The following is a 71,684-nucleotide window of genomic DNA, read 5'->3' as shown; positions in this document are numbered from 1 at the left end:
ATCCCCCCTGTGGATGGTCAGTCGTAATAAAACATGGGATGGTTGAAAGGTGTAATCAGAACCCGGTAAATAATGACGAGCATTGCGATTGACAGCCCATCTGTGTGCAGTGTACTTGACGCAACATGATCAATCACGTTTGTTGAATGTACAGTATTAAAATGTTCAAGACTGCACAGCCAAGCATTATGTTTGTCACACCTAAATATGGAGGCGACATAAGTCTGAACATACAAACCTACAGCACTGATGTTTTGCCCACAGATCTAAGCATAAAGATACATCTAACCCTGCGTCCCAAAAGGCACCCTATTCCTTACGTAGTCTCACCATATATATTATAATATGTGTAAATAATGTGTAACGTTAACATTGAGTACCTACAATGGAACAACTTGATCTCTCAGTTCTCCCCTTGAGCCCCCAGGAGGTTGGCTATCCATTAAAAAGGAAGCAAACAAACATGTGCTGTCTGTTCAAATGGCCTCTCTAGCTCCATCTGGGCCAACTCTGAACATACAATACTGAACTGTATCTCTTATTTTGATCAGATCAGCCTTCCACTGTGTCTTCCAGTAAGGCAGTTCCTCTAACTCCCTAGGAGCCTCTATCCTTCTGTCCTCGACTCTAACACAGGCCTAGTACACCTGGAAAGGCCATTCCTGCCCCACTGATCCACGGCCAATTCACTGGTAATGTGCTGAGGGCTCAGGAAGGGAGAAAGCCTCAGGAATCTGCTCACGGTGACGGATGGTTAATGGCTTAGACAGACAGAAACCGGTAGATTTCTTCTGTTTTTGCTACATGTTGTTGATTTATATGAGGCGTATTGGAGGTATGTTTTGGAGAATGTTCTCTCTTATGATTGCATCTAAACATGGTCCTATTTAGTTTCACATAGGTTGTGAAAGGTAGAAGAAAACAAATTATAGAATAGCACTTTTTTAGCACAATTTTACCAAGATTAAATTACCTTTATTGTACCATGTAATTAGACAGAGAACCCACTCTCTTTTGACCTCATTTAGCCCGTAGGCTGGCGCTGGGTGAGGCTGAGACTGCTCTCAATCAGGTCCTCCAGGAAAATAACCATCAATTTGATCTAGTGTTCCACTGCTACTGAGGGAATCTCAGCTCAGAGCAGATCGATGAGCATATGGTGAATCTCACAGACGATTACCCAGGATCCTCGCCACTAACGTGGTAAACACAGCACCTTAATGGCACAGAAGCAATAAGGAATTGTTTGTTTAGCGTTCAGGGAAGTTCATTGCCATATGGTAGCCATTATGGCCCTAATGCTGATAATGCTAAGCACGTAGCACACTGGGCATTCAGGGTATGTATGCCTGTCAGTTCTAACTTGAGGCTTCTATCTACACTCAGACACATGGTTCCACAGTCCACACATCCCACATTTACAGCAGAATCGCTTGCAGCTCTTAAAACTGGAAAAATATAAATAAAAAACTTTTAATAAGCTTCTATGATCATTTTATAAGTCATATGATGGAATTATGAGATCTATATCTAAGCAGGGTCAGTTCAGTGGAGAGTGTTTTGGCAGTAAGTGAAACCTTGGCCTGGCTAAGTGACCCAAACCCTCTGTCTCTGCCTTGTCCTCACAAAGCCAACTCTGCACCTGCTTTGCTTTTGTGGAAGGTCTGATCTCTTGACTGCTCGCAACCCACAGAAAAATCATTTTTACGAGCTGCAGACTGCAGCACGTACCCAATGACCAAATGAAAGATTAGCAGAGATGTAGCTATTAACGTCAGACATCAGACATTACCGAAAATGGAGTCTCTCTCCAGGTGCGTGATGGTCCTGTGGAGGTGCAGGAGACAGTCACTATCTCGCGGTGGGAAGCTGGCAGCTTCACACTAGTCACAGACCTCAGACCTCCACACCTTCCACATCCTGTCGGTCAGAAAAACACTCTTCGCCAGCAACATATGTGACATCGCGTGTGGACAAAAACCTAAGGTGTTATTCCAGTTTTAACACAGCAGCGTCAGTTGAAAAGCCAAAGCAACCTTCCCTGCCTTGGGCCTCCCAGTGGACCAGCGCTTACACCACTGATCAAGCCTTCTCTCACAAAAGCAGATATTAATTACAGTAAAAGAAAACCCAGTCCAGACTCAAACTTCTCTCAAACATTCTTTGGCACAATTGTGACCATTCAACATTTTTACAGCTTCAAATATGTACGCTTATGAGGATTATTGTTTATTTGTTCATGTTCAGCAGTTCAATAATCCACCCTTATTGCTGTCTCTGTCTCGGATGTGTTGGGTGAAGTCTGTCAGGCAGTGCCCCCAGAAGTTATACAACTCTGCATCAGGCAATTTGTTCCTACAGAGCTGGACATAATCTGTATACAGTTACACGTTTGATTACTCCACATTTACAGCAAGTGTTTCTGAATAGAACTGTTGGGCTTATCACCATTTCTAAATTAGATTTTGTGCATTACTGGAACGATAAAGTGAAAAGGCAAATGCCATAAGATTTTAGGATGTTTCTGACTGACCACAAATGGTACAAGGACAATAGGGTCTTAGATGCACCAATTCTGCTTCTAAATTAAAAAAAAGGGAGGCTGTAAATGCGTAGGATCCAGTTATACGCCTGGAAAACAGTAATTGCGAAACCATAGAAACAAAAACATTAACTTGTCTAATGTTCTAAATAGGAGAGACTAATAAGAATGTCATCCACTGGTTATAAAAGTAAGACGTTATTAAGAAAACTAGGAACCAAACTTCTAGAGGGAACAGTGGTGTGTGTTCATGGACGCCAAGGGAAGCCAGACTTCCCCCAAAAATGTAACAACACTTTTAATTTATCTTTCGTCTCTCTGTGTTTCATTATTTTCCTGAGCGTTGAGCTAAACTGAGCGAACCTTCCTGGCGGGGGAAAAAAAGTGTCAGCCTGGATTTGGCGTCTCTCCTATCAAATCACTTTGAGAGCATACATCATTAACAGAAACAACTTGAATTGTTGCTTCACGTTGTGTCGTTGTCCTCCGGTGGATAGCTAACTAGATAGCTAAAATTGGCCCTTTCCTAAATTATCCATGGATGGAGATAGGGATTGGATTTAATTCTCCGTATAATGGCGATTATGATCCAACCATTCATTCATACTTTGTTGTGCATCTGGCCTGAGAAGATGGAAGTTCAATATGTACAGTAGCTAGATGTAGAAGGCTAATGTTAACTAGTTAACGTTGCCCATAAATGGAAGACTAGCGGGCAAGCAATTAGCCTGGTAGCCTAGGACAACAAAAAATAAAAGCATATACTGTATGACAGAGTGATAGACCGTTTCGTCAACATGAAAGAGAGGAGGATGGCATTGGCGTTTCTCTACAAGTAGGGTGAGTCAACATGTTATCTTGCACAAAACATGGACAGCCACATCATATTTAGCTTATGTTAATTGGACTAAATTGTTTTTGGTATCTTTTAGTCATCCCTGTATTAGACTAAGCAGAGGTGATTTGATGATGTTGAAATGTTGAAGTTGAAATGGAGCTGGAATAGTGAGAAGGAAGCTCCTGTTTACGGTAACACTTCTAAATCGATAGTTGTTTAGTGGTCAGAAAATGAAGGAAACATTAACTTGCTTAAGCATGCTGTAGGTCATGTAACTGTCTGTTACATGCAATATGCTATGTGGACTTTACTGGACAGAGGTTGCTCACCGGTTTTGTGATGAAACAAAGGTGTGGTTTAATTTATTCTGCCGCTGTCTTATTATTGTCTTGGCCTTTAGGCCTATATATCACAGTGGCAAGGCATATGAGTTAACAGGAAATGACGCAATTATCACAACACATACAGCATAGGTTGTAATATGGGGGTGAGGGGGCTTCCCCAGTGATTTTACCCACACACCGCTACTGAGAGGGAAGTTCATGAAGGTTACACCTGCCTTGTTAATAAGCAGCTAATCAAGCTGTCTAGTTTTGGGGGGGTTGGGAGCTGTGTCTGGGGGTGGAGGGGTGAGAGGGTGGACGTCTGTGTTCAGGAGTTCTGATCAGACCTCAAAGCTGATTTGAACAAGAACAAGGGTGCCGCCAGCCAACCCACAGACCGACCTGTCAGTGGTCATCCAACGGTTCCCGCTAAAGCTCGCTACATAAACCAAGCAAAGTTTCAGTCTCCTGAAACTTTATCAGCACAGGGCACAAGGAACATATTTCTGTTCAAGGAATCCGAAAGACATTCTTGAAATGGTCCAGAACAAACAATGTAACCTGTACTCATTACAACCAGATGCAGGGTATTAATCTTGATCCCAAACACAGGCAGGGGGATTAGAATCACATCAGGCACTTCATCTGTTAACCAGGTCCTCCTCCTTCCATTTAGAATTCAGACTGATCCAGGGATTGAACAGAGCTAAGACCCAAGGAATCTGGAGCGTAGATGTCGGTTACAGATGAGATTATGTCATCCCTTTGTCAGATGACAGCGAGTAAACTGCAAACCACAACAGTTGACTTTCCAAGCCCTTTGAGTTTAAAGGCAAATAAGTCTGGTCTTTTGTCTCACAGTCACAACATCATCAGACCAATAAGTGCTGCTGTTACCCAGGAGCCCAAACAAAACAGTCAGTTTCCTTCATGGACTCCTGTGGGAGTGGGACTAATCAGAGAGAAATTCCATAGCGGGCAAAAGACTCAGAGAAGGGAGACTGTCCAATCAGCCAACCAACACTCCCACACACACACCTGCTGAAGTGAAACAGACTATCTCACAGACAGTCACAGGTTCTCTCTTTTTATAGAAATCAATAGAGGAATCCAGTGGAATGTTCTCATCATATCCACTCTGGTTTTCCCTCTACTCATAAGATTTTCAATCCAAGCTTTACAGATGTGAGACTAAGCATTGGCCTGTATGGTTAAATAAGAATGGGTATAAATGGGTCATAGAGCACATTATAAAATGCCCCAAGACTACTGGTATAGATGACAGTGTCTTCCCAATCCCAAAATGAACCCATCGCCACCGTCACAACAGAACACTGACAGTCAGACATGATAGACACAGTCCACCAGGATTCATTTCCTTAAGGTCTGATTAAGATTGGAATGTCCGGGAGCATAGTCTGACCACAACTCTCCAGGGACATATTGTACACAGATTCTCTAGTCTACAAAGTAGGTTTTTGCCAAGAGCTATCCAAATATACACACAATCACACATCATCACAGTCCCCCAGTGCTGAGAAGTAGGAGAGTCAGGAGACCACTAGCAGCTGTCCTCAGTGGTCTCAGACCCCAGACAGTGCTACTTGACTTTGTTCAGGAAGTCTCCACACACAGACACACACACACACACACACACAATGTAGCAGGATGTTTTCCTCTGGGAGAAATAAACATGGGTCGAGAGGGTTAATTTCCTCATAGACAGAGGAACATTTTTCAAGCAAGGTACCACAGAAAGAATGCCCTGGGCAATTTTTTTTCTGTCTGCTAACTAGCAAGTCATTACGAGGAGACTCCTACTGAGAGAGAGAGAGAGACAGAGAGAGAGAGAGAGAGAGAGAGAGAGAGAGAGAGAGAGAGAGAGAGAGAGAGAGAGAGAAACAGAGCCTCTGGGAAAGGGGGGAGAGTGTCTAACAGTATCTCTCTCTGTATAACTGACAGATCTAGGGGACAATTGAGGACTTCAGATGTGCAGTATCAGTATCTTTACAAAGTGCTAAAAACAGAATCTCAGTCAGCCAACTACCTGAAAGTGACTAACCCCTGGAACCCCACTCTCTTACTTGAACTTAATAAATGTCATGCTGCGACACCAGAAATGTTTCTGTTCTAACAGATAAAACGGACCTGATCAAACTCAGATGGGGTGTAGCTATCGGCTGACTTGGAAGGAACACACAGTATGTGTGAGAGACATACTCTTGACTTTCACAGCTCGGGCATTTCACTGTATAATCCACCTAAAGCAGGAGATCAGCAAATTCCCCCGGCACTGTCCATGATAGTCTTTCACAAAAACACATTGAACAAAATCAGCCTTTTCTGGCTAAAACCAGATGTGACCTGTCCACAGCATTTCATCGTTCCTGCTTGTTTCCTGTTTCCTTACGTCCTGCGGACCGACGTGTCGTTTCACCAAAGCCCGGCCGTTGAAAAGCGTAACGAAGTGAGACAGAGTAGTGTTCACAAGAGCCGTAAACCTAGCCAATTATACCGGGCCAGATTGGCCAGGCTAAGTCTCAGACCTATCATGTGTTTAACACGTTGCGGAGAGCGTTGAGGCCGCGGCATCAACCCACAACACATAGCATCAACACTGCAAACCGCGTGTCACAATCTGAAGGATTGCATTAGCATAGCGTTCTCTGACATCAGTGATTAGAAGCAGGTGGACAATTGGCTTCCTATGACACCATGCTCAAAGGGATATTCAATATATGCAAAAAGACAATAAAAGATCTACCAATAGGTGCCCTTCTCTCGTTGAGGCATTGGAAAACCTTCCTTGGTCATTGTAGTTGAATCTGTGTTTGAAATTCACTGCTTGACTGAGGGACCTTACAGATAATTGTAAGTGTGGTATACAGAGATGTCATTCAAAAACCATGTTAAAACACTATTATTGCACACAAGAGTGAGTCCGTGCAACTTATTATGTGATCTTGTTATTACTTTTAAGCAAGTTTTTACACCTGAACTTATTTAGGTTTGCCATAACAGAGGGGTTGAATACTTATTGACCCAAGATATTATTTCAGCTTAATTTTTTTAATTAATTTGTAAACAATTTGACATTATCGGGTATTGTGTGTAGGCCAGTGACACAAAACCAAAATGTAATAAATTTGAAAGTCAGACTGTAAAACAACAAAAAGTCACAGGGTGTGAATACTTTCTTAAGGCACTGTAGTAGACTAGGATCGACCCTCTACAGATCGGTTCAGGCACAAACACATAGGCCTGAGAAACAGACAGTCAACAGGTGCTTTAGTATACATACCTTTCGGTATCGCTAACTGTTTCTGTTCCACAACATCCACATGAATATACGGACCATAACATACCATTGCGGGTGAGGCCCTTAAGTACATAGACTGTGGCCCCTAAGGGCCCATAAAGGCTGACTGATTTACCTGTGGCACACTGGCGTGAGGTCAGTAATTCATACATTTTTTCCAGGAGGTTCCCTGGTGGTTATCTAATGGTTCTCCTGTGGTTCCAGGTGACTGGGGGCTGGGTAAAGTGTGGATAAAGCCAGTCTGAGATCCAGAGAGAGGCCTGCGTGCCTCCTTGCTGTGTGAGGATGTTATCCAGACATCTGTTCTACACAACACAGACCAGGATTAGGGAACATGGAGGAAATGAAACATCATTCATCTACATTGGAGAGGTTAGCTCTCTCCCCTCTGTCTATCTCTACTCTTTCTCCCCCTCCCCTATTCCCTCCACCATTGACAAATCCAAAATCCACAGCAGAATATAAAAGTCTCAACATTATCAAATAATTGTGCCATCTCTCGCATGGTCTGACCATGAGATGGTCTCATTGGAATATGTCAAAATATGGTCGTTGCTACCCCTATACATATCACTCAGTATCCCTGCACATTGTAAATATGCTACTGGAACTGACCCTGCATATAGATAGAATGATTACTTACTTTCTCCTGGTCTTCTTATTTCTTATTTTTATTTCTTGTGTGTTTTTGTTCTACCTTGTGTTATTTTTTGTGCTACATTGATATTGATTACTGCATTGTTGGGTTTGGAGCTCGCAAGAGAGGCATTTCACTGTACTTGTGAACGTGACATTAAAACCTTGACACTTGAAATACTATGGTTATATACTGTATGTTAACATTCTGATATATTTCTAATGATGTGGTCTGAAGTCTACCCTACATTCTGCCACCATCGTGTGCCCCTTCGCTCAACACTCCTCTCCATCTCCACAATCCAACAGTTTTTCTGACTAGCTGGGCGTGGCTCTCCCTGAGCGACTACAACTGCTGGGTTCATGGCTCCAGGTATGGAACAGAGGCCCAAGTCTAAATAAACGTCCCATTCACCCACCAAACCTGGTTTGTATTAGTACTGTGGGGTGGCTCCAATGTGTTACACTTTATGTAAAAGTCTTTAAACACTTGGTGGATTCATGGAATGATATTATTATAATTATTAAAGGTAGACTCAGCGATATGACGTAGATGCAGAAAGTAAACAGCATAGTGGGTCAATTTCCGCAATAACTAAGAGTGTTGAAGCACAAGACTCAACTTCTCCTCTTTTCTCCACGGTTTTGGTCCCGTGGCGACCACACCGTAACATGCGCTGTGTGGGACTGTGTGAGAGCAAAGTTTTCTATCTCGCTCATCTCAATATCTGTGGTGCTGCTTGTGGCAAAGTCAATTAGCTTTTTTTTATTGTATTAAATATTTGGGGGGGGGGGGGGTATTTTACCCCCCTTTTCTCCCCAATTTCAATCTTGTCTCATCGCTGCAACTCCCCAACGTGCTCGGGAAGCGAAGGTCAAGTCATGCATCCTCTGAAACATGACCTGCCAAACACCCGCCCGCTTAACCTGGACCAGCCGCACCAATGTGTCGGTGGAAACACTGTTCACCTGACGACCGAGGTCAGCTTGCAGGCACCCGGACCGCCACAAGGAGTCGCTAAAGCACGATGAGCCAAGTAAAGCCTCCCGAGCCAAATCCTTCCCTAACGGCTGGGCGCCGTCCTACGGGACTCCCGATCACGGCCGGTTGTGATACAGCCCGAGATCGAACCCAGGTATGTAGTGACGCCTCTAGCACTGTGATGCAGACCGCTGCGCCACTCGGGAGGCGTGAGTCTACCTTTAAAAGAGGTGAGAGAACAGCTCTGCATCCACTACCTCATGCTCTAACCCAGGTACTGGGTACTGGCATAGGTATACTTTACACATCATATTAACTAAACAAAATAAAACACTTACTGTATCTGCGTAAGCTGTGCTGGTCATTAAGACATCACAAAGACTACAATTCTCTTACCAAGGCAGAATCGCCATAGTATTACAACCACCACACTCACATCTAGGTCACCCCAAACCTGAATGCTATGATGGAGAGAACCAATAAAGCATGGAGAACATTATACAGCTTCCCCCTCTCCAGTCTTCTTGTCCTTAATAGGTTTAGCAGTCAGAAAGCCAAGGCATGGTTCTGCAGGGCTAACTCTACTGCAGCGAAGCAGAGACAGGTAGGGCAGGATCTCTGAGCAACACAGCACAGCTTCATTACTCTGAGTGAGTTGACAGAGCTCTTGGCATGTTGAAGCCTCTCTGCTGACCTGGAACACGAAACCAAGGAAAATGCTCAGAAGCAGAGTAAAGTAGACATTTTCACATTTCCATTGCAATTGCTACGTTGTGCCCTAATGAACACAACCCTGGACTGGTTCAAAGAAGGTGTGGACAATCTTAAAGCCTGTGGCATAGTTCACCTGGTGGATATGGGAATATGGTTTCAGCTCTGATAATCAACCCTCCACTGCTGGAGTGGGCCATATTCTGAAACTACATGGGAATAACTTTGGAATAGCACTTGGAACATTGGAGTATGTGCGTATGAATGGGCATTGCTTTTAGAAAATGTAAAAAAATGGGGACAAGTCTGTCATTGAGCTGCATTCAACCACATACACCAACTCAAAAAGCAGCTTACTTCGATCACACCTTTAATCACAATCACACCTTGTATCTATATGTATATTTTTTATTCTAAAATTACACTAAACCTGGACCTAAACCTTACAACTTCTAAACCTAACCCTTGACCTTTTTATGCATTTGACTCAATACAGAGGAACAGTGTCCCTCTCAGTGAGAGCTGGCTGAAAATGGCTGCTGCCCTGCTTTAAACCTTCTGGCTGGAGAGGAGGATAAATCTACTCTCTGAGAGGTGGAGGAAGGAAAGATGTTAGGGGAGAGAGGAGGAATAAGAGGTCAAAGCTTCTGTGTTCACAGAGAGAACCGAAAACCTTGACGGAAATGAGTCTAGGCTTATCTTTGTCCCCCTTCCCTGTCACCTGACTAACGTGTGTGTCCCTCTGTTGTTCACCCTTCCCTGAAAACCCAAGCAGCTCTTTCCAAACAAACGAGCGGGGCAGCCATCAGAAACAAACACTGGTGCGTCCCTGTGAAATGTCACAGCCGGAGGAAGAGCAACAAAGAGAACCCCTGGCCGGACCTTCCTCCTGCTGCGTGTGTGGAGAAGGCATGTGTGTGTGTGTGTGCTTGTGACAGTGTCACAGTGTTTGTATGTGTGTGTATGTGTGTGTGTGCGTGCCTGAGTGCATGCGTGCATGTTTGCGTGTGTGCATGCATATGCATGGAAAGGGGGTGTAACTAATTGTTCTCTGTTATCTCTTTTGGGGGAGTCTTCCTTAGAACATCAACTAACAAACGTTGTCCTCTCGCTGTTGGCCGGATGACAGAGCGTTAGGGGTCAGAGGGTCAGAGGGAAAGGAGAGCAGATCAAGAGATGTTCATGGGAATTTTAAAGACAGGAAGAATAATACTGGATCAGGTTACTTCTCATATTTACAGTCCACAGTCCACTAGTATGCTTTCATATTTAATTATTTGATTGCTTGCTGATTAGCTTGAATAAACAGGACGGACCACTGAAGCGTTACAGAATCCTAGTCATTTGCCCATATTCACAAAGTGTCTCAGAGTTGGAGTTCTGATCTAGGATCAGGTTCCCACCTGTCCATATAATCTTATTCATTAGGATCTAAAAGGTCAAAGATCCTAGATCAGATCATACTCTATGGGATGACTTTATGTCAATATAGGCCCTGGTGTCCAGACAGGCAGTGTCTGTTCCATCTGTGAGAAGCTCAAACTGCACATACCCTCATTAGAATCCAGCTTGCAGACTGGAGGACAGAGGATCGAGGCAGGGTTGAGTTTAAAACAATATATATTTTACCTTTATTTAACTAGGCAAGTCAGTTAAGAACAAATTCTTATTTACAATGACGGCCTACCCAGCGAGTTAGCCCCTCAGCGCCCGGGGCAGCAGCCTTCAAAGGACCCATTTTCTCCCATGGTGCACTTCTGCCACCTCTAATTACCCAGCAACCCCCATTGAGCGGCCACTGACGATCGCAGCCACAGGAAACCCTCATTTATGTTGTTCAAAGTGAAAGCACCAGGTCTGCACTGTGTCCATTAGGACTTGACCATTTTTTTCTCCTTTAAGGATATAGGTCAGTCTCTAGGGCTGGACTCACTAATCTACACACAGCCTCACAGCTCGGCTGTAAAAAGGATACACCGCAAAGGGGTGGCTAGTGGTTACAGGGTGGACACTGAAGTTTAAAAAACGTTGACCTTTACAATGTTGATGTGTTTAGTCGAAAAGGATTCTGTGTTTTTTTCTGGCCTCTCATTCACTCTTTCTCACTCTCTCTCTCTCATTCTCTCCCTCTCTGTCTCTCACACTCTCTCTCACTCATATTTTTACCATTCTCTCACTCCGCCTCCCTCACAAAACCCCCCAAAACCATGGCAAATTGTCCACAACATGTTCTCTTTCTCTGACTCCATGATGACTCACTCACCATACTGGCAGCGTGTTCCTTGGAAGCCTACAGGACAATGACAGATCTGGTCACCTCTCTCAGCACACCTGCCCCCATTGAAGCAGGTAGTAGCAGCACACACCCCTGTATAACACAACGCACATCGGTCACTCCAGTAACACCTGCAAATGCTCATACACGACAACACATCAACAATGAATTTAATATGTATGATAGCGCTAAATTTGTCCATAGATACATGTCTTAATACAAAAGTAATATTCAGTGTTTGACTTTGAACTCACGGTGCAAACAGCCCCTCTCCTTGCCCCTCTGTGTCCACCCAGGGCAGCACCTGGTCACCCTGTGCACATCCATACTGTACACCTGCCTGTAGGCTGTGTAGTAGCCTGTTCTGCAGAAAGGAAATGACATACAGGTGTAGGATCTTAATTTGATCAACCTGTTGCAGGAGAACTTTCCTTCAATGCAGGAAATGTTAACCTTGTAGTGTATTTGAGGTTTTAAAAGGCTTCTGAAGTTTGTCATTTCCACTTTGACATTTCAGACTTGATTTTCCCTCAAGCCCTACAAAAATGTGCATTCGTTATAATCCACACAACAATTCACATTTCCTGTCGCTGCAGGATTATTTCCCTGCTGTAGCAAACTGGCTCAAATTAAGATCCTACATCTGTATGAGCCCAGTGATGATAGGAGAGACTGAGTACAACTATCCAACAACAACAACAACAACAACAACAACAGGGTATTGGAGAAGATGTGCCACTCACCTCCTTTCGTAGCCAACACACCAGCGGTGGCCGGTGCAGCCTTGCTTCCAGACCTTGACCATCCGAGTGAAGGCCTGGACACAAGGCTGGCGTGCACCCAGCATGGACAACTCCTGCTCCGCACACACATTAGGCCTGCAGAGACACAGAGAGGATGGTTCAGTCTGTAACACTTTACATTAAGTAGCTTGTATACCTGTGTAGTAACACTATAATTACTCTGGATACTAGGGCTACATTGTTATATACCATGTTGTTATCATCAATTGAATCATTGATTTACAATGGCATAAAAATGGAGATGAGCGGTTTAGATATCCTTCAATTTATTAGCGATGGGTACACAGGACAGGAGAGGGTCAGGGTTGAGGTCAATGAGAGAGAGAGAGAGTTTTTTACTCTCCTCCATCTGACACCAGAGTTGCTGACCCTTATCATGAACCACCCAGCAGCTCCAGACCCTCCAGCGTCTTGACAGGTGCCCAGCGTGTTCACCCCAGATGAGGTGTGTGTGTGTGTGTGTGTGTGTGTGTGTGTGTGTGTCTCCCAGGGAGCACACCGACACAGGGGAAACACTGAAACCATCCAAGAGGAAGCATGTGCACACATTCCAACAGACACAGTGACATACATTACCTAGATGTGCTATCGTATGTCTATTCACAGCACCAGATAGACCTGGGAATTTAGCAATTGGATTGAATTCAGCAATAATTGGCCATTGTTAGGAGTATCTCATTCTAGATGGCTTGTGAGTTACCTGCTGTGGGTTAAATCATGTAAAGTAAAACCATTCTATCTGCATCTGTGGTCTAGGTTTTGGTCTGTTCTTCTTTAGAATTCCCTAGACTCGTGTTCTCAAATACTCTGCTGGACTTGGACAATGTTCCAGATACCCAATAAATAACCAATAAAACTCCCCAGGCAATACTAGTTTATTATCTCGTCAGAGAAAATATGTCAGAATGTGTGCGCTTGTTTGTGTGCGTGCCGTGACTTTGTGCATGTCTTCCTGTCCGCCAATGAAAATGGCAAGGTATTCAGCAGCTGAATATCTACATACCATCCATCATAAATATATCAAGATGTTGTCAGAACAGGGATATATAACACACTTGTGTCCAAACGTGTATTTCTGCATCTGCACACACCATCTGGGTTCAATAGACAGCAGGCTAGGTGAAATAGCTAAGGGAAGTTTTAGGCTCTTATAGTCATGAAAATATCATTCTGAATGCGTGTCCTGCACACGCTCATTCTTTTCGCGAAGTCTCTCGAGAAATACACATTGCTTTACATCCTCAGCATAATAATGATCATGCTTGCCGGGTAAAGTAATATGGTTTATTTTACGTGGGGTCCACAAAGGGCGACGCCTAGAGGACAAATGCATCCAGATTACTGTTGTGCAGTCAAAAAAGACAAGAGTACACCGTACAGATATAACGTTCGTATCCAACAGTAAAAAACAGTGACAACAAAGCCTAATAACCATGATAAGAGGCTGTGGTTGATCCCTTTAACCAAAAGCATGTTGAAACATGCTGCAATGACACATTTCCATTGAAGAGCCGCGAAATCCAAATGGACTATTTATTCCTTTGGTTATCTACAGACTCAAATGTTCATGTGTCTCAGAGACAGACACGTGAACGCTCATGTATTAGATGATTCAACATACAATATTCGAGCAACTCTAAATTCACTCACATGCCAGGTTGTAACTCCAGAGATGATGCGATGCGTGCGGTGTCCAGTGCTATCATGCACCACATTAAAACGTTCAAGAACATTATTCATTCACACGGGGAAGACTACAAATTAAAGAGTGATGTGGTGAAGGTAAATATCTCCTATTGTCCCGTCAAATAATGATGTGCATCGAAACAGGACTATAATGCTTCCAAATTGTCCCGTGTCTAGAGAGTTTGAAAGGGTCTTCTTGTCCTTTGCTTGCATCCATCCCCCTTCGTCGTACGAGCTCTATTCACAAGAGTTCCGGAGTACCACCCACGAGCACTAGAGGGTCCCTATCATCACCAATGAGATCGATCTTTACTCAGCTCTCCGCTACTAAGAGCTTTTCAACTGTGTATTTTGATCTATGAAAAGTGCAGACTATTGAACTTTAACTTCATACACTAAATAGATTCGGATTGGTTTGATTATTGATCCATTTACGACCTTTATTTACGAGATCAAACATATTTACCAACCCTAAGACTTTTTGACACCTTCCCGCTTTATTAGTTTTTTTCTCTGGAGCCTGTAGGCCTATTTGATAGTGTTTTGTTAGAGTTCAGTGATGTTTCAATTAGAAAGCGTTGATTTGGAAACAGCGACCTCCACCGTTGTTGTCGTTGAATCGTGCATTTATAAATTGCAATGTGTTATAGGAGACTACCCTACAGCGCAAGTTTGCGGTTCTCTCAGATGTTAATTCAGATGTTTTTTTAAATGTAGGCTCACAGTGCTGAGTGCAAAGTGGTTCATGAATGGCTTTATGTGTGTGTTTTTCTCTCCATCCTACTCTTCCTCTTCTCAAACTTCTCCCTCTCTCTCCATTTATTTCTCTCTTTTTTCTCTTTCCATCTTCTCCTTCCATCACTTCAACTCCACCTGTCACTTTTTGCCTTCTCTTTGACATCTACTTTTATTTTGTCAATCTCATTCACTTAATTGTTTAATAACCTCTCCTGTTCTTGTAATATTCGACCTTCTCTTATTCACACCCACTTTCAACCTTTCCATTATCTTATTCTTCCTCTCCAACTTCTCTTTCTTCTTTTCCAACTCCCAACTTTCCAACTTTCTCCAATATGTCTAGCTTCTTGCTCTTTTTCTCCAGTTTCTCTTTCTGCTTTTCCAGCCCCTTGTCTTTCATCACTACCTACTCCCTCTTCTTCACCACCTAACTCTGCATTGCCACCTTCTCCTTCCTCTCTACCCCTCCTTCTTCTTCTTAATTTCCTCCTTTTCACTCTCCACTCCTTGCCTTCTCCAACACATTCTCTTTTATTTCCACCTTCTCTCCCTACTTATGGATCTTCTCCAGCAGTTTGTAGAGCGTTTTCACAGTGTCTTCTATAATCTCTGCATCCATACTCTCGTTAACTCTCTCTCAATCTCCCTCTCAATCTCTGCACATGTTCCAACCCCCAAATAATTGTGATAAAACTGCTGAATGAGTAGGCTAAATCATTTGTATCTGTTAATAATACATCAGGCAACATTTTAGGGAAATCTATTCATTCTTATGATCAAACAATAAAAACGTTTGCTTAAATATGTTTTGACCCATGGTTAATAAGTACCCACCACGTGAGTGCAGAAATCCAGTGGTGTAAAGTACTTACGTAAAAATACATTAAAGTATTATTTAAGTAGTTTTCATGGTATCTACTTTTCTATTTATATTTTTGACTAGTTACTTTTACTTCACTACATTCCTAAAAAAAAAAAGAATGTACTTTTTACTGACACATTTTGGATGCTTAGCAGGACTAGAAAATAGTCAAATGTACGCACAACAGAACATCCATTGTCATCCCTACTGCCTCTGATCTGGCAGACTCACTAAACACAAATGCTTCGTTTGTAAATTATGTGTGAGTGTTAGAGTGTGGCCCTGGCTATATTTACATTTAAAAACGCAAGAAAATGGTGCCGTCTGGATTGATTAATATAAGGAATTTGAAATGATTTATACTTTTACTTTTGATACTCGAGAAATTACATTTGCTTTTGATACTTAAATAAAAACCAAATACTTTTAGACTCTTACCCAAGTAGTATTTTACTGGATCACTTTTACTTTTACTTGAGTCATTTTCTATTAAGGAATCTTTACTTTTACTCAAATATGACAATTTTGTACTTTTTCCACCCCTGTAGAAATCATTATCACAGATATAATAACAGGTATTTTACAGTATGGAAAACAATCATTTTCATGTGACCTGAACAACTTCCTGTTTGGGTCCACCATCCATGACATTCATTCAGGGCGGTAGTGTAAGTTGTTGTCCCTTTCAGCCTCCTGGAATCAACATCTAAAGATGCTACATCCTCTGTAATGCACCCTTGAATCTTCAGCTGGACCATATCCGTTTTTGCACGTATATTTAATACCTGGGAGAAGAACAAACCAAAGGGTAAGGCCAGCTAGCTACTACTATCAGCTAGAAATGGTGTTTCGAAAAGCTAGCATGCTAGTGACGTGTTAGCTAACTGTCTGTCATACAGACATTTCAAAGTATCTGGTCAGGCCGCAGTCAGTAGTTAGCTTGCTACTCGCTGAATAATGTTTGGAATTGCATTTATGGGGCTTTATTTCGGTAAACATTACAAACAGTAAGCGCACCAACAGAACTAGCTAGCTAACTTAGATAGCTTGCTAGCCAACTCGAGACATAGCGAGCTATTATTTTTGTTGATATTCCAGCCATCCAAGGTCTACTTTGGTTTCATTGGTGAAAATACTAATACCAAACTTAGTAAGTACTCCTCATCTGGAGAGTGGAAATGCATTCAGGCCGTTGATTCGGATGCTCCTTTTATTCTTATCACACGATGGCGTCACGAGAATTCGTTCTATTTTAATTCATAAAGAAGACCATCACCATCAAGGTTTCCTGGGGTAAAGTTAAAAATAAGCCTATATGTGGCTACATGGATACCCATTTATTTTAGGACCTCTTCTCTTAATAGATAAAGTAAAACTTGCTTGCCATTGTATTATTGTTGTCAAAGGGAATCCCAAACTATGTTGTGTAACCAGTTAGTTGGGTCAGCTGATATTGAAAGTGAAAATATTTTTTCTTTGTATATTTTCCAGCCAAATGAACGCAGCTGCATTCCCCTCTCCTACTGCAGAGATGGCGGAGATTAACCGCATCCACTACGAGCTGGAGTACACAGAGGGCATCAGCCAACGCATGAGGATTCCAGAGATGCTCAAAATGGGCCCCTACGGTCATGACAACCCTGAGGCAGGCTCACGTGACCTGCACAACGTCATGATGCAGGTCCCAGAGAGGATCGTAATGTCTGGTAGCTATTACGTTGGTCCTCCATAGGGTCTTAGTAGTGTTGATACTCCTGGGCCATGTTCATTAGGCTCGAAACGGGATCAATTGATTTCAAATGGATGGGGTTCTCACTGACTCTAGTTTCATTTTCCCATTGTAAACGATTTTAGTCTTACTGAACATAACCCTGTATTGGCCCTTATGTGACACCCTGCCTGACTGCTTTTCTCAGGAGATAGTGAGGACTCCCAGTTCCCGAGACCCAGAGACCTGGACCTGATCCAGTCCACCCCGCTAGAGAGCCTGTCCCTGAAGACACCTCCTCGGGTCCTTACCCTCAATGAGCGGCCACTGGACTTCATGGAAACGGAGCGCAGTGCAGCCCCAGCCCAGCCCAGTGAGGAGGTAAGGTACTGGGGGAGGGAGAGTCTATAAATGGACAGAGATCGTACTGATCGGGTGACGCAATGGACCAGGCATGTGTGAACAAGCGGTATCAATCCCTGGTCATCCAAGCAGCTCAAGACTGTGCTAGCCCTCTGAGCTAAAGCCTAGACATTAGTTCTGTGAGCTTACACAAATGTTCAGATCTCTGGCAAAGCCATTTGTCTTGTGAGCATAGTTCATAGAACCACTTCCTCTACACTGACAATGGGGAGTTTATTTGAAAGTGACGGCAAAGTCAGTGTTTTACGGGAAGAGGATATCAGTATTTATGTGTTCTCCACTCCTAATAGGTGCGTTCGCAAGGGCGGTTGCGGCGGGAACGTTCAGCCAGCGAGAACACCACTGTCCGTCGCAATAGCCAGATTGCCAGAAACGATTCAACGTAAGTAGCCTATCAACTGTGGTCCACACCCCAGTAGTGCCATCCACAATCCACCACCACACCCCTCTCCTCTTCCACAAGCCTGTTCTTCTTCCTTCCATCTGTCCAGTGGTTTTCCCTGTCTGCTGGCCTGTTTGTCTATCTCTCACTCTGTTGATTTGTTGTGATAATGATTTGACTGTAGTTGGGTGTCTGTTTCTAGCCGGTGGTGTTGCCCACTCTGTAGCCTGTTTGGTTGGTAGTTGTATCTGGGTCTGCACCCTGTGCTGTTGCAGTTCTGTGTCAGTGTGAGATTAGTACCAGGGAGAGGCACCTTACAGTAAACATGGCATAGAACCATTTCATTTTTTAAAAGCTTATTTCACTATACAAAGTCCTTGGGGGTCCTATTTTGTTCAGAGCATCTTTGTGGGAGATGACTCATTGGGACCTTAATTAGGACCTTTCCATGCTTTTGTGTCCGTATCTCCCTTCCTGGTAGAGGGTTAGGTATAGTTCAGTGGTGCACTAGTATGATCTGTTTGACATCACCCCATCAGTACCATCTCTGTCACTCTTTGGTGGCTGTTATCTCTGCACAGTGAGTAAAGTGCGGATGGTCTTTCTCCCCTCCCTCTCCTTCACTCTCTCTCCCCCTCTCTCTCTCTGCTCTGTTTTCTCTGGCTTGACCACTCATGTTGGTGGGGGCAGTGTGAACCCGTCCCTCCCAGCCCCTCTCCGCGCCTGCCCCCCTCTCGCCATGGCCGAGGACGAACAGAACCTGTACAGCGCTAGCGGCGTTCTCTCTTTCATCCAGTCCACCACGCGCCGGGCCTACCAGCAGGTCTTGGAGGTTCTGGACGAGAACCACCGCAGGTGACCCCATGACCCCTCCTCTTAAGGTCATCTCTAGGCTGACCTCTCCCACTCTGCTCACCGTGCAGAGATTAACCCCTCAATTCAATACAATACAATTGTTTTAATCCTCTCTGAGGCAATGAAGTCCCTGCTGTTGTCTCTTTCGCATGGACAGGGTCATCAAATCAGTTCTCGGGTGTTGGACAATTGAACAAAAACTATAATCGTATAATTTGGACATTTGCTCAATGAACAAAATGATTTCTCTTGACCGTATTTGAATCATTTCTTTTGGGGCAATGGGTAGGGAACACCTGGTGATTTGTAACACGCAGTAACACTAATAATATGTCATGATGTATATTTATTTATCATTGCAAATCAAGATTGACTTTGTCTGATGTGCTGTTATTGAGCTGTGGCCTCACTCAGTGCTTGACTGAATTGGTTGAGAGGAGAGTAGTGTGTGGAGCGAAGTCATATTTTCATTGAAAACAGTAGAGTTTTAAGTTAGTGCTGTTCTTGCTCGATCCATGTGCTGTAAGGCCATTATCAAGCAATGTCAACAGCCAACCTATATAGTGATGTGTATTGTCTACTCTCTGAGGAGAAGTGTATTGGAGATGAATATATTGGTAGTCTGTTTTACACTGAATGATCAAAGTCATAGACATTGGAACTACGAATTTCAAGAGTGAGTGTGAGAGACTTTGGGATTGCATGTGTGAGACACTGTTTGGTATGCTGCTCTATCTCTATTGCTTCCTCTCTCCCTTCCCTGTTTCTGCCTTCTTCAGCAAGCCATCGCTGCGAGGGGGGTCTGCCTTGACCTCTAACCCTCTGCATGAATCCAGGTAACTCCACCTGGCACGTAGACTTCACCCCTCTCTCTTTCTCCCTCTCTGTTCTTTTTCCTCCTCTCTCTTTCCTTTCATCATATAGGCCATAGTTATTGTCAGAAGAGGATGAGTGTTGCTGTCAATAATAGTTGAGAAGATAATTGGGCAATGAATAATGCATGTCTATTGAACTGTTGTCAATGTATTGTAAATGTATTTATAATAGAAATACATTGACAATAATTGTTTGACAATCTGTCTTTTACATCATCATTGATCAACGATCGGAAAGATCATCATGCCTGATCCGTGATAGAAATGGTTAACCAGGATGTGTTTGGTCTATTTCTCTTCACCCAAGGCTTGCTCTGGCCACTCTAGACACTACTCTGGATGTCTCCATGGCTCCTGATGACATGGCTGTCGTAGATGCAGCAACACTTCGACGGCAGGTCTGCTCCTAATACATTTAGACTGTACTGTACTTCTATGGAAGGTATATCATTAAGCCCACATGTTTTGTTTTGGCTATATTGGTTGGTGGTGTTGATGTGATTTTCATTGGTGTGCCTATAGATCATCAAGCTGAACCGGAGGCTCCAGCTCATAGAAGAGGAGAACAAGGAGAGGGCCAAGCGTGAGATGATCATGTACTCCGTCACCGTAGCCTTCTGGCTTATCAACAGCTGGGTTTGGTTCCGCCGCTAGAACCCTTTCCTCCGATCCACTGTCAGAGAGTGGAGAACAAAGCCTCTCCTCTTCTATGTGTCAAATGTTAGCAAAATGTACTCTCTGCACTTAGTCCCATCGCTGGATGGCCTTGCTATTGGGCAATGGGATGTTTGTTTTCATTTAATTTTATTGTAACCATGTACTTGTACATTTTTTTACAATGCTATATAATTGTTTTGTTTTTTTGGGCTTAAGAAGCAACGCTTGACTCGGCTGTAAATATTTCTTAATGTTACTCAGTTGTAATCATTGCCCCCGAGGCATTTCCAACAGATAAGAGGTCTAAAGAAAAGGGGAAAAATAAGCCACAGTGGAGACAAATCGAAATGGGCTACATATGTTAAATATTTATTTGGGACTGGAGTGATGTGAAAAGATGTAAAAATGTTGTCAAGTACTATTGTTAAATTGTAAGATAATACATCATGTTAAATTTTCTCATGGGTTTAATTGATGTATAATACTGAAAGGAAACAGTCACACTATTGCTATTACACCATTTTGATTCATTATGTATGGCCCATATCCACCAAGCCATAGGCATGATATGCTATTTCTCATATTTTATCTTCAGTTCCTACCTTTTTTTTTTTTACCAAGAACTCGCTGGCTGGAGCACAATGTTTTCAAATTGGTTGTAGTTTTCAGTCATAATGTGCCAGCATATTATGCTGAGATTCATACAATTTTATTTGAATAAATGACAAAATAGTAAATTCTGATGTTTGAGTTTAGATGTATTAATTAGCCGTGTTGGAAGCTACTATGAAAATATAGTTTACGTTGCTACCAATTACTTCACACTGGAAGAAGTTAAGATACGCTAAAGCTACCCATAAGAAAAATATGGCATCATTAACTAAAGTTACTTAGGAAAAGTAGTTCACAACCTCCAAACTACGTCATGAACAATTATCACATCTAAATGTAATAGACTACAAATTGCAAGAACATATCACTCTTGGGTCAGATGTTAAAGAATGTGTAATTTAGCCTTTTGAACACAATGTGATGTAGCCTATTAAACACCAAGCTACTGCTAAATATAATTAAATTACTAGTTGAACTAATTGTTGGTCACTACTCCGTAACACTTCATTAGTATGTTATGTATATTGTTATTACAATGTAAATTGGAATCACGTCTATGGTTGGAAGTTGGAACCCTCTTCTGATCATTTTCTAAACTGGAACAAACTTAGCGCGTTAGGGTTGCTGTCCGGAACGTATTTATTGTTACACGCCGTCAGAAACTGTCATGGCATCCGGATACATTGTAAGTCGTGGTGTGCTAACGTTTGGAATTCACTATCATCATGTTTGTAGAAATGTACTACTTACACAGACCCGAGAGAAGAAGCGATGGATGAAAGCATACACTCTTTTGATGGAAAGAAAGTTGAAGATAGAAGGGCTTCCACCACCTAAGCCACGGTAATGATAGCTAAGATACCTTGGTATCATTGGGATCAAGTCAAGGCCATTTGTGTTGGTGCTCATAGTTAACGTTAGCTGAAATTACTATATTATAGCCAATATAGAAGACTACTGTATCTTAGGTACATACTGATTTCATGCACCGTGGTCATAGTTATTAATTTCTCCTTGCTCTGTCTCCTAGCTCTCAAAAACCTAACTGGGACTACCATGCAGAAGTCCAGGCATTCAGCAGCCGCCTTAAAGAAAACTTCTCCCCAGAGCTCCTGAAGACAGCCTTCGTGAACCCCTGTTACATTCAGTCAGAGAAAGAGAGGAGGCAGGCACTCGGCGTGGACTCTGAAACGGCCGCTCTGGTCCTGGGGGACAACATTCAGCTGAACACACAGGGCTTGGAGTTCACCAAAAGCTTCCTGTCTGACTGGTGCAGGGCCAGCTTCCCTAGCCTGCCCAGCAAAGGAGTGGTTGCCATTGTCAGCCACCTGACCAGTCATCCAGTAGTTTGCCATGTGGCGCGGAACCTTGCCATTGAGGACCTAACTATGAGCGCTCAATTCCCTGTCCCTGATGAAGTATTGCACAGTACGTTCCTCGCTGTGATCGGAGCACTCCAGGAGAGCAGTGGAGCTGAGAGAGCAGGCCTTTTCCTTCGGGTAAGAGGAAGATCCGCACAACTTTCAACACACACCCAACTAACGGTTAAGATTAAACATTTCAAATGAACATTAGATTGCTTGTGTATCTAAAGATGATCTCACCTCCCATGCCCTCTTCTCTCCCACCAGGATTTCCTGGTCACCCAGTTGGTAGGTAAAGACCTATTTGAAATGTGGTCGGTGGTGAACCCCATGGGGCTGCTGGTGGAGGAGCTGTCCAAGAGGAACGTGGCCCTCCCAGAGCCTCGTCTCACCAGGTCGGCCGGTGCCGGCACCGTGCTCCCACTCTACTTTGTAGGGCTGTACAGGTACGCCTCACTGGCCACTCCCATCCGTATGCCTCCTGATAAAGCCAGGAGGTTTTCCTGATCACGAGACCTGACCAGGAATACGCTGTGACCCAGGACCTAAAGTATTTTTTCCCTGGTCGGGACAGATGATCAGGAAAAACTCTTGCTGTTACTTATGGAGTGTGAGAGGTGTGTGGTAGTGTTCTACCGGTAGTTTGTTGTTTATTGATTATGCTACTGAGTGAGTGTGTGTGTTTGTGTCCTCAGTGATAAGAAGATTTTTGCAGAGGCTCCAGGGGAGACAGTTCTGGCTGCAGAGGAGGAGGCCGCACGCGTGGCCCTGAGGAAAATCTATGGCTGCACTGAGAACCGGAGACCCTCTAACTTCTCTGCAGCAGAGGAGAAGCTCGGACTCCTACCCTCAATCCATCAGCAGCAGCTAAAGGACATGTCACCCCAAGCACTATAATGTCTTCCACCAGTTGATGACAGCTCATGACATGCCAGAGGGTCAAAGTCAAGCGGTTCCCTTAGCCTATCAGGACCAACCTCTCACAGACTCATAAACTCAAACCTAGGGATACCCTCCAAACTATGTGGTCTGCTCAGCCCTTTAAATTAGAGGACTGTCCTTTGGCAAAATAATGTTTTTTTGTGTAATATATTATTGATTTAAAAGCAAAATGTATGTGTATCCCTGAGCATGTCTCTTGAAAGAATGTTTATTATACCATCTTTGGTTTAACCTGTCTGCTTATTATTGGGTGTTATTCATTAATGTATGACTGTCCCACAACAGTTGACATTAGTCTGCTCTAAAAAAACATGGGTTAGCAATGTGCAAAATATCTGGATTGATATCACAAGAGTAGGATCCACGACACTATACATTGGAAGGTCATTTTTGGGCTAGTCGGGATCACCTGCTGTGATTGGTTGCCAGGATAATGTCCCTGACATCCATAGTGGGAGATGTGGCTCCCTCTTTTATCCTCTGCTAATACCACTGCAACCAATCGGCAGAACTTGGAGTGAGAACTCGACTTAAGTGTCTGGCCTGGTTTATTAAAGCTGTATTTTACTATGAAAAGTCTGACACCAGTATAGACACCCGTTTTGGCACTTTGCAAATGCACTTTTATTGTGCATTTATTTGCACAGGTTGGGAACCAACTGGATAATTGCTCTTTGACCTCAACTGGGTAATCTGTCTATTACTTCAAATTACTTTTACAGAAAGTATTTGGATTCTGCAATTCATTATTACAAATTGAATATTTTATCTGTAGTGATTGCAAGCAGAATATAGCATGGCTGAACAGTGATGTTACATGTGGGTGTGTAATATACACTCGTTTCACTCTCCATCTGGTCCACTTCATGCCAACTGTGCTATCATCCCTCCCTGGTCCCTCGAAGCATCGGCAGCAGAACCTGTGGGCCTAGCTTCCTCCTTTCTCGTCTGTTCTTTTTTAAAGCAGTCATTTAGCCTTTAGAAGGGGAATGAAGGGCTCTATCTGCAGGCAAGAAGTGTAGGCCAGCCCTAATAGGCCTACATCCCAATATATTCATCACTAGGATCACAGAGCAGGGTAGAAGGGGTTGCATCCTCATTCATGTTCATCTGTATTTTGTCTTAAAATGATAATCTGCACTTATTTATCTGCACTGATACATTTCTATTGAGAGACTGTTTCTTGGCCCGGATTCAAAAAGCATCTCAAGTAGGAATGTTGATCAAGGCTAAGTTTTGACTTTTGAATCATATTGACAAGAGGGGCAACCTCATCCTAGATCAGCACACCTATTCTGAGATGCTTTATGAATATATGCCCTGTACTCTTGACCTATTTTAAGCCAGTGTCCTCCAAGGTAAGCTGTCAAAGCAGATCTTCTCTCCGATGTAGGCTACTCAGTGGGACCTAGTCACCCTTGGAGTTCAAATCAAATTTGATTTGTCACATGCGGTGAATACGACAGTGAAATGATTACTTACAAGCCCTTAACCAACAACGCAGTTTTAAGAAAAAATATGTGTTAAGAAAGTAGTTACTAAAATAAACTGAAGTAAAAAATAAATACATTTGAAAAATAACTAATAATTAAGGAGCAACAATAAAATAATAGTAGTGAGGCTACATACAGAGGGTACAGGTACAAAGTCAATGTGTGGGTGAACATGTACATGTAGGTAGAGGTAAAGTGTCTATGCATGGATAATAAACAGAGCAGCAGCAGCTTAAAAATTGGGGTGGGGGGGGGCAATGAAAATAGTCTGGGTAGCCATTTGATTAGCTGTTCAGGAGTCTTATGGCTTGGGGGTAGAAGCTGTAAAGAAGCTATTGGGACCTAGACTTGGTGCTCCAGTACCGATTGCCGTGTGGTAGCAGAGATAACAATCTATGTCTAGGGTGGCTGAAGTCTTTGACAATTTTTAGAGCCTTCCTCTAACTGGTATAGAGGTCCTGGATGGCAGGAAGCTTGGCCACAGTGATGTATGTTCCAATAAACAGCACTTGTTTTTATACAGTAGGAGCCATGGATGTGAAGCACAGTCACTCACATGGGCACAGCAGCCTTTTCTTTCACTTTCAATGCAGTAGTCCATCACACTATATGTAACTCAACATTGTGTGCTGTTTTTTCCTGAATGATAAGAAAAGCAATAAGAATAGCACATTCTCAAATAGTGTTCCACCACTAATAAATAAGCAATTTATGATTATTGAAATGTATAACACATAATCGCCTAAGGTGACATACAAACTTCTACACATCTCTGACATCTTCAATTCTATTCTAACTATTCTATTCCTCTAATTCTTGTTCCAATGTAATGATACCCTAATAATAGATGTACATCTTAAGATGTATGAGATGAGGGGTGTTTCCTCTTTGTATGATGAAAAGGAATGTGCCTGGAATTAGGACACATGATGCAATGATAAGTGTCAAGCTGCTGGGTGGCGCTGGTTTGCCCATGGAAACTAAGCGCGGATAGTGCGTGACTCCTCGTTCAGCCGACAGCACAAGTAGCCGCTCTACTCCGTTCCTTTCAGACAGAGTCGGTACCCGTTTAGCAGCAAAAGCTTTTCCCTTTACTTGTAATTCCCCATCCTTCCCTGGTTTTATTTTTCTTCCCCTATTTGTCCCAGTCATGGCGGCGAGTGCGAAAAGAAAGCAGGAGGAGAAACACCTGAAGATGCTGAGAGAAATGACGAGTTTGCCTCCCAACAGAAAGTGCTTTGACTGCGATCAGCGCGGCCCAACCTATGCCAACATGACGGTGGGGTCTTTCGTCTGCACCTCCTGCTCTGGCATACTGTAGGTACACATGTGATTGAATGAGTGACATTTTCATTCCGCGTTGACAGGCCGCAAACATGTCTGCTAACTAGCTACTTACTAACGTTAGCTAGCTAACCGTTAGCTAGGCTAGCTATCCACCCCCTCCCCGTCTCTTTTCATTTAGAACCGCAATTGTCTTGTGAGTTGGGTGTCTGCTGTGCTAGCTATAGGTAACTAAATGGAGGCAGATTTTCGCGATATATCTAGTACAATAATATGATCGTTTACTAACTAACCAGATACAGATATCATCTATTTGGCTAGTAAGCTCGCTGGTGGCTAGCCACATAACGGCAATTTACCGGTAGCTAGCTAACGTTAGCTGGCTCCAATCAGTTAACCAGTTTACAGGAGTAGTAACTAACTGGTAAGCCGCTAGATGTGAAAGTGTCTAGGCAAGAAGTCTGACTATGATGTGTGTTTTTCTATAGTTAAGAAACGTGTCACCTGCTGCTGCAGTCTTTTCACACTGCAACCTAGTCTCAGGGGTAGACGTAACATAGGATGTGTTCGTAAATAAATTAGTGGTGCCCAGAGTGCACTCGGGGCGTTCGTAAATGCAGAACATTCAGAGCGGTCACTGGGCGCTCTGGCGGAGGAGTAGGGTTGAACGGAGCGTTTTGACCTCAGAACAGTAGTCAAGCACCCACGCTAATTGACTAGCTTACTAGCTACTTCCAGACACAAATGAGAGAATATCTCATTCTGACCATTTTACTCGCCCTAGCAGAGCTGTTTTCATGTTATCCACAGCGTTGGTGACTGTATCTGTGCCACTGGCAACAATTGAATTATTCATTTTGCCGACTTTTACTGACACCGGCCATATTCAACGGGTGTTGAGCATTGTAAATTCATCACTTATTCTGCGCTCTGGCACACTCAGAGGGCCCTGAAATCGGAGTAGATAGCCAGAATGAATTTACGAACACGCCCATAGTAAACGAAAATCCGGGACACTCAAAATAGGTAGGGCTCTATGACTTCTTTTTTTTAAACATTTTTTATTAATTAAATGATTGAATTAATTAAATTATACATTAAGTTAGAATCCTTCATTTATGAGATTTGAGCACTCAACCTTTGGGTTGCTAGATGTTCACTAGTATTATTCAAATCACATTTTATTGGTCACATATACACATGGTTAGCAGATGTTATTGCAAGTGTAGCGAAATGCTTATGCTTCTAGATCCAACAGTGCAGCAGTGTCTAACAGGTAATATCTAACAATTCCACAACAAAACCTAATATCTAACAAATTCCACAACAAAACCTAATACACACAATCTAGTAAAGGAATGGGATAAGAATATATAAATATATGGATGAGCAGTGACAGAGCGGCTAAGATGCAATTTATAGTATAGAATAGATACGGTATAAAGTATATACATATGAGATAAGTCATGCGAGATATGTAAACATTCTTAATGAGACCAGCCTGCACACTAGCAAGCTAACTTTGCTCCTCATGTGGCTAGCTAGCATTTTTTAGTCTACCACCTAACTCAGCTAGTTATCGAACCAGGCAAAGTTGACCACATTAAAACAAGTGTCATCTACCTAGCTAACTATACAGGTAGGGATTTGACTATTGATCATTCCCATTGAAACCTATTTTCTGGCTCACTATTTAGCTAACAATATTAATGTGATCCAAGGTTGATGCTGTACCTCTGGCTTGTACTATTGTGTAACCAAGCATCTGTATAGTTTGGGATTTGAGGATTAGTGGGACTGAAGCTGTTTTTTTTCTCCTCCGTTCTACCACCGGAATAATGCAATGTCAAATATTGTTGAGGAAATGTGTGTAAAATATATATAATATTTATATGTGTATATATAATTTATTTATTTAATTTTTTTTATAACACCATACAGGCAGAGAAAAAAAACTAGAATTTTTGATGTGCTGCAGCTATTTCATGTCAACCTGACCTTGTTTGTTCAGAATCTGACAATGCCTGGTGGTTGCATGCATGGTAATGAACGACCTGTTACATATCTTAAACAGAGGACATCACTGGTGTACTGTTCACCATTTCCTGGTTTGCAGCTATGTTGAAGATCATCCGGTGTCTTCAACAGCAGCAAGCTTGTTTGCGTGTGTCATCATTGAAATAATTCCTGCTGACATACAAATGAGATGAAAATGAACCCAGCGCTCCCTGCTTTGCCAGCCTATAATATTCTGCAGTAGATCTATATGATGTCATTATGCTAATATTTTCATAATCACTTGCAGAACATCTTTCTTCTCAGGTCTTTGGGGGGGGGGGATTTCAGTTTTTTCTCTTGCTTACACAGTTAGGCTTAAAACCACCCATGTTGTGCTAGTCAGTACATTTGCAGATTCTTCTCTAGCATCATAGTTTGTGTATGAGGTTTGCTGTAGCCTTCTGCTGAACTCAATTGCACCCAGTTTGCATAGGCTACACTGCAGAGCTAGGTTAGCAACCAATACCTCTCTCGGTCTCTGTAGTGTCTTGACACAAGTTCCTGAGCACCAGCCTCACCCTTAGGACACAAGCCCACCACTGTTTGCCATGCCCTCTGTGGAGACACTTGTGTAACCTTCAGAAAGAAACACAACCACATTGGTTATTAATTCAATAAGATGTTCATTGTAATGTCCTGATTACTTCATCAATGCTGCCCAGTGAGACGCCGGGCTTCGCTTTCCTTCTTCAATGCCTCACTGAGGTCAACCTGTCATGGTCCATTAGCAGATAATGGTTAGCTTAATAATGGCAGAAAAGGGGAAGTGTGTGTCCCTCCCTTACTCTATTAAGACCTTAATAGCTCCATTAAGAAGTAGGGGAATTGAGACTGACCTATATGCTGACCACACCGCCTGCGTTGCATTCGCAAGCATTGCAAAATGAATGTACACATACAATGTTATTCAATCATTTCATCTAAATTGCTTGCGCGTGTTAAAGAGCGTCTGTGTAGCCAGGCGCTAAAATAGAACTTGGTTCTATTTTTGATGCGTGATGCACTGCAAGTCCAGCCTTTCCCATCTCCTCATTGGTTTTTAGGAGCATAGGGTGATTGAAATCTGAACTGAGGTCCACACTCCAGTCCAGTTGGTGGTAGTAATGCACCTTAAAGTTGGTTGCCAACTGCCATATAAAGTCCAAAGAATAATACTACTACTGATTCTGCTACTAATACTACTGATTCTGCTACTAATACTACTGATTCTGCTACTAATACTACTGATTCTGCTACTAATACTACTGATTCTGCTACTAATACTACTACTGATTCTGCTACTACTACTAGTACTTCTGCTACTTGCTACTACTACGGATTCTGCTACTACTACTTCTGCTACTTACTACTACTGATTCTGCTACTAATACTACTACTACTGATTCTGCTGCTACTACTACTACTGCTACTTACTACTGCTACTACTGATTCTGCTACTGCTACTACTGATTCTGCTACTGCTACTACTGATTCTGCTGCTACTTACTACTGCTACTACTGATTCTGCTGCTACTTACTACTGCTACTACTGATTCTGCTGCTACTTACTACTGCTACTACTGCTACTACTGATTCTGCTACTACTACAACTACTGCTACAGGAGGAGAGATTACTAGAAACTAACTGGGTTTCCCCTTTTATCTGTGGATTCATTGTCAGAGTAGAAAACACAAACAATTTTGTGTGACTCAAAATGGGTCAAAATTCTACAAAGATCGAGTAAAATAACAACCCAATCTTTATAACCCAGGACAAATTAGCTAAGCTAGCTAGCTAAATGTCCATGAGTGGTTCATGTGTTTGGACCTGACCTTTCAACCTACGTATCCAGATTGCATCTGTTGTGGAGGTTCAAAATCAACGTGTGCCCAGTGTAGTCCAGCATGTTAGCTGCTTCCCAGTCTGGTTTTAAGGTGCCCCTGTCTCCGTGTTGGGTTTGCCCTGTCAGAATTCTTCTTGCACCCCAATGTTGGACAGTAGCCCCTTTCTCTTATTACACACATTGGCACTGTTTTAGGTACGTACTTGCATCATTAGGTCGAGTCTATCTGGGTGCTCTGTGTTTATGTCTTTGTTCTGGCACCTAAGGTGTTTGTGCACTCACGTGCACTTCAACTGAGAACACTGTTAGAATCATTGTTTGCAGATGGACATAGTTTGGCCCTTCCGTCTCTCATCTCTCTAATAGTTCTGCAGGGATTACACTGTGAATTTCCCACTTGTGCTCTGGTATTACATTTTGTGATGGGGGATAATTTAGTTATTTTCTAAACTCAGACACACAGGCTCCTCTGAAGAGTTTCACACTGTCTCTGACTGTGTAATGTGAAAAAGAACCCAAGATGGTAGCCAAAACTGTAAAGTGTATAGGCTAGCCATTTCAGGTAGGTTATTAATATGTTGTCTAGCTAGTGGTCTATACCTTGTTCCAATTAAATAACACAATAGCTAGCTGGGCCATCTTTAGAACTAGTGGGATTGGATTTGGTTTCCCAGCAGAACAATGACCTCATCTAACCTATCCTCCTTTCTGCTGATCAGGCTATCCATTTCACTTATGAGGTTAAACTGAGTCTTATGCAAATCTTTCTTGGCAGGACTTAGCGACTGTCATGTTGCTGAGATAGAGAGATGTGTGGGAGGCAGGGGAAATGACTGTTTTGCTGTCTACCTCGTGGTACTCTATGTATGCAGGAAGCCTGGTGTGATTCTAGTGTGGGGAAGTGGTGGCATGTCCCATTGGCCCTGTTTTGCAACAGTAGGGTGGTTAAACAGGAAGTGGAAAAGTGCAGGAAGTTGCGAATTGACTTCTTCTCTCACTTTGCTTCCCAGGAAGGGTAGAGGAGGTTAGCGCTGACTGAGAGACATCAAATTACTTTACGTGGGACAATTTCCCACACCCAGATTAGTATTTTTAAGGGTGGACTCTGTATGAGCATGCTTTTAAGTCCAGGAGTAGGTTTAACTTCGTACGTCTGAGATCCCGCTAACGGGATCGTTATGACAACAGCCAGTGAAAGTGCAGGGCACCAAATTCAAACAGAAATCTCATAATTAAAATTCCTCAAACATACAAGTATTTTACACCATTTTAAAGATAAACTTGTTGTTAATCCCACCACAGTGTCCGATTTCAAAAAGGCTTTACGACGAAAGCACACCAAACAATTGTTAGGTCAGTACCTAGTCACAGAAAAACACTTTCATTTTTCCACAGGTTTAAAACCACTGGTCTAGAGCAAACGTTAATGCCATTTTTCCAGCCAAAGAGAGGAGTCACAAAAAGCAGAAATGGAGATCAAATGAATCGCTAACCTTTGATGATCTTCATCAGATAACACTCATAGGGCTTCATGTTACACAATACATGTATGTTTTGTTTGATAAATTTCATATTTATATCCAAAAATCTGAGTTTACATTGGCGCGTTATGTTCAGTAATGTTTTGCTTCCAAAACATCCGGTGATTTGCAGAGAGCCACATCAATTTACAGAAATACTCATAATAAACATTGATAAAAGATACAAGTGTTTTGCATGGAACTTTAGATAAACTTCTCCTTAATGCAACCACTGTGTCAGATTCTTTTTTAACTTTAAGGAAAAAAGCACACCATGCAATAATCTGAGTACAGCACTCAGACACAAAAACAAGCCATACAGATAACCGCCATGTTGTGGAGTCAACAGAAGTCAGAAATAGCATTATAAATATTCACTTACCTTTGATGATCTTCATCAGAATGCACTCCCAGGAATCCCAGTTCCACAATAAATGTTTGTTTTGTTCTATAAAGTCCATAATTTATGTCCAAATACCTCCTTTTTGTTCGAGTGTTTAGTTCACAAATCAATATTCACGACACGCAGGCCAGACGAAAAGTCAAAAAGTTCCATTACAGTTCGTAGAAACATGTAAAACGATGTATAGAATCAATCTTTAGGATGTTTTTAACATACATCTTCAATAATGTTTCAACCGGAGAATTCCTTTGTCTTTAGAAAAATGCAATGGAACGCAGCTACCTCTCACGGGCGTGTGCCTGACTGCGCTCATGGCCTTCTACCAGACCTCTGGTTGAAACAGCTCTCATTCTCTCCTTCACGGTGTGCGCCTCAAACAAGGTTCTAAAGACTGTTGACATCTAGTGGAAGTCTTAGTGTAAATTTCTTGGATAGGCAAAGAGTTGAAAAACTACAAACCTCAGATTTCCCACTTCCTGGTTTTTGCCTGCCATGTGAGTTATATTATACTCACAGACATCATTCAAACAGTTTTAGTACTAATGATAGTATTACAAGCTTCTGGTTTAGGCCTATAATTTAAGGAGGTGCTTGTATTATTGATAGGATAGCTCTTAGTGCTGCTGCCGTGTCTGTCCTTCCCACACCCTGATGGATGGACCTCAGGAGAGGATAAAGAGAAGCTAAAGGAATGTGAGGGAAATGTGAGCAGTTCCACACCCATCCTCCTCCTGAGCTCTGTCTCTTGTTAACCACAGGCACTTACTTTGTTGACCAGCCCCCCTTCCCTTCTACAGGAACCTACCTTAAAGACCCTCTGGGTCAAAGGTCAACTTCAACCTGCAAAACTATTTCAACGCTCATTCATAAGACTGATGCTTGATAGTGGCGGTCTTTCCTTCTGTTGATCCTAATGCCTTTTGATTTGGCTCGAGATTAATAGTTGGTTTTTGGTCTCGTCTCGTCATCGATTTGAGTAGGTAACTAGGCCAGTTAGTTAGGCTAACTGATTTGAGTAGTTATTAACTCGTCCCCTCTCCCTCCCGCCTGTGGCATGTTTAATGGGTGGAGTTTAAATCTACTGTGTTAACACATTCCGTATGAAGGTGGAGAGGCTTTTCCCAGGAGGAGCACAATGTTTGTTGTAGAGGTTTCCTTATAGTAGGAAGTTACTATAGTAACACGGGGCGGCTGGTAGCCTAGTGGTTAGGGCATTGGACTAGTAACCGAAAGGTTACAAGATCGAATCCCCAAGCTGACAAGGTGAGTCTGTCGTTCTGCCCCTGAACAAGGCAGTTAAACCACTGTTCCTAGGCCATCATTGAAAATAAGAATTTGTTCTTAACTGACTTGCCTAGTTAAATAAAGGTACAATTTTCAAAGTTGACCATAGTTCAGGAACCACAGTTATTTTCTGACCACGTCAGCCAGGACCTGACCATGTGACCTGACCAGGAAAAGCTCTCAGACCTAGTTGAATTCTTTTCTGGTTACTTCATGTGATTGGTAAAAACTCCTGAGCCCAACCATAGTTTATGTTGACCTGAGTACTACAGAGGTGTTGGCTGCTGAGGATGCTACATAGATGGCCTCTGCTGGGACCTGGGTTCAGCACTACCAGTCCCTTTATCTCTTTCTCTCATCCTGAAGGAGTCAGTGTGTTAATGACAGACACTCCCCTGCTGGGTGTTTCAGCTCTTTACACATACTGTGTGTGTTTGTCAGAGAGAGAGACACAAAATAGTTGGTATGCAAATCAAATGTTCCACTGTAACCACACACACACACACTCGCAGAGGGATTAAAAAGTGTCATAATTGTTCAATTGCGGTGGGATGCCATCCTATTTCAGAGCTGAAGGGGTTTGGAACTCTCTGCCAGTATCTGACCTACTTTCCTCCTCATGAGACTGAACTGATCATTCACGTGCCCCAGGCTCCCCCCCTTCACACACACACACACACACACACACACAGAGAGAGAGACACAGAGAGCGAGAGAGAGACACACACACACAGAGACACACACACACACAGAGAGAGAGAGAGTCACACACAAACACTAACTTCACCCTCATGGTTGGATAACTGGCCAGTCTGAGTAGAGCGAGAAAAGGTTGAAAAGTCAAATGTTCCCCACACTAGTAGCCACAACTACACTGTCGGGTGTGCTGTACTTTGTGCCAGCATGAACACGGTCGGAATGATCTAACAGGCTGAATCTAATCCATGTATTGGTCTGGGTCACATTCATTAGTGCACTGCACACCTTAGAAAAACAGTTTGCAGTGGAAAACAAGCATTTTTCAAGTTCAGCTACTCCCTCTGCGTTTTTAACTTTCATTTGGTGTCTGGTGAATAAGACCTGGTCTGTTTGTGATATAGATTGACTGTAATCTCTGTGTGACCATGATGTGTCAGTCACTCTATTTGTGAAAAACAAACAAACCTCGAAGCCGAATACTATATCTGAATACACCTTACCATTGATGTAACTGCAATGCTAAATTATTACTTGGCTCTAGTCGAATGCTAGTCTAATACTAATTGTCGACAACTACCCCTCTTTCCTACTTTGTCATTGTCTGTCAATAGGTCAGTAATTGAACCCAAAACATAAGTCGCGTCCCAAATGACACCCTATTCCCAATCCAGTGTCACTACTTTTGACCAGGGCTCTCTGAATGCGGCTCCAGTCAGTCAGGCGATTGAGTGGTTTTGTATAGAACTGAAGATGGAAGGAGATGGATGGGCGATCCATAGCCATACACTGAGGCGCTCTACCATTTGGGTGGGACTCATCCTTCATTTCAACAAAGGGCTAAAGGCAAGAGCAGTGAATAATTGAAGATCTGCCTTAGTCTAGTCTTACACAGCATCGCTCTCTCCCTCCCAGTTCTCTACAGCTTGGAGATCTATCTTAGGTCTCCATGGAGACTCTTTAGGCGAGGTGTGTGCGAGGACTACCAATCGCAGATTATTTTACATTATCGTGGCATTCAAATTTTGTCCATTTTAGCAGTGAATGTGAACAGGCCTATTATTAATTTAAACATTTAGCATTGTGAAAAGTAATGTAAAATTGTATTATTATTAGTAGAAAAAAAATCATAAAAACAAAACATCTATAAAAAAATTGCCGAACACCTGCAGTACCCTGGACCACAGGTTTAAAACCACTGGTCTAGAGCAAACGTTAATGCTGAGGCTCAGGTGACCTGAGTGACACGGGTTACAGTTTCAGCTGTTCCTCAGCAGACTTTTTTTTCTCCTCTCTTGAAATGGCACGCACGCCCACACAGGCACACAGGAGCAGAGCCGTGCACAGGAAATGGAGGCAGGAAACCAGCCTCCCTGATGTCTCGGGCTCACTCACACATCACAAGGGAATGCAAACACATACTTTAAAAGCCCACACACTTTCATCAAACACTCGTTCTCTCTCTCACACACACACACACACACACACACTAATATATATATATATATATATATATATATATACATACACACACACACACACACACCTAGGCTAACGCTAACTCCCTTCAAGTGTAGCAGAGCTAGGTCACTTAACGAGCATTGCCTAATAAGTAACCTTGCATGAGACTGAAAGACAAGTGTTGATTCTTAGATCGAGGCCTACCATTTAGGATTGAGATCAGTGAACTAACAGTTATGTCTTGTGTGTCGTGACGGCAACCCGGGGTTCAGTACCCGTGTTGTTAAGCTATACAAGGGTAGAATTTCTCGCTCCCTCACGCTCCCCCTGTTTTGTTAGGCTATACAAGGGAAGAATTGCTCTCTCTCTCCCCCTCCTCTCTCTCGCCCTCCTCTCTAGTGATGTCTCTGCTCTGTCCTTGTCCCAGATTCTGCAGTAATAAGCCCAGCAGAACTCAGCACGTTCCTAATGAATCATTCCAGTCTGAGTAGGAGTCGGTACAGGGATCTGGATCTTATGATCCTATTTAATGGGAGGGCTCTTCATGTGTGATGCTTTACAATTTAATTAACCCCCTTCCCCCTTTGTCTCCTCTTTCCCTCTCTCCACTGTTCTCTCCCCCCTCCTATTCCTCTTCTCTCCCATCTTCCTCTTCTTTCCCCTCTTCCCCCTCCTCTTCCCCCCTTCTCTTCTCTCCTCCCTCTCCTGTCCTCAGGCGAGGGCTGAACCCACCCCACAGAGTGAAGTCCATCTCCATGACGACCTTCACGCAACAGGAAATCGAGTTCCTCCAGAAACACGGCAATGAGGTAGGCTGGCATGGCGACCAGGCCCCACAGACCTCCCAGGACTGTTGTCATCATGGCTGATGTCTGCCTGGGTCGTATTCACTAGGAACCAAAGGGAAGCAAACAGTTTTTTTTTTTTCTGTTGTCACTGTCCAGCTCTTCCAGTTCTTAGCACCCTGATGGAGACTAGAATGCAGAAACCCATGTTTATAATGATGATGAAGTGTTTTTCTAGCCTGGTCCCAGATCTGTTTATGCTCTCTTTCTGACCTCTATGACCATTGTGATGGCCAGACACACAAACAGATCTGGAACCAGGCTAGTAGCCTATGTTTCTATTCAACTTCCATTGTCCTCCAAGCTAGGCCACCTTTCATAGCTCCAGCTCTTAAATCTATTCACATTAGTCTAAGGAGCGCTGGCTGGCTGACTCCTTGCCCTCAATGCCCTGAAACTTATTCTAACCCTAGATCATGGAATTCCTTACTTTGTGTTCCAGAATCCTATATGGTCGGCCTCATCTTTCCCCCTTTTGGTTTTGGGTGACATTCCACAGATATTTCCCCTAATCCTGTAAAGTGGGATTTGTGTGTTTGCTGAGAATAGCGTGGTGGCGTGCCGACTGGGTGGCCACGGCAAAACAGACACAGAGCAGCTCTTTCAGGAGATGGTGGTGCTCTGATGCTTTCTCATGCGTTCCACACGTTGGTCCTGACACGCGCACACACACACTTTAATCTGCTGCGGATTTCAAATTGGAGTAATGCGCTTCTGCTAGATGATATGGGAGGTAGTGGTAGAAAATTGAGCCTGTGCTTGTCCTTGTTGCTGTTCTGCAGGCTATGCGTGTCAGGTGCTTTATGTGAGAAGAATATTCTAGGCCTATTGGAAACACCGACACAAGCCTTCGAGGACATGTTATCTTCCGCCTTGACTTTACTGTCTGCTGCTGTCTCTCCACTTTTTAAATAGTGTGTGCCTGTCTTTCTCTCACTCTCTCTGTCTCCTTTCTCTCTCTGTCCAGCCGTCCGTCTATGTTTCATTATGTGTTCTGTTTGTCTGCTTCTAATTGTAAAATCCTAGGTGTCTGTGTGTACTGTAACGTCTCTTAGCACTTTGGTGCAAGTTGGTTGTAGATCTCTCCATTTCCGGGCTCCCAAGAGTGTTCCTGAATGTGCTACATTCTGCTGCTGTCTTTGCCTGGAGGTGTCGAAGGGTTGTCTCTTTTTTTCATGTTTGTCTTTTTCCTCTCTAAAGGTGATGAACCACATCTTCTGATTAGCCTGTGACTTTTATTCACCTTACATTTTTCACCAACACGTTTTTCTGCCGTTTCTGTCCATCCCCTCTCTCGTCTGTCTTCTCTAGTCATGCAAACAGATATGGCTGGGGCTTTACGACGACAGAACGGCCTCCATACCGGACTTCAGAGAACCCCAGAAAGTCAAGGAGTTCCTTCAGGAGAAATACGAGAAGAAGAGATGGTGAGTGGCTGCTGTAGAGTAGAGTCCATAGGGCTCTGGCCAAAAGGAGTGCACTAAAAAGGGAATAGGGCACCATTTAGGGTGCCTCGCTTCACTGCATGAGGAAGCCCTGGAGACTGGCAGCTCACTGCAGTTGGCCCGCGAGCAGCAAGGCACTTTGCATCAGTAACAACACGTGTATTTAGTGGATGATATCTAGGTTACTGTATGCGTTAGTTAAAACCGTCATACCAGTCGGCATTGCAGGACAAGAAAGCAAGCCAGCCCGACGGTATGCGTTGCTATGGTGATGGTGATTACAGTAAACGAAGTGCAAATTTGGTAGAAAACAACGCTATGATAGATGGAAAAAGTTACAATATTTGAACTCTTGCGGCAAGTCCGGTCTACCATGGCGGCTGACGTCATTTCCCGTTGTGCTCTCATCGAAAACAATGACATCTAGTTTGCCGTCTACCTCGTACCAGCTCATACCATGCAGCATAAATGTTCTCACAGGAGCAGCCAACAGTAAACAGACATTTTCTGTTTTAATGTTCAGGAGCTGTATGTAGGAGTGCTGATCTAGGATCAGGTCCCCCCTTGTCCATGTAATCTGATTCATTATGGTCCTAGATCAGCACTCTTACTCTGAGATGCTGGGTTATAGGAGTCCATTTGAATTGAACCCTGTTGCTGTGTAACCAATTGAACACCGTTGTTGTTATGATTAGGTTTGTTCCCCCGGAGCAGGCCAAAGTGGTGGCTTCGGTCCATGCCTCAATCTCAGGCTCGTCAGCCAGCAGCACCAGCAGCACTCCCGAAGTCCGACCCCTCAAAACACTGCTCGGGGAGTCCGCCCCCACCCTGCACCTCAACAAGCACACACCCAGTCAGGTAAGACACACACATACTGGTTACTCAGCTGGCTGATAACAGGCCATACAACTTTTTCCATAACCAAATCAAATTTTATTCATCACATACACATATTTAGCAGATGTTATTGTGGGTGTAGCGAAATTCTTGTGTTCCTAGCTCCAACAGTGCAGTAATATCTAACCATTCACAACAATACACACACATCTAAAAGTAAAGGAATGGAATTAAGAAACATATAAATATTAGGAGTCCGGAGTATGTGTGATGTGTGGACAGTATGTGGATAGAATATTTAGTATATCTGTAGAATACGTTGAATAGTGTGTGTGTGTGTATGTATGTATGTATATATATATATATATCTACTCATTCCAAGGTTTTTCTTTAATTGTACTATTTTATACATTGTAGAATAAATAATAGTGAAGACATAAAAACTATGATATAACACAATAGAATCATGTAATAACCAAAAAAGTGTTAAACAAATCAAAATATATTTGAGATCCTTCAAAGTAGCCTCCCTTTGCATTGATGACAGCTTTGCACACTCTTGGCATTCTCTCAACCAGCTTCATGAGGTAGTCACCTGGAATGCATTTCAATTAACAGGTGTGCCTTGTTAAAACTTAATTTGTGGAATTTCTTTACTTCTTAATGCGTTTGAGCCAATCAGTTGTGTTGTGACAAGGTAGGGAGGTATACAGAAGATAGCCCTATTTGGTAAAAGACCAACTCCATATTATGGCGAAAACAGCTCAAATAGCAAAGAGAAATGACAGTCCATCATTACTTTAAGACATGGAGGTCAGTCAATCCAAAAAATGTCAAGACCTTTAAACATTTCTTCAACTGCAGTCGCAAAAACCATCAAGCACTATGATGAAACTGTCTCTCATGAGGACTGGCACAGGAAAGGAAGACCCAGGATAAGTTCATTAGTCACCAGCCTCAGAAATTGCAGCCCACAGAGTTCTAGTAGCAGACACATCTCAACATCAACTGTTCAGAGGAGACTGTGTGAATCAGGCCATGGTCGAATTGCTGCAAAGAAACCACTACTAAAGGACATCAATAAGAAGAAGAGACTTGCTTGGGCCAAGAAACACAAGCAATGGACATTAGACCGGTGAAAATCTGTCCTTTGGTCTGATGAGGTTCCAACCGCCATGTCTTTGTGAGACGCAGAGTAGGTGAACAGATAATCTCCACATGTGTAGTTCCCACCGTGAAGCATGGAGGAGGAAGTGTGATGGTGTGGGGGTGCTTTGCTTGTGACACTGTCTGTGATTTATTTAGAATTGAAGGCACACTTAACCAGCATGACTACCACAGCATTCTGCAGCAATCGTAGTCCCACTAAGCGCAAATCAGATGGGTCGATCATTTGTTTTTCAACAGGACAATGACCCAACACACCTCCAGGCTGTGTAAGAGCTATTTAATCAAGCAGGAGAGTGATGGAGTGTTGCATCGGATGACCTGGCCTCCACAATCTCCTGACCTCAACCCAATTGAGATGGTTTGGGATGAGTTGGACTGCAGAGTGAAGGAAAAGCAGCCAACAGGTGCTCAGCATATGAGGGAACTCCTTCAAAACTGTTGGAAAAGCATTCCAGGTGAAGCTGGTTGAAAGAATGCCAAGAATGTGCAAAGCTCTCAAGGCAAAGGGTGGCTACTTTGAAGAATCTAAAATATATTTAGATTTGTTTAACACTTTTTGGTTACTACATGATTCCATATGTTATTTCATGGTTTTGATGTCTTCACTATTATTCTATAAGGTAGAAAATAGTAAAAATAAAGAAAACCCTTGAATGAGTAGGTGTGTCCAAACCTTTGACTGGTACTGTATATGAAATGAGTAAAACAGTATGCAAACATTATTAAAGTGACCAGTGATTCCTTGTCTATGTACATAGGGCAGCAGCTTCTTAAGGTGCAGGGTTGAGTAACCTGGTTGTGGCTGGCTAGTGACAGTGACTAAGTTCAGGGCAGGTTTCTGGGTGGAGGCTGGCTAGTGATTGCTATTTAAGTCTGATGGCCTTGAGATAGAAGCTGTTTCTGGTCATGTGTTCAGGAAACCCTTCTGGCTCTAGTAGTCTAAATATATCTCTGTGAGTTGGTTTCAACAAGATAACCAGTGTGAAGTGCAGATATATCTTTGAGGTAACAGTCATGTTTAGCACAAAATGGAGTGAATCAGGGAAGTTCCATCTGAACTTCTGTCCAATAAGAAATGCGTGTTTTTGTAGTCTGTTTGCTATGTCATGCCCTAATGAACACAGCCCTGTTGTGTCTCTGCAGTCTCCGGTGGGGAGCCGTGCGGCCCAGGCCCTCCAGCTGAGCCAGCAGCAGCAGTTCCACGACAAGAAGTTTGACCTCCTCAGCGACCTGGGCGGAGACATTTTCGCCGCTCCGTCCCACTCGCAGACCACAGCAGGCTTGGCAGCCAACTTTGCCAACTTTGCACATTTCAACAGCCACCCAGGTAAGCAGGAGGAGTGTCATGAACTGCACCGGTCCCTGGAGCGGTCACTACACCTTGAGTCAGAAAAACACCAGGCACGGTGGTTACATCTACTGCATAGTGGATAGACTTAAATGGTCAATGATACTTATACTCAATGATACACTCATACTTATGGAATTATAAAAAGTAACTTTCCTGAAAAATATTTGGATGCTTTCTTCAGCTGTCCAAAGTGTTTTATGGTAGTGGAAGAAGATTTAGACTATCATTTTCTTAATTTCAAGAGTATTGGCCATCACTTTTTCTTACTACTCCTTGACAAGAACCCCCCCCCCGCCTGTTGTCCATCACACTGGTCTATGTAAAGCATCGCCAGACACTATAGAAGTCTAACAGGGCTCTGGGCCGTCAGTCTCCATGGTTACTAATGAGGCTAGTGTGAAGCTGTTAGCTTGTGTTTGCTCAGAGGATCATGTTTTCTCATCCTCAAAGAGCTATAAAGTTCGAACTTCATGTAGTGTGGGCAGAGAGGCAGCACCAAGCACACACACACACAAGGCTTAAAGACACACCCACACTCACTCAAAAAAGGCACATTACAATTTGATACTTAATATATATTTTTTAAATCCTATTTTAAGTGGCCAATAACCTACACCCTTATCAAAAAGCACTATACCTAGCAATCCTTTCTTATCTTTCTACTACTTCAACAAAATAAATCAGGAGATTCACAGGAAGCCCACCTATGCTAGATTTAAAATGGGTGTAACGTTGAACCCAGACAGCGACATACACACACACTAGAAGGGAACATGAGCTTAGGTTCAGGGCGGTGCCCTATAGGAGAAGGTGAACCTGTCATCATCACATCCGTTTTTGGTTTGTCATTGTCATCTGGTGCCAGTCTGTCATTAGCTCCATCTAGTTTAGTTCCATATCTCTCAATGTGTCATTTCGGTCGGATCATCCCAAATGGCACCCTATACCCTATTTAGTGCACTACTTTAGACCAGGGTGCTCTGGTCAAAAGCAGTGGATGGATAGGATGAGGGTGCCATTTGGGATGCAGTATGTGTTATGTGCATCCCATTAATCATCTCATTCATTGTGTCCTGTTTTGTTTGTCCTTTTGTTTTGTTTTTCGTGTGTCTGACCCTCCTACAAACCTCCAGCTGCTCAGAACGCACACGCAGACTTTGCTAACTTTGATGCGTTTGGGAGTGCGGGTCCATCGGGTGCTTTCCCCTCTGCACCCCAAGCCCCCTTCCAGACCTCACATACAGGTAGAGCATGCTCCATTCACCTGTCGTGACCTGTTTTTGTGTCCGTTTTGTCTGTGTTTATGTTAGGACATAGACAAACAAACACATATGGACATCTATGTCACTCACTTCTCACCGTCCTGGTCCATGGCTCCACTCCGCTCCATTCATTTCTTCACTCTCATTATCTGTATTTGCTAGCTGGCTGGCTGCTCAAGCCACATACGCTCACTCACTGGCTAGTTTCCCCACCCACAGTCAAGGGAATTACTTTTGAATGTACCACACTGCCCTCTGTTGGAGACTAATGCCTGCAGTCTGCAGATGACCTCTTGACTTCTACACGGTGTTGAATGGGAATGCACTGCTCTTTGGGTGCATCTCAACACTACAGTGGCGTCCTCTCCTTGTCTCCTTTTTTTCATCCGCACTGATCTGAAAGAATCTAACAAATGTACAGTTAGACCTCTATCTCTCATGTCTGCTTTCAACTAGCCTATATGTTTTCCAGATCTGTGCAGATGATGAGAGGAAACCACTTTAGACTATGGAGATGCACCCCCCTCTCTCTCAAGGCTCCTCCTGCTCTCACTCACACTGACCACCACACTGCCTGGCCTCCGCTTTAACACTGACTCCATTCTCTCCGTTATGATTTCATTTTGCTTTTGGGTGATGTTCACACACTTTCTTCCCCCTTTTGGTTTATATTTCTTTCTCTTTTTCCCCCCACCCTGTCTCTCTGGTACTCATTTCCCCTCCGCCCCCCTCCTGTTTTGGCTGCAAGCGTTCACGTCCCTCTCATCCAGCCGCAGTGTGGGTGAGTTTGCCACCGCTGGCACTGCTCTCCCTCACCCGGGTGCAGGTGCTCACAGTAAGTTCTCTCACTGGGCTCAGCCTCTAGCTAACACTTAACTGCCCTTTCTCCCCTCTGTCTGTCTGGTAGGCTCTAAAGATTTTCCCAAATCAGTGTCTATGGTTGTTCCTATTGATGTGTGTGTGCCTGTCTGTCTGGATGCGTGTGTTGTATGCTCTTTGACGTTTGCTGACCTGTTCATATCCAGAAGTACAGGGACATTGGTGCAAACTAACATGATGTCATGCAGTCTAAACTGCAGCCAGCTATTGGAAGAAAATATGGGCAATTATTACCTTGGCCTCTGGAATTCTTATCCTGCAGAAGATCATTTTAAGAATGATTTGAGATTATTAATCTAAAGATATTTCTCCACCTATGTATTGTACTAAGATCTTGTAACAGTGTAGGCAATTCGATGATTCACTGTAGGTATGTTAATTTGTCAGACAGGAGAGTAGACAGGATTTCTTATTCCATAGAAACTGTCAGGTTCTACCCTCAAACCACTCCCAGTGAAGTGATGCTCCTTCTCTTTCTTTACTTCAACTCTCTCACGCCGTTTCGTCAGACAGTGACCAACCTCCGTCTCTGTGCCTAACTAACCCTCAGGGTAAGATGATTGTTAAGAAAGGCTACGATCATCCTACAAACACACTTGAAGTTACTGTGTGGCTCTTGGTACAGTCAGACTAAGGACCATGAGTGCTGTTGGGCTCATTTCAAGTCTGACACCGTTGACTCCTTTAGATCTGACAGTTATACTACTCGGCAGTATAATGTAGTTCCTTTCCATTGATTTCAGGTCAGACGAAGCACAGTGCTGTTTTAAATGAAAGATGACACTGCTGTGTTCTGTTGATGCTGCCTGCCTCCAGTAGCACACAGTGTTCAATCCAGCCCCCTAGATTTACACTGCGCAGTCAGGAACACACACACCCCCAGGCCCCTGTTGTGTGACTCCTCTGTCATCTCTTTCTCTCTCGCAGGTAGCATTTCCTCGGGGGAGGCCTAGCTAACGATAGCAATTTAGCACATTTTTACCACTTCCCCAAATTCCGAAGCGTCGACTTTGGATGCTTCAGTTCCTCCTCCCAGTCCCAGAGCCAGAGTAACTCCTCCACCGCAGGAACGCCCAATGGGGCGAAAGACCGAGACAGAGGCACTACTAGCGTCCCCACCGATAGATACGCAGCTCTGGCTGACCTGGACACCATCTTTAGCTCTGACAAAAAAAACGGAGCAAGGTTAACCTCTCCCTGTTCCGAGTCAGCCTCCACTGTGTTTCGCAGACTTCAAGATTTGTTGAGTAGAGTGAGATTGCTATCGGGATGGGGATGATGAGCTCATGCATGGTGTAGAATAGATCAAATCCAGGTCCCATCCTTTCACAACCAGCAGGTACAGTGGGTCCTCATTTAAAAGTTGTATAATAGCACAGCTTGCAGGATGCTGCGGAATGGTATGGCATTTTGGAGTGAATGACGTCATAGTATTTTACTGTCAACCACTAGAGGGCAGCTTTGAGGGTGTCTTTTTGAAGCTTGTTGGCGCTTGCTTACTTTTCCAAATAATTCTACAGAGGTCCATGCAGACCAGATGTTTTGATTGCTATACCCTATCCGAAAGAGCATATTCCAAGGTTTTTAATGAAGCTAGTTTTGCCAAACAACACAAAATGTTTTACAGATGGTTTCTCCTTTAAAAAAAATTAAAAAATCCTAGAATAACCACAGCTCCATGCCTACTGATGACAATCAGCAAATACCCATTTGGGGAAAATATCCTTTCTGTTTTTATTCTGTTGTGTTCCATCATTCATATTGTAAAAGCCTGGGGAATATAAGCATGTGATGTCTGCTAAATGAACAAGTTAATTTCATTTTCATGGTGCCGCCATAGCCTCAGCTACTACAGCACAGATCAATAAATGTTAAAACACGCTATTCTGTTATTTAGAAATAAATTGTCTTAGCACCATGTTTTTTTATGACCTCCCTAAACAAAATATGAATGAACTTCTTTGTGATTGTATATACACTGCTCAAAAAAATAAAGGGAACACTAAAATAACACATCCTAGATCTGAATGAATGAAATATTCTTATTAAATACTTTTTTCTTTACATAGTTGAATGTGCTGACAACAAAATCACACAAAAATTATCAATGGAAATCAAATGTATCAACCCATGGAGGTCTGGATTTGGAGTCACACTCAAAATTAAAGTGGAAAACCACACTACAGGCTGATCCAACTTTGATGTAATGTCCTTAAAACAAGTCAAAATGAGGCTCAGTAGTGTGTGTGGCCTCCACGTGCCTGTATGACCTCCCTACAACGCCTGGGCATGCTCCTGATGAGGTGGCGGATGGTCTCCTGAGGGATCTCCTCCCAGACCTGGACTAAAGCATCCGCCAACTCCTGGACAGTCTGTGGTGCAATGTGGCGTTGGTGGATGGAGCGAGACATGATGTCCCAGATGTGCTCAATTGGAATCAGGTCTGGGGAACGGGCGGGCCAGTCCATAGCATCAATGCCTTCCTCTTGCAGGAACTGCTGACACACTCCAGCCACATGAGGTCTAGCATTGTCTTGCATTAGGAGGAACCCAAGGCCAACCACACCAGCATATGGTCTCACAAGGGGTCTGAGGATCTCATCTCGGTACCTAATGGCAGTCAGGCTACCTCTGGCGAGCACATGGAGGGCTGTGCGGCCCCGCAAAGAAATGCCACCTCACACCATGACTGACCCAGCGCCAAACCGGTCATACTGGAGGATGTTGCAGGCAGCAGAACGTTCTCCACGGCGTCTCCAGACTGTCACGTGCTCAGTGTGAACCTGCTTTCATCTGTGAAGAGCACAGGGCGCCAGTGGCAAATTTTCCAATCTTGGTGTTCTCTGGCAAATGCCAAACGTCCTGCACGGTGTTGGGCTGTAAGCACAACCCCCACCCGTGGACGTTGGGCCCTCATACCACCCTCACGGAGTCTGTTTCTGACTGTTTGAGAAGACACATGCACATTTGTGACCTGCTGGAGGTCATTTTGCAGGGCTCTGGCAGTGCTCCTCCTCGCACAAAGGCGGAGGTAGCGGTCCTGCTGCTGGGTTGTTGGCCTCCTCCACGTCTCCTGATGTACTGTCTCCTGGTAGCGCCTCCATGCTCTGGACACTACGCTGACAGACACAGCAAACCTTCTTGCCACATCTCGCATTGATGTGCCATCCTGGATGAGCTGCACTACATGAGCCACTTGTGTGGGTTGTAGACTCCGTCTCATGCTACCACTAGAGTGAAAGCACTGCCAGCATTCAAAAGGGACCAGAACATCAGCCAGGAAGCATAGGAACTGAGAAGTGGTCTGTGGTCCCCACCTGCAGAACCACTCCTTTATTGGGGGTGTCTTGCTAATTGCCTATAATTTCCACCTGTTGTCTATTCCATTTGCACAACAGCATGTAAAATGTATTGTCAATCAGTGTTGCTTCCTAAGTGGACAGTTTCATTTCACAGAAGTGTGATTGACTTGGAGTTACATTGTGTTGTTTAAGTGTTCCCTTTTGTTTTTTGAGCAATGTATTACATTGATTTATTAGACTGGTGGCTATTGGTAGTCAACTCATCGGGTCCCGGCTATTCTACTGTTAATATGCATATGGTGCAGCAGACCTTCATGGCAGATTGAGGATAACATTCGCTGGAAGTTTTATGGTATTTATCTCAATGTAGGCCTACTGCTAGTGTGTAAAATACACACATTTAGGAAAAGTCAGGGACAAGTGGGTTCAAGGTTTTTATTGGAATGGTTTTTGAAATGACATGGCACTGTAGGCTTAACAGTCCTGTTTTCTGTAGCTGTCTTAACGTATCTTACTTATTGGCATAAAGGCCTACTTCAATATATATCAATCAATCATCCATACATTTGTGCATGTCATCACACAGCATACAATGGGATTGTTAAATGTGTTTGTAAATGATGAATTACTGTATTTGTTGTGCTGTTTATACTGTTAGAAATGAGCTTAATTTAATTGATAAATATTATGGTGTTTCTATTCCAAGAAAAAATGAAAATGCATTTTACATTAGCCTATGTAGGTCTCAGGGTTTTCGTTAGGATAATGTGTCGCTGTACAACGTGACTGGTCGGGAGTAGACCTAGGTTACTAAGTGACTGGTCGGGAGTAGGCCTAGGCTACTAAGTGACTGGTCGGGAGTAGGCCTAGGCTACTAAGTGACTGATCGGGAGTAGGCCTAGGTTACTAAGTGACTGGTCGGGAGTAGGCCTAGGCTACTAAGTGACTGGTCGGGAGTAGGCCTAGGCTACTAAGTGACTGGTCGGGAGTAGGCCTAGGCTACTAAGTGACTGGTCGGGAGTAGGCCTAGGCTACTAAGTGACTGGTCGGGAGTAGGCCTAGGCTACTAAGTGACTGGTCGGGAGTAGGCCTAGGCTACTAAGTGACTGGTCGGGAGTAGGCCTAGGCTACTAAGTGACTGGTCGGGAGTAGGCCTAGGCTACTAAGTGACTGGTCTGGAGTAGGCCTAGGTTACTAATTGACTGCTAGTGAAGAGCAAAATAATCCTAACATTCAGGTTCTAACCAATATCCAAATGGAGATTCAGTGAAAATAAAACAGTGCTGAAATAGTTGGCCACACGTGGGTAGGCTATTGCTTCAAATCCTATTATAACAATTCGATGACTTTGGGAGTTTCAGTAAGCAACAATGTGTTGCCTTCAATTGCATTATTCCTACATTATTCCAATAATTTTGTCATTCAGTGATATTTATTCCCATAGTAATTTGTTATGGATCCATCCAGATGTGGTTAGAAAAAGAGATGGGAGAAGTGACATGCCTCGCAAACATCCATTAATACATTTAAAGACCCTAAACTTGGCAAGAGTCTATTGTCCTGCTGATAGCCCATCAAGGGAGGATGGCTTCTTTTGTATTCCAAATGATTGGAAAGGCTGCTAAACCATTTACACCTGGCCCACAGCGTTAATGCGCTGTACAGTAAGTACGCAACTTCACTGCATTCTCCGCCTGATTCTTTACCACCAAATGTTTCTTTCTATTGTTATCTTTTTGGTAACATTCCACAAGTAAATGTAATAAATAAAACACAAATGAAATAGTTCAGGTCTTGAAAAGGTGTTTAATTTATGTATTATGTATCTGTGCTTAGTAGCTAAGGCTATATGGCTGCGCCATCAACTTGTTAATTTAACAGACATCCCTTGCGTATATTTAGTAAACATATATATTTTAAGAATATTATGGAATATAATATTTTAGTTTCTCTTAGAATAAAAACCTTAAAAATAAAAACAGTTTTAGTAAGTAATAGGCTACAGTCCAGTTAGGGCTTCTTCTGACGAAGTAAAAAATCCATCGAAAAATGTGTGTGCAGAGGGAGAGCTATTCTTACACTATTGTTCTAAATTCAATCACCCTCTTCTTGTTCATCCTCACCATTCAGTTCATTTCAATTCAATTGTGATATATTGTCACTCACGTTCAACAACTCCAAATCCCTTTTGCATGCGCTCCAAAGGGATAACTTGAAATAACATGATTTATGTTAATTCAATACATGAAAGGAACATGTATTATTTATTAGCCTAGTGGATATAAGTAAACTCAGCAACAAAAAAAATAAACGTTCTCTCACTGTCAACTGCGTTTATTTCAAGCAAACTTAACATGTGTAAATATTTGTATGAACATAACAAGATTCAGCAACTGCGAGATAAACTGAATAAGTTCCACAGACATGTGACTAACAGAAATGGAATAATGTGACCCTGAACAAAGGAGGGGGGGGGGGGGGATCAAAATCAAAAGTAGCAGTCAGTATCTGGTGTGGCCACCAGCTGTATTAAGTACTGCAGTGCATCTCCTCCTCATGGACTGCACCAGATTTGCCAGTTCTTGCTCTGAGAAGTTATCCCACTCTTCCACCAAGGCACCTGCAAGTTCCCAGACATTTCACACCACCCCAGACCATGACGAATCCTCCACCTCCAAATCGATCCCGCTCCAGAATACAGAACTCGGTGTAACGCTCGTTCCTTCTTTGATAAACGCGAATCCAACCATCACCCCTGGTGAGACAAAACCACGACTCGTCAGTGAAGATAACTTTTTGCCAGTCCTGTCTGGTCCAGCGATGGTGGGTTTGTGCCCATAGGCAACGTTGTTTCTGGTGATGTCTGGTGAGGACCTGCCTTACAACAGGCCTACAAGCCTTCAGTGCAGCCTCTCTCAGCCTATTGCGGACAGTCTGATCACTGATGGAGGGATTGTGCATTCCTGGTGTAACTCGGGCAGTTGTGGTTGCCATCCTATACCTATCCCACAGGTGTGATGTTCGGATGTACCGATCCTGTGCAGGTGTTACACGTGGTCTGCCACTGCGAGGACGATCAGCTGTCCGTCCTGTCTCCCTGTAGCGCTGTCTTAGGCGTCTCAGTACGGACATTGAAATGTATTGCTTGGCCATATCTGCAGTCCTCAACCCTCCTTGCAGCATGCCTAAGGCACGTTCACGTGGATGAGCAGGGAATCTGGGCATCTTTTCTTTTGTTGTTTTTCAGAGTCAGTAGAAAGGCCTCTTAAGTGTCCTAAGTTTTCATAACAGTGACCTTAATTGCCTACCGTCTGTAAGCTGTTAGTCTTAACGACCGTTCCACAGGTGCATGTTCATTAATTGTTTATGGTTCATTGAACAAGCATGGGAAACCTTGTTTAAACCCTTTACAATGAAGATCTGTAAAGTTATTTGGATTTTTACTAATTATCTTTGAAAGACAGGGTCCTGAAAAAGGGACATTTATTTTTTTTCTAATTTTATTTTAGGCATATGTGAATTAGACGTCATGTAAAATGATTGTCAAAAGCGCAAGAGAAACTGTTGCATGACAAACAGGTGCTGTTAGATTACAATATTTTTCTGCCCATTTGGAACAGTACAACACTAAAAAATAATAAGTAATACCATAGTCTGTTCTAATGGAAGAAAAAAAGTCTTGCCTTTATTACAGCATAGCAAAATGTAAAAACGTTTAAATGAGGAACCACTGTAGTCATTTATTTGTCTGGATTTAGGGTGTTAGGCATTGTTTCCCCCCTGAGAAGTACACCAATGGGATCTGTCCATGTCCAAACAGCGAAAGTCTGTTTTTTCAAGACTAAAGACAATATGACTAAACAACCACTGAGTATAAAACCTCGGAAAGTATTCAGACCCATTCCCTTTCTCCACATTTTGTTACTTTACAGCCTTATTCTAAAATGAAGTAATACATTTGCCTCATCAATCTACACACAATACCCCATAATGACAAAGCGAAAACAGGTTATTAGAAATGTTTGCAAATGTGTTAAATAAAGAATAGATACCTTGTTTATTTACATAAGTATTCAGACCCTTTGCTATGAGATTCGAAGTTGAGTCCCACAGTTGACAGTGCATGTCAGAGCAAAAACCAAGCCATGAGGTCGAAGGACTTGTCCGTAGAGCTCCGAGACAGCATTGTGTTGAGGCACAACTCTGGGGAAGGGTACCAAAACATTTCTGCAGCATTGAAGGTCCTCAAGAACACAGTGGCCTCCATCATTCTTAAAGGGAAGAAGTTTAGAACCACCAAGACTCTTCCTAGAGCTGGCCTCCCGGCCAAACTGAGCAATCGGGGGGAAAAGGGCCTTCTTCAGGGACGTGACCAAGAACCAGATGGTCACTGACAGCGCTCCAGAGTTCCTCTGTGGAGATGTGAAAACCTTCCAGAAAGACAACCATCTCTGCAGCGCTCCACCAATCAGGCCTTTATGGTAGAGTGGCAAGACGGAAGCCAATCCTCAGTAAAAAACACATAGTAGCCAAAATTGGAGTTTGCCAAAAGTTACTTAAAGGACTCTCAGACCATGAGAAACAAGATTATCTGGTCTGATGAAACCACAATTTGAACTCTTTGGCCTGAATGCCAAGCTTTACGTCTGGAGGAAAGCAGGCCCTGCTCATCACCTTGGCCAATATCATCCCGACGGTGAAGCATGGTGACAACATCATGCTGTGGGGATGTTTTTCAGCGGCAGGGACTGGGAGAGTAGTCCGGGTCGAGGCAAAGAGGAACAGAGCAAAGTACAGAGAGATCATTTATGAAAACCTTCTTCGGGACAAGACTCAATGTCCTTGAGTGGCCCAGCCAGAGCCCGGACTTGAACCCGATTGCACATCTCTGGAGAGACCTGAAAATAGCTGTGCAGCGACTCTACCCATCTAACCTGACAGAGCTTGAGAGGATCTGCAGAGAAGAATGGGAGAAACTCCCCAAATACAGGAGTGCCAAGCTTTGTAGCTTCATACCCAAGAAGAATCACTTTAATTGCTGCTAAAGGTGCTTGAACAAAGTACTTAGTAAAGGTTCTGAATACTTATGGAAATGTGATATTTCAGATTTTTGTTTTGTCATTATGGGGTATTGTGTATAGATTGAGGGGGGGGGGGGGGATTTAAGGCTGTAACAAAACAAATTGTGGAAAATTGTCAAAGGGTCTGAATACTTTCTGAATGCACTGTATAGTAGCTCCCTATATGTCAACCTGAGAAAACCAGTAGTCATTTGACATTATTTCGAGACATGCAAGAGAAACCTTTTGCAAGCTTAAGACACAACCATGTAAATCTGCGGCCGTATGTATCAAGCATTTCGGAACAGGACTTCTGATCGAGGATCAGGTCTCCCCTCTCCATTTAATCCCATTCATTGTGTTCTAAAAGGCAAAACTGGTCCTGAATCGCAACTACTACTCTTGAGACACTTGATACATACTGCCCCAGGTGCTCATAAAAACCCGCTGTTAGAATTGGGCTTTCTGGGATTGCAACGCTTTTGTGCTCCATCTGTTCAGTCATACCATCTCACTGTCTGGTCCTAATGTCAGCTCACCTGTCACGTGAATTGCTATGGTTACCTCTGTGTGAAAAAACTTTTCTTAGCACTGGGGTATCTTGTTTTTGAAAACAATAATTCTACTAGTTGACTACACTTTGCCTGAAAACAGAGGTGAAGTGAGGGTGATATGCGTGGGAACACCTCTCGTAAAACCTGCAGCCTGAATAGGAAGTCTGAGTAAAAGCACGAGTAGGTGTTTTTAGAGCCTTCATTTTAGTGGACCCCAGCAGAACAGAATCCCAAAGGTATAGAGTCAGGCTAAGGGAGAGTGGGAATCGTCACACATCGTTTCCTCTGTGTGGAAAAACCTTTCTTAGCACTTGGGTATCTTAGAGCTTTGATATCTATTCCGACCTGCACCTTGAGGACTATGGTCCAGTCGCTTCCAGCATTCCATTTCTGACTTCTAGATCACATACGTTCGTTCATACAAATAACAGCTACAATAATTAGATCACAGCTTTTTGTGAAGATGGTGACGTTGCTTGAGTGTGGAGCAGGTCTCCTTTGTGTTGGCATGATGTGTTGCTGTCGTGGGTGGGAGACGAATGGAGTTACTAATAAGTACCCTCCCTCCCTCCTGTGTTGTGAACCAGCCTGTATGTTTTTTTTCAGGAGGTAGTGTCCCTAGCGGGGTTCCAGGCTCTCTCCCCCCGGTGGCGTCGGCAGGACTGCGTCACCCCCAAAGTCAGCTGACGGGTACGTCGGCGGCAGACCGCTACGCCGCGCTGGCCGAGCTGGACAACGTGTTCGGCTCGTCGGCCCCCACCACCAGCGTCTACAACACCATCAGCACTTCTCAAGGGTACGAGAACACACCATCAGATGAATTCACCCTCTTCCCATTACCGTCTAGTCTATGCCTTGAGTTCCTTCTGTCTGTCTTTCTTACATTCACATCTTTTTTATTATATAAGGCGAACGTCTTGGTAGCAACAAGTAGATCTATTTTTAAAAATGATACTCAGCCCTCTCACCTCTCTCTAGTTGGATCCCAAATCGCACCCTATTCTCTAAAAGTGCACTGCTTTTAGCACCACTGCTATTGATCATGTAGGTAATAGGCTGTCATTTGGGATGCAGCCTCTGTCACAGTGAGTCCATGGGGTCACTCTAACGCCAGTGTTGTGTTGTGTCCCAGGGGGATGTTTGGCACTGTGACAGGAGTCTCGTCAGCCCAAGCACAACAATGCATGTCCAGCATGCCCCAGGGTTTTGGAGGTGAGTTACATCACTCTGTGTTTTTTTTTCATCCCTACCCTTCCCCCTTCAGTGTGCACTACACTAGTTCACTCAAACCCTTGGGTTTAAAAATATTGGATAGATGTACGCGTGGACTATAGGGAGTTTTATTCATATTTAACTCACTATCTTGCGTCCATTACTTTTCGATCTGAGGGGGAGTGAACTATCATGGAAATTCACCACTAAGGACTCCCAAGTCAAAGTAAATGAAGCAATCTTTATTGCTTACACTTGTAAAACCATTGCAGTAGAAAGGTTTACCTTAAGACCTTCGCTTCATACAGTTAGACACATGCTTCATTACACAATTTAATTTATGTAAGTTCTCCAATGTTATCACACGCACGCAAGGACAAATAGTCCCAACATAGCCCATTTTGCAAGGTTCACAGACTATGATCCAAACATAGTTGACAGCCAAGCTGTCACCTCCCACTCGCTGTCTTCATTGCCAGAGTAGCTTCTAGCGGTTTCTGATAATGACATTTCAGCTGGAGCTTTTGACTTTCTCTTCTTCCTTCGGGTTCCTAAGACAGCAAAATACTTGAAAAGAAAAAGGAAACACAAAATATGACAAGTATTAGTAATGCTTTAAGCTAGGCATAATCATATATGGCAAAAAACGAAGTTTGATTACATGACAATTCCCACTCTCCCTTAGCCTGACTCTATTATACCTTTGGGACTCTGTTCTGCTGAGGTCCACTAAAATGAAAGCTCTAAAAACACCTGCTCATGCTTTTACTCAGACTTCCTCGTCAGGCTGCAGGTTTTACGAGAGGTGTTCCCACTTTTTTCGGGCAAAGTGCAGTCAAGTAGTAGAATTGTTTTCCAAAACAAGCCCTCCCCCATCCTGAGTCGAGGATGTACAATGAATCTCCATGGCTAGGCAGGTGGTGTTATCGTCCCAGCCCAAGTCCAGAACCTTTGTACTCCTCCACACATCTCCCGGTCTTCTAATCAGTCAGGAGAAGCCTTGAGATCAGGAGGTGCACATTCCGGCAGCCTGCCGCAGTCAACTGGATAATTATCCTTCTCATACACAAAGACGAATATGTTCATAAGTGAATATAATGAGGAAAAACATTGAGGGAATATAATGATATAAAACAGTGAAGCTATAAGACAGTGTTATAGGGCAATAGTTCACATTAGATCTATCATGTGACTCCTATCTCACCCTTCTCACCCTGAGACAGGCCCCCTTTTGTACTTTGCCTCCGGCCACACATACATTTGCACATAGATCATTCCATCTAACCTATAACGCACAAATCACTACTGCTAGGCCACTTATATAGTTATAAACATACTAGAACTTGCTCAAGTCAATTAGTCAGTTTCCAGCAGTCCCTCATCTGGAACAATGATCAGTCACATATTCCACGCTGCCTAGAATAAATATGGACTTGAACAGGAAGAGAGAGAGAATACATGTTTAATCATTTCACACCACCCTTGATGACAATGAGATTGGGGCATGGACCACAAAGTCCCTACTATCAATGGCCCAATTATGTTTAGCCCAAGCTACAATCTAGTGGGTTTTCTGATAACCTCCCTCTCGGAGGACACAAAAAGATAAGGTTTCTCTGAGAGGAACACTCCCTAGACTCACTGGATTCTTACAATTAGTTTCAGAAACCATCTGCAGGATGAGCAGTGCACCCTCCCCTCACTTTGTGCTCTCCGCACAGTTTAGGGGCAACGCTCTCTCTCGCTCCTTTCCAAATTATAATTAGAACTATTGATCAATTATCCAGCCCGTTCTTCATGTTGAGTCTATCACTCGAATTTAAGACCCCCAATTTAGCACGGACACTGGCAGAATGTACATTTACAGACGGTGACATATACAGTGCCTTGCGAAAGTATTCGGCCCCCTTGAACTTTGCGACCTTTTTGCCACATATAAAACTTTATTTTTTTGTGAAGAATCAACAAGAAGTGGGACACAATCATGAAGTGGAACGACATTTATTGGATATTTCAAACTTTTTTAACAAATCATAAACTGAAAAATTGGGCGTGCAAAATTATTCAGCCCCTTTACTTTCAGTGCAGCAAACTCTCTCCAGAAGTTCAGTGAGGATCTCTGAATGATCCAATGTTGACCTAAATGACTAAAGATGATAAATACAATCCACCTGTGTGTAATCAAGTCTCCGTATAAATGCACCTGCACTGTGATAGTCTCAGAGGTCCATTAAAAGCGCAGAGAGCATCATGAAGAACAAGGAACACACCAGGCAGGTCCGAGATACTGTTGTGAAGAAGTTTAAAGCCGGATTTGGATACAAAATATTTCCCAAGCTTTAAACATCCCAAGGAGCACTGTGCAAGCGATAATATTGAAATGGAAGGAGTATCAGACCACTGCAAATCTACCAAGACCTGGCCGTCCCTCTAAACTTTCAGCTCATACAAGGAGAAGACTGATCAGAGATGCAGCCAAGAGGCCCATGATCACTCTGGATGAACTGCAGAGATCTACAGCTGAGGTGGGAGACTCTGTCCATAGGACAACAATCAGTCGTATATTGCACAAATCTGGCCTTTATGGAAGAGTGGCAAGAAGAAAGCCATTTCTTAAAGATATCCATAAAAAGTGTTGTTTAAAGTTTGCCACAAGCCACCTGGGAGACACACCAAACATGTGGAAGAAAGTGCTCTGGTCAGATGAAACCAAAATTGAACTTTTTGGCAACAATGAAAAACGTTATGTTTGGCGTAAAAGCAACACAGCTGAACACACCATCCCCACTGTCAAACATAGTGGTGGCAGCATCATGGTTTGGGCCTGCTTTTCTTCAGCAGGGACAGGGAAGATGGTTAAAATTGATGGGAAGATGGATGGAGCCAAATACAGGACCATTCTGGAAGAAAACCTGATGGAGTCTGCAAAAGACCTGAGACTGGGACGGAGATTTGTCTTCCAACAAGACAATGATCCAAAACATAAAGCAAAATCTACAATGGAATGGTTCAAAAACAAACATATCCAGGTGTTAGAATGGCCAAGTCAAAGTCCAGACCTGAATCCAATCGAGAATCTGTGGAAAGAACTGAAAACTGCTGTTCACAAATGCTCTCCATCCAACCTCACTGAGCTCGAGCTGTTTTGCAAGGAGGAATGGGAAAAAAATTCAGTCTCTCGATGTGCAAAACTAATAGAGACATACCCCAAGCGACTTACAGCTGTAATCGGTGAAAAGGTGGCGCTACAAAGTATTAACTTAAGGGGGCTGAATCATTTTGCACGCCCAATTTTTCAGTTTTTGATTTGTTAAAAAAGTTTGAAATATCCAATAAATGTCGTTCCACTTCATGATTGTGTCCCTCTTGTTGTTGATTCTTCACAAAAAAAATACAGTTTTATATCTTTGTGTTTGAAGCCTGAAATGTGGCAAAAGGTCGCAAAGTTCAAGGGGGCCGAATACTTTCGCAAGGCACTGTGTGTGTGTATATATATATATATGATGACATACATTATATTCATACATTTATAGCATTAACTTTTCTCATCACAGCCCCCATTTGTCCCTGTCTTACACTGTCGCGAGTGGCATCGGTATCTCAATGCATTTTTTTGACTAAATTACTATACATTTCGCAGTGTGCAGACCCCTCACAATCAACCTGATACCCCAAATGAACAATTTTGGGCAACCTTAAATCAACTACGGGCATGGTTGACCACCCCCCTCCCTCCCGGCACTCATTCTTCTGGCGTTTCTTAATTTTCTTCTTCAGATAGCTTTACAGTTCGTTAAATGTTACACATTTAACTCATACCTGTCAAAGTGGGTGGCCCTTGATAATGTCCTGATTTCAATGTCTGGGGAATAATCTAATTTTCCCAAGCAGACCAATCTCCCACCTGAGCTGCCACCACCATCCTTTATGGTCCATTCTGTCTTGTCCATTTTCCGACTAGTGCACCAGCAGCATGAGAGAAGTTTGGACGTGATCTCTCTCCACGTGGACTATCTCCGGACTCATGCTGCACTCCTGAGAGAAAAGGCAGTTGATAGCTTGACTGGAATCTGTACACATGTTGCTGGCTCGGACTCGGGTCTCAGGTAGAAGGACAGGGCCATAGTGAACAGCATTGTCGCCATTACTTCAGCTGGTTAGAGGGGGTGAGGCTCACTGTTCTCGGTCAAATTGTCCCTTCCATACCATCTACGGTCACCGGAGGGCAGACCAGAACAACAGTTTAGGGCATTACTATTCACTGTATGTCAAATTATTACATTCCCAATATTCTTAATACACATTTCTAAGACAAATGTCCAAGAGAATAACAACACACTATTGAAGCCATTTTGCAAATTGGCTTATACTCCCCTAATATATTGGGAACCTCACCGCAGAATTACAGGGTCAGGGAGTTAGAGGACTAACCCTTAGGGAGAAATCCCGATCATACAGCGCACCCAATCTGGTGAGAAAAACAAAAACGAAACAAACATAACAACAACAACAGCAATGCATTTCTTCATATTTACCAGCATTTACATATTATACTTAAATCTCACCCAATGTATCTAGCCTTTCTTACGAGGGTGATCAGGCCTCACCAGAAAGTCAGGACTGAGGTCATTCGACACCATTAAGTGAGTCTGTTCTCATTGAGTCTGTTCTTTTCCTTTTCTTTCCCTGTACTTCAGACTCAAATATTTATATATAATGGGATGACAACCCAACTCGGGATAAGGGCTTTTAGCGGGTGGAATAGTGGGGACCAATTGGAGGTTTAGTAGCAATACAAATATTATAATACAGCTATATAGACACTCAATTATCATGTTACTTTTTAATGGTACGAACATATATTATATTACAAACATATATTTTGATAAATCGAATTGAAAGTTGTCTCATTATGGTAAGTGGTGAAATAAGTATAGCCAGTTACAATTGGAATGGCTTAGCAGATAATAAGAAAAGACTATCAGTATTTACCTGGCCAAAAGAGAAGGAATATAATATCTATTGTTTACAGGAAATTCATTCAACAATTTTAGATGAAGTTTTGTGGGAAAAGGACTGGGGGTCAAAATATATTTCTCCCACAGGCAAAGAAATTCAAAAGGGGTTTTAATGAACAGTAATTTTGATCCAAATGTGCCAATTGTTGAAACAGATCATCAAGGTAGATGGATTATTTTAAATATGTTATTGGACACTAACCAGATATGGCTTATTAACCTATACGGTCCGAATAATGATGATCCAAGCTTCTCTGAAAATATATATAAGAATTTATCAACTCTACAAGCAACACTAGACTCTATTATTATGGTGGGAGATTTTAATACAGTCTTAAATACTTCCATGGACCGGAAAGGAAATCACACTACAAACTATCACCCTCAGGCACTTAAGGAAATCATGAATGTCAATGATATATTGGAATTAGTGGATATATGGAGGCTTAAATATCCTGACCTAGTGAGCTATACATGGTGGAGGCTTAATCAGGCTAGTCAACTTGACTACTTTCTTATGCCATTCTCTCTGGCACCAAAAGTTTAAAAAGTGTTGATAGGGGACAGAATGCGGTCGGATCATCACATAATTGGCATATATATTACTCTTACAGAATTCCACGTGGGCGGGGATATTGGAAATTTAATCAAAGCCTACTAGATGATAAATTGTTTAGAACTAGGACAGAAGAATTTATAACTGACTTTTTCAGACATAACTTGATAACAGCAGATCCCCTTACTGTATGGGACACTTTTAAATGTGCCTTTAGAGGCCATGCAATTCAGTACTCATCTATAAAACAAAAGCAATTTAGATCATTGAGTCCATATTAACAAAGGAAATTTAAGGACTAACAGTACAGTTAGATAGTAATAAAAACTGTACCATAGAGACACAGAATAAGTTAGAGGAAAAAGAAACGAAACTCCAGGGCTGGAGGGCATACCAGTGGAAGTATACAAAACTTTTTGGGATATACTCAAAGGACCATTATTAGCATGTTTTAACCACTCCTATATAAATATTAGATTATCGGACACGCAACAAGGACGTCTTATATCATTATTACTGAAACGGGACCCAAGTGGTGTATATATAAAGATCCAGTCCATTAAAAAAATTGGAGACCTCTTCCACTTCAGTGTTGTGATGCAAAAATCCTAGCAAAATGCTTGACGCATAGAAATTTAAAAAGTATTGTCAGCTATTATTCATCCTAATCAGACAGGTTTTTTACATGGACGATACATTGGAGATAATTTAAGACAAGTACTGGAAACAATAGAATACTATGAAATATCGGGGACACCAGGCCTGGTTTTCATAGCTGATTTTGAAAAGGCTTTTGATAAAGTACGACTGGAGTTTTAATGTAAATGCCTAAAATATTTCAATTTTGGGTAATCTCTTATAAAATGGGTTAAAGTTATGTATAGTAACCCTAGGTGAGAAATGGTAAATAATGGCTACATCTCAAAGTTTTCAACTATCTAGAGGAGTAAAACAAGGTTGTCCACTATCGGCATATCTATTTGTTATTGCCATCAAAATGTTAGCTGTTAAAATTAGATCAAACAATAATATGAAGGGATTAGAAATCCGTGGCTTAAAAACTAAGGTGTCATTGTACGCTGATGATTCATGTTTTCTTTTAAAACCACAATTAGAATCTCTCCACAGCCTCATATAGGATCTAGATACTTTTGCTATCCTCTCTGGATTGAAACCAAATTATGATAAGTGATGCTACCATTACGTATTGGATCACTAAAAAAATGCAAATTTTACATTACCGTGTAGTTTACCAATTAAGTGGTCTGACGAAGATGTGGACATACTCTGTATACAAACCCCAAAAGAAAGAAATGATCTCACTCCAATAAATGTTTATAGAAAGTTAGCAAAAATAGATAAGATCTTGCTACCATGGAAAGGAAAATACCTGTCTATTTGTGGAAAAATAACCCTGATTAACTCTTTAGTCACATCACAGTTTACCTATTTATTTATGGTTTTGCCTACACCTAGTGACCTGCTTTTTAAATTATATGAACAAAAAATATTCAATTTTATTTGGAATGGCAAGCCAGACAAAGTTAAATGGGCCTATTTATATAACTAATATTAATTCGGTGGGCAGAAATGATTAAATATTAAAGCATTAGACCTCACTAAAAGCATCAGTCATACAAAAGTTATACTTAAATCCAATCTGGTTCTCTAGTAAATTGTTAGGAATGTCTCATCCTATGTTCAAGAATGGCCTTTTTCCCTTTATTCAGATTACACCTGCTCACTTTCGGTTGTTTGAAAAGGAAATCATCTCCAAAATATCGTTATTTTTTTCAGCAAGCCTTAAAAAGTTGATTGCAATTTCAGTTTAATCCACCTGAAAAGACAGAACAAATAATACAACAAATATTGTGGTTAAACTCAAATATACGAATTGATTAAAAAAAAACATTTTTCAAATACATTTTTCTTTAATGTATAATTTTAGTGAATGATATCATAAATAGGACTGGTGGAGTTATGTCACACATGCAGCTAACACAGACATATGGAAATGCCTGCTCTACCCAAAATTACAACCAACTAATTGCAGCATTACCACAAACATGGAAGAGGCAAGTAGAAGGGGAAAAAACAAGGAACTTATATGTCGGCCCTGCATTAAAGAATATAAATGGTTAAAGAAAAGTGTGATAAATATAAACATATACCAATAAACTGACAGCTGTGCCATATATATTGCAAAATGGTTGGGAAGAGATTTTCGATGTACCCATTCCATGGCACATGGTTTATGAATTGATACGCAAAACAACGCCGGATTCAAAACTTTGCATTTTTCAATTTAAATTACTATACAAAATTCTTGCAACCAATATAATGTTATATATATATGGGGGTACAATCTTCCCAGCTCTGCAGATTTTGCTGTGAGGTGGCAGAGACATTAGATCATTTATTTTGGTATTGTCCATATGTAGCTCGTTTTTGGTCACAGGTCCAGGAATGGTTGAGGAATTGCAACCTTTGCGTAGAACTAACGCTGCAGATAGAAATACTGGGTGATTTGAAAAGGCATAGTCAATCAATTAGTAATATAATAATTATTTTAGCAAGAATGTTTATTTTTAATTTACAATCTATAGAAGCTATGAGAATAGAAAGGTTCAGTACTTTTGTGAAGCATCACAACACAGTTTAAAAATATATGGCAAATAGAATTCCAAAATGGATGGTGTTAAGAGATGGATGGGAGGGGTTGAATGGAGCTGAAGGGTGGGACTAATAACAAGATAACCAATGTAAAAGATATGGGGTCTGTAAAATGTATATAGGTTCAAAAATGTTGTGAAACAGCACAGTTACAAATAGAAATCAAACTGGATGGACATCAGAAATAGAGGAAGGACTAAAAACAAACTAAATATAACTCTTGTAAAATAGATTGTGTCTGTAAAATGTGTATAAGATGTATAAACTGAAGGTTGAAGTCTAAATGTTATTGTTAATTAGTTTACTCCAATTGGGGTAAGGGTGGTAGGGTTTGTGGGGAATAATAAAGGTATATTCTTTTAAAAAAGAAATGGGGGATTGGAAATGAAGACAATTACATTGATGGAAGCAACAATCTTTCTGTAATATTAAGCTGATCCACCCCTAAAAAAACAAACAAAAAAACATATTTGGTAATAGTTATCTCCCCTTTCATATCTTCACACACCACACATCACACATCCCACAGAACTTGCTTAGGTATTCACTCAGAATCCCTATGTAACATTATCAATCGAGGTCCACACAGAACTTATTTCAGTTCACACACAACTTTCTTATTGCTGGTGGTATTCACATCCATACCACCAGCAACGATCAGCACGGCAAAGTCAGCCTGAGCATGTTCTTGAATCTCAGTGTCCGGGGGCATCAAGATCAAACATCCTGTGTCATGGAAATTCACCACTGAGGACTCTTAAGTAAAAAAATCTGTCTTTATTATCACGGCTGGAGAGGTTCACAAACTCAATCCAAGCTTGATGAAAACTCTGAAGGGGAGGTTCCCTTTCAGTTCTTTTATACTGCTACACAAACAAGTCATAAGCATGGTTGGTTCTTGTATGTGACTGATGTATACAACACAAGGCTTTTGACCTTGAAACTGAGACATTGTATCACTTCAGGTTATTACAAAAGCAGCCTTGTGCTAAACATACGATCATATACACACACAACATTTTCCATCGCAGATCGATTCCACACTTTGGGGAGAAGGGGGTAGATTAGAATTGGACCGTAAATTTCTACAGAGCTGAAGTAGACACTTAGCTACTCAGAGATGAACTGATATGAGTATGATGTCTCCTCTTTCCTTCTGCCAGGTCCGTCAACAAACCCCTTTGCTGCTGCAGCGGTTGCCCCGGCGATAGCCACCACCAACCCCTTCCAGAGCAACGGGAGAGCAGCGGCTATGGCGGCAGCAGGTGGGGACACGCCACGGATGTTTTGCATACCCAATGTACTTGAAACTAAAGCCATAGGCTTTGCCCGAAATCATTCTTGCCTACTACTTACTAAAATTCTATACTATGTACTAACCCTACTACATACTGTTTAGAACAAACTGTTTTATGCACTAAGCAACAGATATCAGCATACTAGACACACGCGTACTTAGGTGTCATGTAATGTGCAATTGGGTTGTTCCCTGCCATTCGTACATCACATCAGATCATCTGATTATCAGCTGTTGTCAAATACATGTGGGAGTCTGAAAAGACAATTATCTTCCCCAGTAGCATGCAGAGAATTCGTACTTGATGAAAAGCCTAAATGAGTATGACATCCTGGCATTTTAAGCTTTCTACGTTTTCGAAATATCACATACTCTAAAACGTTCAATTTTGCGCATACCCAATCAACATACTATTTAGAACGCAAGTACGGGTATTCGGACTCGGCCACTGAGTTAGAGGGTGCACTTAACCCAAAACCTGTCATGTGCAGGCCCATTGCAAAGATGGTTGATGAGCTCTGAAGTACATCTCTATGACTAAAGCCGATCTAGCTGTCGTGGTTAGCGGCCATTTTGAGGTAGTGCGGAAGAAAAACGTGTTTCACAGATGGCAGCTATATTCCAAAGTCATGCTAAAATATCACAAATTAACTGAGGCAGGTGATCATGTAAAATATTTTCTTTGTAGCAAAATTCAAAGAATAGCCTAGCAGTCAACCGAAATCTCACAAGTCCATATTCTTAGATTACTTTTTACAGAGGATGATTGACCACCTGAAACCCTGTAAGAGGACTCGTGGTCATGGTCATTAGAGGGCATAATGAGGTTATGAACCAGATGCCTTCACTTCATCTAATTGTATTCATCTTAAAGTAAGTATTTTGCCTGGGGCTTGGCTGCTACAAGACAGCAGCATTATTCATTAACAATAGTCTGTAGCTAAATGAGGATATAGTCGAAGTAGTAACAGTTGATGACTGAGTGTTTCTGTTATAAGCGTGAAGGTGTGTGCGTATGTATGTCTACGTGCAAATTATGATGGTTCTGTCTGATTGCTCTTGTGATGCTCGACAGGCCTGTTGGGGGCTCTGCATGGGCAGGGTTACCCTCCAGCCCACTTTGGTAGGTTCCCTCCTCCCCTTCCAGCTCACTCCTTTTCTCCCTCCTTTCTGCCTCCCTGTGTCTTGGCTGTGGCAGTGCTTCCTAGAGCTCCCCTGAGCATCCTGTGACTGTCTCGCCGACTGCATGTGTTGTGTCCCCTGAACTCTGACCCCAGTGCTACTTCTACTGTATATGTGAGTGTGGGGGTCCTGATGCCTCAACTGCCCTCACCAATTCCCCCCCCTCCCCACTAACGCTCCCAGACTGTAGTGATGTGACATCGCCGATTACCCCTTCTTGCCCCCTGCTGGCCAAGAGAAATAGCCTAACTAACAGTCGTAGATTTTCAGCCTATAGCTGTTGGCAGGGTGTATGTCCTCCAGCTGAGCTCTGAGGTTATAAACTGGTGTTGAAAGGACATCAAACTGCCAGATAACCATTTAAGAGTATCCTTGAACTGCACAACTGTAAGCTTTTTTTGACTGTAAGCTTTTTATAGTTTTTCACCCTCCTGGATTCTGTACACTGCCTTTGCTAAGATTGCTTATACCCTGAGTGCTGTAGTACTGTAACTGTGTGCTAGATGCTGGTTATGTTATGGATAGAGCTAGTCTCTGAGACTCGTTCTAGTCACAAAGTCGTTTTTCTGCTGTTGCCGTGATTGTTTCTGTGTTTAATTGTGTTTAATTGTACACTGCTCAGTAAAGGTGTTTTTCGTTCAGGTTGTGTGCAAATGTTAACCTGGCGTCAGGTGTGATTATAGCTAGACTAGGTGGCTAGGTGGGTGCTTCAGATGTTTTGTGGTCTGCGTTAGCACTTAGCAGTGATCGTGTAGCGTAAGCTCTGTGTAACTGATGTGATATTTTGTAGATTGAGTGTCCTCTCCTCTCCCGCCTATCTTGCAGCCACGTTTGGCACAGGGTCCATGAGCATGCCAGCCGGATTCAGAAACGCTGCTACCTACAACCTCCCCACCAGCTTCAGTGGGACCTTCCAACAGCCCTTCCCAGGCCAGGGCCCCTTCCCCCAGCCTCCGGCCTATCCCCAGCAACCCAACGGTGTGTGTGGGTGTTTGCATGGGTGTATGTGTGCTTTGCATGAATTTGTGTAGTGTACCCCTTTTCATTTAAACCTTTAGTATTCACCTCTTTCTCTGGTCCACCAGGAGGGGGGTTTTCAGCCTATGGACAGGCCAAGGCTGTGGCGACCCCCTTTGGGCAGGCGATGGCTGCACCCGGGGTCTCTAGTAACCCCTTCTTGGTGAGTGGGACCATTGGTTGAAAGCCAAGTGTCCACAGTCTCCATTTGATAAAACTTTTTAGTTTCACTAGTGGTGATTTAATGGCCCCCTTTCTCCCTCTCTCTGTCTTTGTCGTCCTTCCAGGCGGGCGCCCCTTCAGGACACTATCCCTCAGGAAGCTCTTCAACGAATCCTTTCTTATAGCACTGCTCCACCTGAACTCCACCACTAGGGTGTTGTCAACTGGCGTGCACTGCTCTCACCTCTTGCACTGTTTTGTTTCACAAGACGCTTTAAAAAAGACAAACCCAATGTTTCTAAAACTGGTATTTTGTATTAAGTGACGTAACTGACACCGTCCATGGCAACAAAAAACAAAACAAGGTAAAGGTGTGTAGAGGGAAGGGGGGGTGGTGTTAGGGGTGGCAGGAAGCCTAGCTGTTAAGAGCTTTGGGCCAGTAACTGAAAGGTCGCTGGTTTGAATCACTGAACTGACTAGGTTAAAAATATGTCTGTGCCCTTGAGCAAGGCACTTAACCCTAATAGCTCCTCCTGTAAATTGCTCTGGATAAGAGGGTCTGCTAAATGACTCGCATGTAAATGTGTTAAAGGGGCGGAGTTTCCTCTCATCCTCCATCTAACCTGTGATCTGGCCTGGCCTTAGCTGAGCCAAATGTATATTCAAACTGGCTGATACTAAGTTATTGCAAAATATTCCCATTCATTACGCTGCAATTCTGTAAATATTTTTTTGTTAGAGGAAATTAGCTCTGTGCATATCAGTATTTGTATCTTTAACACGAGTTTAAGGCAGAACTGTTACTTGGAAAATCTTAGAGGACTACTGTGAGTTACTGTATTTGTAAAGAAGAACCAAAAGCAGTTTGTACAGCGTGGTATCGGTAGGACTATTTTTACAGAGAATAAGAGGTGAACATGCGTTTCATAATTTGTTACAGAAGAGGGGGAGGAGTATCTCTCCTCTTCTGTGATTGGCCTCGAGGGCAGAGACTCCACCTGGAAGGGGATGGGCTCTCACCTGTGGTCTCACCTGTGCTCTCACCTGTCCTGCTGCCCAAGTGGTTTACTACAATATAGACTGAATTCCACTGATGTTGGGTGTTAAAGACATTTAAGTTAATGTGTATATATATTAAAATGAATTTTAACTAAAAATAATGACCAAACCATGTCTTTGTATTGCTGCACTGTACATCTCCATTTTTATATATTGAAATATTTTTGATATACTGTATATAAAAAGATTTCTATCACGATAAAGATGTTGCATTCTGAATACTGTGGAGCTGTTACTCTTGCTCAGGAGTATAGACTGTAAAGAATATCAAACCATCAGACCTGACTGTCATCGGGGTCTTTAATTCAGTAGGGCACAATATACCAAAAACGAAAACAAAAATGTGCTTTCTTTATGGACACACTCGGGTAGAAACTCCCCGTTTCAAAACGTTTTCTCCCATTCCGTGCCTACAGAACATGGCCCAGTGGTTAGTTTCTTTAGCTCAGAGTCTTTGTTCAGGGCCAGTGTCACTGTCTTTCAGACTTGGCGGCTCCTCTGCAGAAAACAGTGGAAAAACGTTAAGCTTATTCCTTACTCTTCAGTCGTAGGGCTAGCAAGCATGTCTTATTATTGTCCTGTGACACTTCAACTGTTAACTCACCTGTGGGATGATGCCCAAGCCGATCCCTCTGCCATCCACCACAACGGCTGTGATGATAGTCTGAAGGACCAAAGCCCCAAAGTTGTTTGCTCCGAAGATCAGTGCATATCTCTCCGTGGAGATCTCCGTAGAAATTTGGAACCTGGAAGGAAAGGGGGCATGTTTTTCCCTCTACCAAATATTAAAGGGTAATTTTGTAACGTTTCAGATCTAAAAAGGGGTCCACGTCACAGGCCATTTCGTTTTTTTTAGATCCAGCTATATCCCACAATCTAAAATTAATAGAATAAATAGATCAACACCATGGGGCCGATTCAGACCCAAGTTATACGCACGCAAATGGAACTGAATTCCATTTTTATCCCCTTTTCTCTGCTCCACATGTTTCAGCTATCAGGGTTCAGGGTGGAGATCACAGAAATGTAGGTTTGGTAGAGAGGTGTCGACAGATATGCTGTATTCTGACCTTGGTTTAATTCCCTCATAATTCCACCACCTTTATGCGTGATGGAACAATGAATAATGTCGAGCAACCTATCTGTTCTAAGTGGAGCAACATCTAGGCCTACTTTATTTTTTCCAATAGAAATAGCACCATTCTCCGTGCACTGTAACTTACAAATTGATAAGCGCTAGGTAAATGATTAATTTGTGTGGATAAGGGGATTGTAAATGTATTTTACTCTGATTGCTGGAGACAAAATTAATGTAAAACCAGTCATATGGCAAAACTGAAGCATATCAATTTAACCCACAGTGAGGTTTATGAAATGCTGGCCTTATAACCTTCAGGGATGAATTTCGGAGACCCAAACTATAGACTTCTGGTAGCCATGCACAAATGACAGCATAGTGCCAAACCTACCAAGTTTATTTACGATTTCTACAATATTTTAATTATATGCCTGGACTTTTCACTGTTTTCTTTTCCCAATTTGTATGGTGTTAAATACTAGCCACTATCAGTAGCCATCGTCAGTTATACCAATACATTTTGAACTCACGTTAGTGTTAGTTTCTTTACATTTTGCATCATTCCATCGCATCATTAGTTTACCTTTCATCCGACACATTCGTGTGACTGTTCCTGACGATCGCTAGCAATAGCGGATCGTATTAGCCTAACGTATTACCAGCAATAATTTGGGACTATAGCCTATTTGAATCATTATGGAACGCAGACCATTCGTAACAGTTTAAACCTGGAGCCTGGCACCTGGTTCACGATGACTGGACTGCTGTCATCACAGTTCCATGATTAGTGAGGATCATTAAGGTGGAGGAACATGGTTCTACTTCTATTGTATCCCTTTTCTCACCTTCCAATATTTCATGAATTAAACAATTGAATATGGATGAATCAAACCACTATTTTTGATTCACCAATACGTTTAGTGTGTAGAGGCACTGTAACCTGTTTTTTTATTTGTATTATTCATAAATTCTTCCCTAACCCTAAATAATCATCAGAGTATTTTTATGTCTACCATTTGGTGATGAAAAGGAGATTAATATGTTTACAAGGCTTTCTTTCATTGATCCCTAATATTCTGAACCGTGCATCAAAGCTGGGACCAGGAGACTGAACAACAGCTTCTACCTCAAGGCCAATCAGACTGCTAAACAGCAATCACTAACTCCGAGAGGCTGCTGACTACACAGAGACTCAAATCATTGGCCACTTTAAGAAATGGATCACTACTCACTTTAAACAATGCCACTTTAATGTTTACATATCTTACATTACTCATATGTATATACTGTATCTTATACCATCTATTGCATCTTGCCTATGCGGCTTGGCCATCACTCATCCATATATTTATATGTACATATTCTTATTCCATCCCGTTAGATTTGTGTGTATTAGGTAGTTGTTGGGGCATTGTTAGATTACTTGTTAGATATAACTGCGCTGTCGGAACTAGAAGCACAAGCATTTCGCTACACTCGCATTAACATCTGCTAACCATGTGAATGTGACCAATACAATTTGATTTGATTTCTCTCCATATGTTCTAGTGACTCTGTGGAGTGAATTCAAATTAAAGGTGCACCAAATTTAAAAGGATGGCTATAGATAAATGTACTGAAAACCCTATTCAATGAAAAGTCCACGTGAAAATGTTGGCCAGCAAGTAGGAGAGTTTTCAGTGGTTTAATTACATGTATTCAGTGTGTGTAAGGGAAAAATGCCTGCAAAGCTCATTATTCACCTGCATAAGGTAAGTCTGAAAAGTAACTATTAAGAAGTGCGTAGGAAATGCATGCCTCTCCTAAGTTTGAATCGAACCTCATGTAATTTCCAGATTTGCAGTGCTTATTATTAATTTGGGCATGAGGCGTGTAGCTACAGTGCATTCGGAAAGTATTCAGACCCCTTGACTTTTTCCAAATGTTATGTTACATCTATTTAAAAATATATATTTTAATATATATATTTTAAATTCCTCATCAATCTACACACAACACCCCATAATGACGAGGCAAAAACAGGTTTTAGAATTTTTTGCAAATGTATAAAAACGATCAGATTTACATAAGTATTCAGACCCTTTACTCAGTACTTTGTTGAAGCACCTTTGGCAGCGATTACAGCCTCTAGTCTTCTTGAGTACAACGCTACAAGCTTGGCACACCTGTATGTATTTGGGGAGTTTTTCCCCATTCTTCTCTGCAGACCCTCAAGCTCTATCAGGTTGGATGGGGAGCATCGTTGCACAGCTATATTCAAGTCTCTCCAGAGATGTTTGATCGGATTCAAGTCCGGGCTCTGGCTGGACCACTGAGGGACATTCAGAGACTTGTCCCGAGGCCACTCCTGCATTGTCTTGGCTGTGTGCTTAGGATCAGTGTCCTGTTGGAAGGTTGTTGAAGGAATTCTAAATTCCTCTGTTTTAATTCCCAATCAAAATTAAACACTCTGTCAATGCATTAAGGGTTTGTAAGACTCTTATTTTATAAGAATGGACAGAGCCCCGGTCTTAAAAGTCAGGTAACATCGTTTAATTCAAGAGAGTACTGCCTTCATACACATTTTACCACAGGTTATAAACTGAAAAGGACGTCAGCGTTTTCTAAATGTTCTATCTCTTCATGACACTAGTAGAGAGGCCCTATAGTTCTCAAGCCTTCCCTCCTCGCCTAAAGCCAAGGTCAGTCAGTGTAGATAAGCATTCTAGACAGTCTGGAGATAGTCCGTCCCTGCCATCTGGAGATAGTTCATTCATTTGTACCAAGGCATTGTTCTAAACTCCTGACTACATTATATACAATTGGGAATGGGAGCAAGATAGAAAATTCATACATGTACAGTACATAATAGCATTTGGACTAGTCAGTCCTGATTGAAATGTATACATAATTAGTCATCATTGATAAAAAATTCCCTTAACAAAGGTGGACCTTCGCCTCAGTCTGAGAACCTGCACCAGAGCACCCAGGACTTCATCAAGGATGATCGAGGCCACTGTGTTCTTAGGGACCTTCATTGATGCAGAAAAGTTTTGGTACCCTTTCCAAGATCTGTGCCTCGACACAATGCTGTCTCGGCATTCTACGGACAATTCCTTTGATCTCATGGCTTGGTTTTTGCTCTGACATGCACTGTCAACTGTTGAACCTTAAATAGACAGGTGTGTGCCTTTCCAAATCATGTCCAATCAATTGAATTTACCACAGGTAGACTCCAATCAAGTTGTAGAAACATCTCAAGGATGATCAATGGAAACAAGATGCACCTGTGCTCAATTTCGAGTCTCAAGGCAAAGGGTCTGAATACTTATATAAATCATGTATTTCTGTTTTTAATAAATTTGCAAAAAAATATAACTATTTTCGCTTTATCATTATGGGGTATTGTGTGTAGGTTGATGAGGGAAAATGGTTTAATCCATTTTAGAATAAGGCTGTAACGTAACAAATTGTGGAAAAAGTCAAGGGATCTGAGTACTTTCCGAATGCACTGTGGATCTGTCTACACAACCAATGGTGTGGGATGTGGACTCATTTGGATGAAAACATCTGATAAACTTTGATTTAGGAGTGTAATGTCCCTATAACGTGTCCCTTTAATATATTACCGTCAAAAGGGATTTTTGAAATGTAAAATAAGGCATATTGTTATTCAGACGGCAGTGCTCACATGGCTATGGGGATAAGCAGCATGTAGAGGCACTTGAAGACAATGTAGCCAGCATAGCAGGCCCAGATGTTGGCTGTGAATGTCATGGTGAAAAGGGCTGCAGGACCCTCAGGACTGAGGTCTGCTCCTTTGTTGAGGTGGCCTGAAATGTGTAGAAATGTCAACAGGCGTAGGTGCTCGTGAGCCCACAACCACAGCGCCTCTGCCAGGAGGTGAAGCGCAGGAGACCAAACTCTTCCCTGGTGGTTGATGTAGGCCACCGCAGTTCGATTGTCTGGCCAGACCAACACGTTGCAGTACCAGCTCCAGGAGGTTGATGTGACACTCCAATGGAAGCCACGCATCTCCCACCGCCAGTCTGAGATGTCCTGCTCCATCCAGCCAGAGACGCATCTGTATAGACTGGGATGTGCGAGGACACTCTGCCCATCGGGACGCCAATAGTTCAGAAGGTCAGATCCACTCTGAGAGAGTGGAGAACTACTAACAGATGACAACGA

At 42.6% G+C, this 71,684-nt stretch overlaps 4 protein-coding genes across 39 annotated transcripts in view; 3 read left to right on the top strand and 1 right to left on the bottom strand.

Annotated features, from left to right (window-relative positions):
• Positions 1–14,630, bottom strand: part of LOC110507158 (uncharacterized) — an 85,283-nt gene extending 70,653 nt beyond the window's left edge. For all 6 annotated transcript variants that reach the window (XM_090224552.1, XM_090224551.1, XM_090224553.1 and 3 more), the window contains exons 1-4: positions 14,080–14,630; positions 12,370–12,504; positions 11,881–11,990; positions 11,615–11,719 (exon numbers count right to left, since the gene is read on the bottom strand). In XM_090224552.1, coding sequence (XP_090080678.1) covers positions 11,615–11,719; positions 11,881–11,990; positions 12,370–12,504; positions 14,080–14,162 — 433 coding nt within the window. In that variant the 5' untranslated portion in view covers positions 14,163–14,630. The remainder of the gene's footprint in view (positions 1–11,614; positions 11,720–11,880; positions 11,991–12,369; positions 12,505–14,079) is intronic.
• A 1,676-nt stretch (positions 14,631–16,306) lies between these two features.
• Positions 16,307–21,352, top strand: LOC110507173 (mitochondrial fission factor homolog B). Of its 4 annotated transcripts, XM_021587067.3 has the most exons (8): positions 16,312–16,523; positions 17,207–17,421; positions 17,632–17,804; positions 18,137–18,228; positions 18,919–19,083; positions 19,863–19,919; positions 20,266–20,356; positions 20,481–21,352. In XM_021587067.3, the coding sequence occupies exons 2-8, from the start codon at positions 17,211–17,213 to the stop codon at positions 20,610–20,612; spliced, it is 921 nt and encodes a 306-aa protein (XP_021442742.1). In that variant the 5' UTR covers positions 16,312–16,523; positions 17,207–17,210; the 3' UTR covers positions 20,613–21,352. The 4 variants fall into 4 exon arrangements, with proteins under 4 accessions (XP_021442745.1, XP_021442742.1, XP_021442744.1 ...); XM_021587069.3 differs by lacking the exon at positions 18,919–19,083 and having other exon boundaries at positions 16,326–16,523; XM_036965062.2 differs by lacking the exon at positions 19,863–19,919 and having other exon boundaries at positions 16,326–16,523.
• Positions 21,353–21,699: 347 nt separating this feature from the next.
• On the top strand, positions 21,700–23,720 carry LOC110507170 (large ribosomal subunit protein mL44). Its single transcript, XM_021587061.3, is given in 5 exon segments — positions 21,700–22,070; positions 22,258–22,726; positions 22,859–23,037; positions 23,287–23,467; positions 23,470–23,720. Coding segments are annotated over 5 exon segments (1,041 nt in total). The 5' UTR covers positions 21,700–21,894; the 3' UTR covers positions 23,506–23,720.
• Positions 23,721–25,928: 2,208 nt separating this feature from the next.
• Positions 25,929–66,534, top strand: LOC110507166 (arf-GAP domain and FG repeat-containing protein 1). 28 transcript variants are annotated; one of them, XM_021587048.3, is made up of 15 exons: positions 25,929–26,083; positions 26,175–26,343; positions 36,271–36,364; positions 37,712–37,827; positions 38,541–38,703; positions 40,996–41,179; positions 42,337–42,447; positions 43,214–43,300; positions 52,867–53,056; positions 53,393–53,472; positions 62,883–62,984; positions 64,092–64,139; positions 65,024–65,176; positions 65,284–65,378; positions 65,503–66,534. In XM_021587048.3, exons 2-15 carry the CDS (start codon positions 26,177–26,179, stop codon positions 65,560–65,562), a joined length of 1,650 nt encoding a protein of 549 aa, XP_021442723.3. In that variant the 5' UTR covers positions 25,929–26,083; positions 26,175–26,176; the 3' UTR covers positions 65,563–66,534. The 28 variants fall into 28 exon arrangements, with proteins under 28 accessions (XP_021442723.3, XP_090080654.1, XP_090080659.1 ...); XM_090224528.1 differs by having other exon boundaries at positions 65,257–65,378; XM_090224533.1 differs by lacking the exon at positions 43,214–43,300 and having other exon boundaries at positions 65,257–65,378.
• Positions 66,535–71,684: the final 5,150 nt, after the last annotated feature.

Source organism: Oncorhynchus mykiss, chromosome 27, assembly GCF_057628025.1.
Source record: "Oncorhynchus mykiss isolate SJ-2025 chromosome 27, ASM5762802v1, whole genome shotgun sequence".
NCBI lineage: Eukaryota > Metazoa > Chordata > Actinopteri > Salmoniformes > Salmonidae > Oncorhynchus > Oncorhynchus mykiss.
The sequence above is the reverse complement of the archived record's forward strand: the minus strand, read 5'-3'. Positions and strand labels throughout refer to the sequence as shown.

What these genes read in the sequence shown, in the direction of transcription:
- LOC110507173 (XM_021587067.3), top strand. Translation starts at nt 17,211, where the DNA reads ATGAACGCAGCTGCATTCCCCTCTCCTACTGCAGAGATGGCGGAGATT. An exon ending in AGAGAGGATCGTAATGTCTG is followed by an intron (nt 17,422 to 17,631) that starts GTAGCTATTACG and finishes TGCTTTTCTCAG; the next exon opens with GAGATAGTGAGGACTCCCAG. An exon ending in ATTGCCAGAAACGATTCAAC is followed by an intron (nt 18,229 to 18,918) that starts GTAAGTAGCCTA and finishes TGGTGGGGGCAG; the next exon opens with TGTGAACCCGTCCCTCCCAG.
- LOC110507166 (XM_090224549.1), top strand. Translation starts at nt 26,177, where the DNA reads ATGGCGGCGAGTGCGAAAAGAAAGCAGGAGGAGAAACACCTGAAGATG. An exon ending in ACATTTCAACAGCCACCCAG is followed by an intron (nt 41,180 to 42,336) that starts GTAAGCAGGAGG and finishes ACAAACCTCCAG; the next exon opens with CTGCTCAGAACGCACACGCA. An exon ending in ACCATCAGCACTTCTCAAGG is followed by an intron (nt 53,057 to 53,392) that starts GTACGAGAACAC and finishes GTTGTGTCCCAG; the next exon opens with GGGGATGTTTGGCACTGTGA.